This window comes from Mesocricetus auratus, unplaced genomic scaffold (genome assembly GCF_017639785.1).
Source record: "Mesocricetus auratus isolate SY011 unplaced genomic scaffold, BCM_Maur_2.0 Super-Scaffold_100030, whole genome shotgun sequence".
Lineage (NCBI taxonomy): Eukaryota > Metazoa > Chordata > Mammalia > Rodentia > Cricetidae > Mesocricetus > Mesocricetus auratus.
This window is the reverse complement of record NW_024429211.1, coordinates 15,857,375-15,929,463: the sequence shown is the minus strand read 5'-3', so window position 1 is coordinate 15,929,463 and position 72,089 is coordinate 15,857,375. Positions and strand designations below refer to the sequence as shown.

The 72,089-nt window shown below is 40.4% G+C and overlaps 2 protein-coding genes across 2 annotated transcripts; both read right to left on the bottom strand.

Annotated features, from left to right (window-relative positions):
• Positions 1-27,788: 27,788 nt before the first annotated feature.
• LOC121134805 (mas-related G-protein coupled receptor member B2-like) lies at positions 27,789-60,746 on the bottom strand. Its single transcript, XM_040733361.1, is given in 3 exon segments — positions 27,789-28,678; positions 28,681-28,793; positions 60,718-60,746. Coding segments are annotated over 3 exon segments (1,032 nt in total).
• A 7,986-nt stretch (positions 60,747-68,732) lies between these two features.
• LOC121134727 (mas-related G-protein coupled receptor member X1-like) lies at positions 68,733-69,808 on the bottom strand. Its single transcript, XM_040733263.1, has one exon. The coding sequence runs from the start codon at positions 69,806-69,808 to the stop codon at positions 68,771-68,773; it is 1,038 nt and encodes a 345-aa protein (XP_040589197.1). The 3' UTR covers positions 68,733-68,770.
• Positions 69,809-72,089: the final 2,281 nt, after the last annotated feature.

Sequence of the window (72,089 nt, the reverse complement as noted above, 5' to 3'; positions counted from 1 at the left end):
TCTCTATTTAGTTCAGTCCCACACTTTTTAATTGGATCCTTTGGTGTTTTGGAGACTTGCCTCTTGAGTTCTTTGTATATTTTGTAGATCAGCCCTCTGTCAGATGTGGCTATTGAATATCTTTTCCCATTCTGTGGGCTGCCTTTTGGGTTGATGACTGTATCCTTTGCCTTACAGAAGCTTCTCAGTTTCAGGATGTCCCATTTATTAATTGTCGATCTAAGTATTTTTGCTGCTGGTGTTATGTTCAGGAAGCAGTCCCCTGTACCAATTCCTTCAAGGGTGTCTCCCACTTTCTCTTCTAACAGGTTCAGTGTCGTTGTATATATGCTGAGGTTTTAGATCCATTTGGACTTAAATTTTGTGCATGGCTGTAGACATGGATCTATCTGCAGTGTTCTACATGCCAATATCCAGTTATGCCAACACCATTTATTGAAGATGCTTTCTTTTTTTCCATTGTAAATTTTTAGCTTCTTTGTTGAAAATCAGGTGTTCTTAGGTTTGTGGATTAATCTCAGGGTTTTCAATTCGAGTCCATTGGTCTACCTCTCTATTTTTGTGCCAATACAAACCTGCATTTAGGACTATAACTCTATAATAGAGCTTAAAGTCAGGGATGATGATGCCTCCAGATGTTTCTTTGTTGAGCAGGGTTTTCTTGGCTATCCTGGGTTTTTGGTTTTTTTCATATAAAGTTGAGGATTCTTCTTTCAATGTCTATGAAGAATTGTGCTGGGATTTTGACTGGGATTGAATTAAGTCTGTAGATTGCTTTTGACAGGATTGCCATTTTTACTACATTGATCCTTCCATGGGAGATCTTTCCATTTCCTAGTGTCTAATTTCTTTCTTTAAAGAACCAAAGTTCTTGCGTTACAGGTCGTTCACTTGTTTGGTTAGCATTACCCCCAGGTATTTTATGTTGTATGTGGAAATTGTTTCTTTTTATCAATTTTTATTTTAATTTTAAATAGCTTGTTTTACATGTCAATCCCAGTTCCCTCTCCCTGCCCTCCTTCCGCACTCCCCATCCTCCATCCCTCCCACCCTATTGCCAAATCCTTCCACATAGGGGATATCTAGAGTCTGTCATTTTACTCTTGGTAGGGTCCAGGCACTCCCCTTAGAGTCCAGGCTGAGAGAGCATCTCTCTTTGTGCTATAGGCACACGAAGACAGTTTGTATACCAGGGATAGACACTGATCCACAGCTCAGGGCCCCAGAGGTTGCCCAGGCGGTCTCACTGACACTCACATTTGAGGGGTCCAGATAAGTCCCATGCTGGCCTCCCCACAGTCAGTCTGGGGTCCAAGAGTTCTCCCCTGTTCAGATCAGCTGTCTCTGCTGGTTTTGCCAGCCCATTCTTTGCCAATTTGCTCATCACTCCTCTCTCTTTGTCACTGGGTTCCATGGGTTCAGTTCAGTGATTAATTGTGTGTTTGACTCTTCTTCCATCAGTCACAGGATGAAGGCTCCCGGATGGTTATAGACATCAAGTTCATTATCAGGAATGGGCATTCGAGGTGGTCCCTCCACTATTGCTTAGCTTGCCAATTGGTGATATCCCTTTAGAATAATTGAGGTCACTCTGGTGCCTGATCTGTCTTCGATCCTATGATTCCCTCTTCCCACTATTCTACCACCACCCCCTCAACTTCCTGTTCCCCCATGACCAATTCCCTTCCTCTTTACCCCCTCTCTTCTTCCCAGGTCCCACTCCACCCCACCCCTCGCTGCGTTCCCCAACCATTCAGAAGATCTTGTCTCCATCCTCTTCTCTTGGGTACTATGCATATATGCATATCTTTTAGGTTCTTTCCTGTTTCCCAGACTCTCTATCTGTGGAAGTGCAGACTGTCTAAAATCCATATATGAGTGAGCACATACCATGTTTGTCTTTTTGCGACTGGGTTACCTCACTCAGGATGGTTTCTTCCAGTGCTGTCCATTTCCCTGTGATTTTCAAGATTCCATTGTTTTTTTTCTGCTGAGTAATACTCCATTGTGTAAATGTACCACATTTTCTCTATCCACTCTTCAGTTGAGGGGCATCTAGGTTGCTTCCAGCTTATGGCTATTACAAACAATACTGCTATGAACATAGTGGAGCAAATGCTCTTGTTGTATGAACCTGCCTCATTTGGATAAATGCCTAAGAGTGGAATTGCTGGGTCTAGTGGTAGATTAATTCCCATTTTCCTGAGGAATCTCCATACTGATTTCCAAAAAGGCTGTATGAGTCGGCACTCCCACCAGCAGTGGAGGAGTGTTCCTCTCTCTCCACATCCTCTCCAGCATTAATTGTCTTTGGTGTTTTTGATTCTAGCCATTCTGACAGGAGTAAGATGGTATCTCAGAGTTGTTTTCATTTGCATTTCCCTGATGGCTAAGGATGTTGAGCACTTTCTGAAGTGTCTCTTGGCCATTTTAGCCTCCTCTACTGAGAATTCTCTATTTAGCTCTGTACCCACTCTTTCAAGTGCATCCTTAGGTGTTTTGGAGACTTGTTTCTTGAGTTCTTTGTAAATTTTGGAGATTAGCCCTCTGTCAGATGTAGGGTTAGTGAATATCTTTTCCCATTCTGTGGCCTGCCTTTTTGTCTTTTTGACTGTGTCCTTTGCCTTACAGAAGCTTTTTAGTTTCAGCAGGTCCCATTTGTTAATTGTCAATGTCAGTGCCTGTGCCACTGGTGTTATGTTTAGGAAGTGGTCTCCGGTACCAACTCGTTGAAGAGTATCTCACACTTTCTCTTCTAAAAGTTTCAGTGTGGCTGGATTTATGTTGAGATCTTTGATCCATTTGGACTTAAGTTTTGTACAAGGCTATAAACCTGGATCTATCTGCAGTCTTCTGCATACCAGTACCCAGTTATGCCAGCACCATTTGTTGAAGATGCTTTCTTTTTTCCATTGTACAGTTTTAGCTTCTTTGTGAAAAATCAAGTGTTCATAGGTATGTGGGTTAAAATTAGAGCTTTCGATTCGGTTCCATTGGTCTACCTGCCTATTTTTGTGCCAATACCAAGCTGTTTTCAGGACTATAGCTCTATAATAGAGCTTGAAGTCAGGTATGGTAATGCCTCCTGAAGTTCCTATATTCTATAGCGATGTTTTGGCTATCCTGGGCCTTTTGTTTTTCCATATAAAGTTGATTAATGTTCTTTCCAGGTCCTTGAAGTAGTGTGATGGAATTTTGATAGGGATTGCATTGAATCTACAGACTGCTTTTGGCAAGATTGCCATTTTTATTATGTTGATCCTACCAATCCAAGAGCATGAGAGATCTTTCCATTTTCTGGTATCTTCTTTGATTTCTTTCTTTAAAGACACAAAGTTCTTGATATACAGGTCTTTCACTTCCTTGGTTAACATTATCCCCAGATATTTGATGCTGTTTTTGGCTATTGTAAAAGGTGATGTTTCTCTGATTTCTTTCTCAGTCACTTCATCATCTGTATATAATAGGGCCACTGATTTTTTTGAGTTTACCTTGTATCCTGCCACATTGCTGAAGGTGTTTATCAGCTCTAGGAGTAACCTTGTGGAGTTTTTTGGGTCACTTATGTAAACTATCATATCATCTGCAAATAGTGAATGTTTGACTTCTTCTTTTCCTATTTGTATCCCCTTTATCTCCTTTTGTTGTCTTATTGCTGTAGCTAGAACTTCAAGTACAATATTGAAGAGATATGGAGAGAGTGGACAGCCTTGTCTTGTTCCTGATTTTAGAGGAATTGCTTTGAGTTTCTCTCCATTTAGTTTGATGTTAGCTGTTGGTTTACTGTATATTGCTTTTATTATATTCAGGTACGTTCCTGTTATCCCTGATCTCTCTAGGACCTTTATCATGAAGGGTGCTGAATTTTGTCAAAGGCTTTTTCAGGGTATAGTGAGATGATCATGTGGTTTTTCTTTCGCAGATTGTTAATATAGTGGATTACATTGATAGATTTTCTAATGTTGAACCATCCCTGCATTCCTGGAATGAAGCCTACTTGATCATGGTGGATGATTTTTCTGATGTGTTCTTGAATCCGGTTTCCTAGTAAATTATTGAGTATTTTTGCATCAATGTTCAGGAGGGAAATTGGTCTATAGTTCTCTTTCTTAGTTGTGTCTTTGTGTGGCTTGGGTATCAAGGTAATTGTAGCCTCGTAGAAAGATTTTGGCAGTAAGCCTCCTGCTTCTATTGTGTGGAATATTTTGAGGAGTATTGGAATTAGCTCTTCTTTGAATTTCTGGTAGAATTCTGCACTGAAGCCATCTGGGCCTGGGCTTTTTTTGTTTGGGAGACTTTTGATGACTGCTTCTATTTCATTAGGGGTTATAGGTCTTTTTAGATTGTTTATCTGTTCTTGATTTAGTTTTGGCAAGTGATATATATTCAGAAATTGTCCATTTCCTTTAAATTTTCAAATTTTGTGGTGTACAGATTTTCAAAGTATGCCCTGATGATTCTCTTGATTTCCTCAGAGTCCGTAGTTATGTCACCTTTTTCATCCCTGTTTTGTTAATTAGCATGCTCTCTCTCTGTCTTTTGGTTAGTTTGGACAGAGGTTTGTCTATTTTGTTGATTTTCTCAAAGAACTAACTCTTTGTTTCATTGATTCTTCTCAGTGTTTTCCTGGTTTCTACTTGATTGATTTCAGCCCTCAATTTGATTATTCCTGGCCTCTGCTCTTCCTGGGGGAGTTTGCTTCTTTTTGTTTTAGAACATTCAGCTGTGCTGTTAATTCTCTAGTATGACTGTTCTCCAGTTTTTTCATGTGGGCACTTAGTGCTATAAAATTTCCTCTCAGCACTGCTTGCGAAGTGTCCCATAAGTTTGTGTATGTTGTGTCTTCATTCTCATTGAAATCGAGGAAGTCTTTAATTTCTTTTTTTTTATTTGTTCCTTTACCCAGGGATGGTGCAATTGTGCATTGTTCAATCTCCATGAGTTTGTAGGGTTTCTGCGATTTGTGTTATTGTTGAATTCTAATGTTAATGCATGGTGCAGGGGATTATTCCAATTTTTTTGTATCTGTGGAGATTTGCTATGTTTCCTATTATGTGGTCAATTTTAGAGAAGGTTCCATGTGGTGCTGAGAAGAAGGTATATCCCTTTGTATTTGGGTGGAATGTTCTATAGATGTCTGTTAAACCCAGTAGGGTCATAACTTCTATTAATTCTTGTGTTTCTTTGTTAAGTTTCTGTCTGGAGGTCCTGTCTATCGGTGAGAGCAGAGTGTTGAAGTCTCCTATTATTAGTGTGTGAGATTTTATGTGCATTTTGAACTTTAGTAATGTTTCTTTCACGAATGTAGGTGCCAAAAGAAGAAGGGAGGAGAAACTACACAAAATAACTTCACTAACAATAAATCAAGCCCAAACAAGAATCATCTATCAATTGTCATCAATATCCCTCAATGTCAATGGCCTCTACTTGCCTATAAAAAGACACAGAATAGCAGAATGGATACGAAGACAGAACCCTTCCTTCTGCTGCATACAAGAAACACATCTCAACATCAAAGATAGATGTTATCTCAGAGTAAAGGGTTGGGAAAAGATCTTCCAATCAAACGGTCCCAAGATACAAGCGGGTGTAGCAATCCTAATATCTAACAAATGCGACTTCAAATTAAAATCAATCAAAAGAGATGAAGAAGGGCACTTCATATTCATCAAAGGAAAAATACATCAAGACGAAGTCTCAATTTTAAACATCTACGCCCCAAATAAAAAGGCACCTACATTCGTGTATGTGGAAATTGTAAAGGTGATGTTTCTCTGATTTCTTTCTCAGCACTTTTATTGTCTGTATATAGTAGGGCTACTGATTTTCTTGAGTCTATCTTGTAGCCTGCAATATTCTGAAGGTGCTATCAGCTGCAAGAGTTCCCTGGTAGAGTTTTGGGGATACTTATGTAAACTATCATGTCATCTGAAAATAGTGAAAGTTTTACTTTTGTTTTCCAATTTGTATCCCCTTGATCTCCTTTTGTTGTTTTATTGCTCTACCTAGAACATCCAGTACAATATTGAAGAGATATGGGGAGAGGGGACAGCCTTGCCTTGTTCCTGAACTTAGAGGAATTGCCTTGAATTTCTCTCCATTCAGTTTGATGTTAGCTGTGATTTTGCTGTATATAGCTTTTGTGATGTTTATGTATGTACCTGTTATCCTGGATCACTCTAAGACCTTTATTATGAAGAGGTATTGGATTTTCTCAAAGGCTTTTTCAGCATCTAGTGTGATGATCATGTGATTTTTGTTTCTCAGTTTGTTTATATAGTGGATTATATTGATGGATTTTTGTATGTTGAACTATCCCTGCATCCCTGGAATGAAGCTTACTTGATCATGGTGGATGATTTTTCTGATGTGTTCATGGATCCAGATTGCTAGTATTTTATTGAGTATTTTCGCATCAATGTTCATGAGGGATAATGGTCTGAAGTTCTCTTTCTTAGTTGTGTTTTTGTGTGGCTAGAGTATCAATGTCATTGAAGCCTCATAAAAAGAGTTTGGCAAAGACCCTTTTGCTTCTATTGCATGGAATATATTGAGAAAAATTGGTATAATCTATTCTTTGAATTTCTGTTAGAATTCTGCACTGAGGCCATCTGGACCTGGGCATTTTTTTGGTTGGGAGAATTTTGATGACTGCTTCTATTATCTTAGGTGTTATAGGACTATTTCAATTGCCTATCTGTTCTTGATTTAATTTTGGTAAGAAATATTTACCCAGAAAATTGTCCATTTCCTTTAAATTTTCATGTATTGTGGAGTACAGCTTTTCAAAATATGACCTGATGATTCTCTGGATTTGCTCACGGTCCATTGTTATGTCTCCCTTTTCATTTCTGATTTTGTTAATTTTCAAGTTCATACTCTGCCTTTTGATAAGTGTGGATAAAGGTTATTCTATCTTTTTGATTTTCTCAAAGAACCAACTCTTTTACATTGAGTCTTTGTATCATTTTCCTAGTTTCTTTTTGATTGATTTCAGCCCTCAAATTAATTATTTCTTGGCGTCTGCTGCTCTGGAGTGAATTTGCTCTCATTTGTTCTAGGGCTTACATTTGTGTTGTTAATTCTTAGGTGTGACTATTCTCCAGTTTCTTCACGTGGGCACTTAGTGCAATGAACTTTCCTCTTATCACTGCTTTTAAAGTGTCCCATAAGTTTGGATATATTGTGTCTTCATTCTCACTGAAGTCCAGGAAGTCTTTATTTTATTTTTTTATTTCTTCTTTGACTCAGGAGTGATGTAATTGTGTATTATTCGATTTCCATGAGTTTGCAGGGTTTATGTGGTTTTTGTTTTTTATTTTAATTTTAAACAGCTTGTTTCACATGCCAATCCCAGTTCCCTCTCTCTCCACTCCTCCCACACTCCCCACAATTCCCCCAAGCCTCCCACCCTATCGCCACTTACTTCCACATAGGGGATATCTAGAGTCTGTAATTTCACTCAGGGCAGGGTCCAGGAACTCCCCTAAGAGTCCAAGCTGAGAGGGCATCCCTCTTTGTGTTATGGACATACGATGTCTGTTTGTATACCAAGATAAACACTGATCCACTGCCCAGGGCCCCATAGGTTTCCCAGGCCTCCTCACTGACTCTCCCATTCAGTGATTCTAGATCTGTCCCATGCTGGACACCCAGCTGTCGGTCTGCTGTCCAAGAGCTCTCCCCTCTTCAGATCAGCTGCTTCTGCTGGCTTTGCCAGCCCATTCTTTGCCAATTTGCTCATTGCTCTTCTCTCTCTGTCACTGGGTTCCTTGGTTATAGTTCAATGTTTAACTGTGGGCGTTTGTCTCCCCTTCCATCAGTCACTGGATGAAGGCTCCAGGATGGTTACCGACATCAATTTCATTATCAGTAATGGACATTCGATATGGTTTCTCCACTATTATTTAGCTTGCCAGTTGGTGTCATCCCTTTAGATCACTAGAGGTCACACTAGTGCCTGATTTGTCTTCTAACCTAAGATCCTCTCTTCCTCCTATTCTACCTCCCACTCAACCTTCTTGTTCCCCCATGAACTACTCTCCCTTCCTCATCTCCCCCTCTCTTCTTCGCAGATCCCACTCCCCCCACCCCTCACCATGTTCACTATCTGTTCAGAAGGTCTTGCCTCATTGCTCTTCTCTGGGGTACCATGAATATCTCTTAGGTTCTTTCCTGTTTCCTAGACCCTACTGTCAGTGGAAATGCAGACTGGCACTATCCTGATCCCTGTCTAAAATCCACATATGAGTGAATACTTTGCATGTTACCTCACTGAGTGTGGTTTCTTCGAGTGCCATTCATTTACATGCAAATTTCAAGATTCCCTTTTTTTCTGTAGAGTAATACTCCATTGTGTATATGTATCACTTTTCTCTATCCACTCTTCAGTTGAGGGGCATCTAGGTTGTTTCCAAGTTCTACAATTAGGGAACAGCTCAGCACAAATGCTGCATAATGGCACTTGAGGAATGAAACTTGCTCTTAAATTGTAGTATAGTGTCTGGTCCTCAGAAGAAGTTCTTTTCTCAAGGACATGCATTTGGATAGGGGCCTCCATTCCTTCAGGGGCTTGAGGAAAGTTCCTGTGCTAAAAGCAGTTATTCTCCTTATATCTGGCAGGAGGAATTTGTGGTCCTTCTATCGATGTAGGCGGGTTTTGGTGGGAGTTACTGAACCTTAGAGAACAGTAGGTATATTGATACTTGCTGAAATTATCACTTTTTTCTCAGGGAAAATGCTATAATGAAGTTAATTGCTGCTTTCTGTTCCTGAATCATTGAGTCTGTTTTCAGTCTTGCCTGTGGGTGAACTATTGATCATAAAAGGTGTGTTCCTTTTTCTTATTTTTTATTTTAATTTTAAATAGCTTGTTTTACATGTCAAAACCAGTTCCCTCTCCCTCCCCTCCTCCCACACCCCCCACTATCCCCCCATCCTTCCACCCTATTGCCAATTCCTTCCACCTAGGGGATATCTAGAGTCTGTCATTTCACTCAGGGTAGGGTCCAGGAACTCCCCTAAGAGTCCAGGCTTTGGAAAGCATCCCTCTTTGTGTTATGGACACACGAGGTCTGTTAGTATTCGAGGGATAAACACTGATCCACTGCTCAGGACCCCATAGGTTGCCCAGGCCTCATCACTGACTCTCACAATCAGGAGGTCTGTCTGGATCAGTCCCATGCTGACCTCCCAGCTGTCAGTCTGGTGTCCAAGAGCTCTCTCCTGTTCGGATCAGCTGTCTCTGCTGGTTTTGCCAGCCCATTCTTTTCCAATTTGGTCATCACTCCTCTCTCTCTGTTGCTGGATTCCTTGGGATCAGTTCAGTGTTTAACTGTGGGTGTTTGCCTCTGCTTCCATCAGTCACTGGATGAAGGCTCCAAGATGTTTATAGACATCAAGTTCATTATCAGGAATGGGCATTTTGGGTCGTCTCTACACAATCCCTCAGCTTGCCAATTGGTGTCATCCCTTTAGATCACTAGAGCTTACAATGGTGCCTGATGTGTCTTCTAACCTATGATTCCCTCTTTCCCCCAATCCTACTCCCCCAGTCAACCTTCCTCTTCCTCCATGACCTAAGATGTTATCTCAAATTTGTTTTGATTTGCATTTCCCTGATGGCTAAGGATATTGAACACTTTCTTAAGTATCTCTTGCCATTTTAAACTCCTCTATTGAGGATTCTCTGTTTAGTTCTGTACCCCACATTTTAATTGGATCCTTTGGTGTTTTGGAGACTTGCTTCTTGATTTCTTTGTATATTTTGGAGATTAGCCCTCTGTCAGATGTGGGGTTAGCGAATATCTTTTCCCATACTGCGTCCTTTGTCTTACAGAAACTTTTTAGTTTCAGCAGGTCCCATTTGTTAATTGTCGATCTCAGTGTCTGTGCCACTGTTGTTATGATCAGGAAGAGCATCTCCCACTTTCTCTTATAAGAGTATCAGTGTGGTTGGATTTATGATGAGACCTTTGATCCATATGGACTTAAGTTTTGTACAAGGCGATAGACATGGATCTATCTGCAGTCTTCTGCATACCGGTACCCAGTTATGCCAGCACTATTTGTTGAAGATGCTTTCTTTTTTCCATTATATAGTTTTAGCTTCTTTGTTGAAAATCAGGTGCTCATAGGCTTGCTGATTAATCTCACCATTTTCAATACAGTTCCATTGGTCTACCTGCCTATTTCTGTGCCAATATCAAACTGTTTTCAGGACTATAGCTCTAAAATAGAGCTTGAAGTCATGTATGGTGATGCCTTCTGAAGTTCCTTTATTGTATAGGGTTGTTTTGGCTATCCTGGGCCTTTTGTTTTTCCATATAAAGTTAATTAATGTTCTTTCCATATACTTGAAGAATTGTGATGAAATTTTGATAGGGATTGCATTGAATCTGCAGAGTCCATTTGTGTGGCATGATTAATACTGATCTATTACCCAAAGCCACATAGATTAGCTTGGTCTCCACTGAAACCCACATTCAGGGGGTCTGGATCAGTCCTATGCTGGCCTCTCAGCCATCAGTCTGGGGTCTGAGATCCCCACCTTGTTCATGTCAGCTGTTTCCCTGGGTTTCACCAGCCCAGTCTTGACCCCTTTGCTCATCACTCCTCCCTCTCTGTCACTGGGTTCCAGGAGTTCAGTTTAGTGTTTAGCTGTGGGTGTCTGCCGCTGCTAGAGAAAATGTGGTACATTTACACAATGGAGTACTACTCAGTGGAAAACACAACAGAATCTTGAAATTTGCAGGTAAATGGATGGCACTAGAAGAAATTATCCTGAGTGAGGTAATCTAGTCACAAATAGACAAACATGGTATGTACTCACTCATATATGATTTTTAGACATAAATCAGGGGAGTGTCAGTCTGCAATCCCACTGCCAAATAGTTAGGGAAACAGGAAAGACCCTAAGAGAGATATACATGATACCCCAGAGAAGGCAGAATGAGACAAAATTTACCATTTTCAAAGGAATCCAGTGACCTCTTCCATAGCCTTGGGGATATCTGTCATTTGGCAGTTGTCCTTGTATGGTGACTGGATACAATAAGGTTGGTTATTTAATGATCTTTATCTGTTATACTCTAATTTCATAATGTAATGGTGAGGTTGGTTTTTCCTTCAATTTCCTCTGTGTGTATGAATGTCTCTATTTTCTGTTTTAATAAGTTTTTCTAAGTCTTTTAATTTATTAGTCAGAATTGCATTATTTTTTTAGTAAGCTTTCCTAAGGACTGTATCTTATCAATTTCTCATATTTGGCAGTGATATCAACCAACTTTTTAGGGATAAAACAAGAAATAGAAAGTGGGACCTGGGAAGAATAGAGGGGGTAAAGAGGAAGGGAGTTGGTCATGGGGGAACAGGAAGTTGAGGGGGTGGGGGTAGAATAGGGGGAAGAGGGAATCATAGGATCGAAGACAGATCAGGCACCAGAGTGACATCAGGTATAACATCAATTGGCAAGCTAAGCAATAGTGGAAGGACCACCTCGAATGCCAATTCCTGATAATGAACTTGATGTCTATAACCATCCGGGAGCCTTCATCCTGTGACTGATGGAAGCAGAGGCAAACACACAACTAATCACTGAACTGAACCCAAGGAACCGAGTGACAGAGAGAGAGGAGTGATGAGCAAATTGGCAAAGAATGGGCTGGCAAAACCAGCAGAGACAGCTGATCTGAACAGGGGAGTGCTCTTGGACCCCAGACCGACAGTGGGGAGGCCAGAATGGGACTGATCTGGACCCCCCAAATGTGAGTGTCAGTGAGAAGGCCTGGGCAACCTATGGGGCCCTGAACTGTGGATCAGTGTCTATCCCTGGTATACAATCTGTCTTCATGTGCCTATAGCACAAAAAGAGATGCTCTCTCAGCCTGGACTCTTAGGGGAGTGCCTTGACCCTACCAAGAGTAAAGTGATAGACTCTAGATATCCCCTATGTGGAAGGATTTGGCAATAGGGTGGGAGGGAGGGTGGAAGGGGAGTGCGGGAGGAGGGGAGGGAGAGGGAACTGGGATTGACATGTAAAACAAGCTATTTAAAATTAAAATAAAAAATGATAAAAAAAGAAAGTGATAATGATTATAATTGACATTCTGTAAATACCAAATAAGTTAATTATCCCCTCATTTAATTGTTCCATTTTTCAAACATACAGAGACCCAACTCCCTCCATTATAATATTTTTCCCTATTTTTAACATTGGAAAAAGTTCTCTTATTTCGTTTTTTAACTAAGATCCACCTTTAGGAATTCCACCTTATATCACCAAATTTTCTGATGGTGACAGTGAAGTGTAAGACTAGCTATTGCTGGACAGCACACCTATGAGGAGAGCATAGGCAGTGCACAGTCAGGATGAGGCCAGCTGCCACGTATCATGGATAGTTGTGAATTTAGAGTATGGGACAATTATCTAACTAGGCAGGTGTTGAGGCTGCTACCTTAGTGTTAAATCAGCATGAAGAGGGGGTCTAGGAGAAGCCCACAGTCTCCAGGAAAAAGGAACCAAAGAGCCAGTAATGTGAAAGGTAGACACGGGGGACTGGGCAAAAGCAGCACTTATAAAGGGCAAAAAGTGAGAGCACGGAGCTGCCTGATGGTAGAGCTGGCTGGGGTGGGGGCTAATACTTGCAGCATTTGGAACCCAGGATTCTGCAGAGTTTGGGGCCTTGTGGAGACTGCTGTAGAGAGGCTGAAACAGGAAAATTCAACACTGATGCTGTAACGACAAACGGCATACTTACTGAAAGTAAAACTAAGTATTTATTGTAGAAATTACTCACACGATACCAAACAAGTAACCCAGATGAGCCCAGTAGTTTTTCCACTGCCGAACTGGAAGCCGAAATCAGGAAAAGAGACCAATTCTTCTGCTGTTCAATCTTTTATGCCTTCCACCATAACACCCCCTAGCCATGCACAAAAGTGGGCCTGGCTAGTGACGTAGTTCACCGCCTACATCCGTATACATCTTTACGTCCATCCGTATACATCTTTAGTCAAGACTAAAGTGGGTGTGATTAGCAGTGTGGTAAAACGCTCTTTTATTACCTCATCTGTATGTGCCTCTAGTAAGTCACATGGTTAATGGCAGCATACAAGCTTCCTCCTACACATCACTCCCCAGAGTGCTTGGGAATGAGAAGGAAAAGCCAGCTGGTAGCACAATGACTCCATTAGGTTCAGATCCTGCATGCGTCTCTGGTGGGTTCCAGTGTATGCAAATCAACAGGCAAGTGACTGTATTGTGAATTCATGCCCCAAAAGTTGGACAACAGATGAAACATTAATCTAATTGATCTTTATTAGTAAATTTTGGGAGCCAAATATTGGGGTAAGAACCTGAAGCATCAGAGAAGAAGACAACAACCATCAGTTGCCTCTGACCTGTTCGGTCCTTCTACCTAAAGGCCCAAGATCTACTGTCATCTCTAATTTACTGCACCCTCTCTGTCTACAGTCCTCCAAATTTCTATGGTTAATTTTGACCTGCTATTGACTAACTCTAACTTTTGACTCCAAGCAAGGTTATTTGTCAGAACACAAACTATCACACACTTCTCTGGAGAACATAATTTGTTTAGTTAGAAATTTAAATGAGAAAGACAATCATTCATATATATTCTAAAACTTACAAAATTTAACAAAGACATGGATTATAATATGTATTTATTTAACACTTCAAACTTTAAGAGAAAGGTTGTTTTAAAAAAAGGAAATATTGGAAATGAGGGTATAATGGGGGGATTGGGGGAAGGCATGGGAGAAGAGGTGGGAAAGTGAGAGGTACCTGGATCTGACTTGTGAAGCAACCTTGTTTCTAATCTAAATTTAAACTTAAAAATAAATAATAATAAAAAAGAATTCAAAAAAGGAAATATTTAAAATTGTAACATGGTTTTAACCATTATCATGTTCAGTGACCAAATAAATAGAGCTCTTTTCAGCACTTTCTTAACCCTTCTGCTGAAGGAGTGAGTTGTCATGGTAGTCAACAGCTCCCATGAACACCAGAAGTCCAATGAGTCCCACCAAAAGGAGATGATAAAGCTCTGAGTGAGACAGCTACAAAAATGCTAGAGTCTGTATTTGTATAACAAGTTCAGAATTGATCTGCTTTTACCAAACAAGGTTATGCGAATTTCCACAAATGAATAAGGACAAAGTTATTTCTCAAAGCTACTTTAGCCTGATCAAAGTAGCTCTCAGTCATTGTCCAACTGTTTTCATTTCTCTAGCTCTTCCTGAAGAAGCCCCCTCTCCACATTCTTCTTCTTCAGAGGTGTCCTGCAAGGCTCTCTGCAGGAGTAGGTTTAGAGTGCTCCTCTGGAACCAGCATGCCTAATACAAGGAAATAAATGGTAGGATTGGCGCAGCTGTTGAAACAGGACAAAAATATTTTTATTGTTATTGAATAAAAATAGCAAGACACAAGGTAATCAAAACCCTCAATCCATGAAAAGAGGAACCAGTAGATGCCATAGGGCAGACCAAAGAGCAGGAAGACCAGCACTGAACACATGATGGTCACATATAGCTTGGACTCAGAAATCCTGTGTGAGCCACAGAAGATAATAAGCACTAAGGTCAGACTGGACCCCAAGAGAACTAAAAATAAAATAATCAACCATGCAGCAGTGATGAAATCAAATGACTGACACCAACAAGGGCCAAGCGTATCAAATATGAGCCCATATTCCTTCCCTTCTAGGAGGCTCAAAAACAGGGATAAGACACAAAGAAGGGTATATATGGCAGCTGATGTGTATCTGGAGCATTGGCAGCAATACCAGATGGGCCAAATGACAGACAGGCAGCGTTCAATGCTAATGGCACTAACCATGCTCAGGCCACAAAGATAAGCAAAATTTAGCACAACAAAATATATCAGAGGAGTACTGATGTTATTGGAGTAGAAAGTGTCCATGATTATATTAATACACCATGCAATTTGGAAACACATGAAGAGAGCCCTTCCAAGCCCCAAACCCCAGCGAGTCCAGCTTCAGGTGAGATTGGGTCTCTGGTGGGGACCCCCACCCAACACCCATCCCCTTGATCTTCCGGGGCTGTTCCTGGAATCCAGAAGACCTGCACACAGAGGAATGACTTCAGCCCTTCCAAGCCCCAAACCCCAGCGAGTCCAGCTTCAGGTATGATTGGGTCTCAGGCAGGGATACCCCGCCCAACACCCATCTCCTGAATCTTCCAGGGCTGCTCCTGGCATCCAGAAGACCAGCCCACACAGGAAAGACATCAGCCATTCCAAGCCCCAAAACACAGCGAGTCCAACTTCAGGCCCCAAACCCCAGTGAGTCCAGCTTCAGGTGAGATTGGGTCTCCGGCAGGGACCCCCGCCCAACAAACATCCCCTTGATCTTCCGGGGCCGCTCCTGGCATCCAGAAGACCTGCACACACAGGAAAAACATCAGCCCTTCCAAGCCCCAAACCCCAGCAAGTCCAGCTTCAGGAAAGACATCAGCCCTTCCAGGCCCCAAACACTGCTTAAGCTTCAGTGTCAGCATCCCCAGCTTCAGCTTCAGGAAGGAAGGAGACCAGTGGAGACAGAAAGATCCCACCAGCACCCACTGGAAGAAGAGATGGGAAGAAGACAGAATATGAGCACACTCAGAAATAGAAAGACGAACATGACCCCACCAGAATCTAGACATCCAATACCAGCAAGACCCGAAAATCACTACATAGACAAAGAAGAGGAGACAGACCTTAAAAATCATTTCATGAAGATGATGGACACCCTCAAAGAAGAGACGAGGAAATCCCTTAAAGAAATAGAAGAAAAACAAAAAAAATCCATGAAATGGGGGAAAAATTCGAGAAATAAACACATCTCTCAAAGAATCTAAAGAACACCAGAAAAAACAACCAAAAAAAAATGAAGGAAACAACTCAAACAGTTGAAGGATTGAAAGCTGATATAGAAACGATAAAGAAAACACAGAATGAAGGGATGCTGAAAGTAGAAATGCTGGGTAAATGATCAGGAACTACAGATGCAAGTATCACCAATATAATATAAGAGATACAAGAGAGAATCTCAGGTGTTGAAGACTCATTAGAGGATATAGAGTTGTCAACCAAAGAAAATCTCAAAACCAACAAATCCTTAACACAAAATATCCAGGTAATATGGGACACCGTGAAGAAGCCAAACGTGAATAATAACAGGTTTAGAAGAAGGCAAAGAAATACAACTCAAAGGTACAGAAAACATATTCAACAAAATCATAGAAGCAAACTTCCCTAACCTAGAGAAAGATATGCCTATGAAAATACAAGAATCTTACAGAACACCAAATAGGCTGGACCAGAAGGAGTCACCTCGCCATATAATAATAAAAACATCAAACCTACAGAGTAAAGAGAAATAATTAAGAGCAGCTAAAGAAAAAGGCCAAGTAACATACAAAGGCAGACCTATCCGAATTACACCTGACTTCTCAATGGAAACGATGAAAGCCAGAAGAACCTGGACAGATGTCCTAAAAACGCTAAGGGAAAAAGGACGCCAGCCCAGACTACTATATCCAGCAAAGTTCTTAATTACCATAGATGGAGAAAACAAAATATTCCATGACAAAGCCAGATTTAAACAATACCTATCCATGAATCCAGCTCTACAGAAAGTGCTAGAAGGAAAACCTAGATCCAAGGAAGATAACTACATTCACAAAGACACAGGCAATATATAATCCCACTTTACAAAACACCAAAAGAAGAAGGGAGGAGAAACTACACAAAATAACTTCACTAACAATAAATCAAGCACAAAGAAGAATCATCTATCAATTGTCATCAATATCCCTCAATGTCAATGGCCTCTACTTGCCTATAAAAAGACACAGAATAGCAGAATGGATACGAAGACAGAACCCTTCCTTCTGCTGCATACAAGAAACACATCTCAACATCAAAGATAGACATTATCTCAGAGTAAAGGGTTGGGAAAAGATCTTCCAATAAAACGGTCCCAAGATACAAGCGGGTGTAGCAATCCTAATATCTGACAAATGAGACTTCAAATTAAAATCAATCAAAAGAGATGAAGAAGGACACTTCATATTCATCAAAGGAAAAATACATCAAGATGCAGTCTCAAATTTAAACATCTATGCCCCAAATACAAACGCACCTACATTCGTGAAAAAAAACATTACTAAAGCTCAAAATGCACATAAAATTTCACACACTTATAGTAGGAGACTCCAATACTCTGATCTCACCGCTAGACAGGACCTGGAGACAGGACATCGAGACAGAAACTTAACAAAGAAACAAAACAACTAATAGAAGTTATGACCCAACTGGGTTTAACAGACATCTATAGAACATTCCATCCAAATACAAAGGGATATACCTTCTTCTCGGCACCACATGGTACCTTCTCTTATTGACCACATAATAGGAAACATAGCAAATCTCCACAGATACAAAAAATTGGAATAACCTCCTGCATCTTATCAGACCACCATGCATAAACATTAGAATTCAACAATAACACAAATCGCAGAAACCCTACAAACTCATGGAGATTGAACAATGCACAATTGCACCATCCCTGGGTAAAGGAAGAAAAAAATATAACGACTTCCTCGATTTCAATGAGAATGAAGACACAACATACACAAACTTATGGGACACTTCGCGAGCAGTGCTGAGAGGAAAGTTTATAGCACTAAGTGCCCATATGAAAAAATTGGAGAACAGTCATACTAGAGAATTAATAGCACAGCTGAATGTTCTAAAACAAAAAGAAGCAAACTCACCCAGGAGGAGCAGATGCCAGGAAATAATCAAATTGAGGGCAGAAATCAATCAAGTAGAAACCAGGAATACACTGAGAAGAATCAATGAAACAAAGATTTGGTTCTTTGAGAAAATCAACATAATAGACAAACCTCTGTCCAAACTAACCAAAAGAGAGAGAGAGAGAGCATGCTAATTAACAAAATCAAGAATGGAAAAGGGGACATAACTACGGACATTGAGGAAATCCAGAGAATCATCAGGGCATACTTTGAAAATCTGCACTCCACAAAATTTAAAAATGTAAAGGAAATGGACAATTTCCTGGATAGATATCACGTGCCAAAACTAAATCAAGAACAGATAAATTATCTAAACAGAACTATAACCGCTAATGAAATAGAAGCAGTCATCAAAAGTCTCCCAAACAAAAAAAGCCCAGGCCCAGATGGGTGCACTGCAGAATTCTAACAGAAATTCAAAGAAGAGCTAATTGCAATACTCCTCAAAGTATTCCACACAATAGAAGCAGGAAGCTCACTGCCAAACTCTTTTTAGAAGGCTACAATTACCTTGATACTCAAGCCACACAAAGACACAACTAAGAAAGAAAACTATAGACCAATTTCCATCATGAACATCGATGCAAAAATATCCAATAAAATACTAGGAAACCGGATTCAAGAACACATCAGAAAAATCATTCAACATGATCAAGTAGGCTTCATCCCAGGAATGCAGGGATAGTTAAACATTAAAATATCTATCAATGTAATACACCATACAAACAAACTGGGAAAGAAAAACCACATGATCATCTCACTAGATGCAAAAGCCTTTGACAAAATCCAGCACCCATTCATGATAAAGGTCCTAGAGAGATCAGGGATAACAGGAATGTACCTGAATATAATAAAAGCAATATACAGTAAACAACAGCTAACATCAAACTAAATGGAGAGATACTCAAAGCAATTCCTCTAAAATCAGGAACAAGACAAGGCTGTACACCCTCTCCATATCTCTTCAATATTGTACTTGCAGTTCTAGCTACAACAATAAGACAACAAAAGGAGATAAAGGGGATACAAATAGGAAAAGAAGTCAAGCTTCCACTATTTGCAGATGATATGATAGTTTTCATAAGTGACCCAAAAAACTCCACAAGGGAACTCCTAGAGCTGATAAACACCTGTATATCAAGAACTTATTATAAATGAACCTATTGTTTCCCATACATGGACTGAGTGTAGTTTTACTATCAATGTAAATACTGGGGAGAAGAATTCATTAAGGAAATTAGTGGAAATGAAAAACGAGCCTATCTGTGAATAAGGGTTTCAGTCACAAAAAGACAAGCATGCTATTTAATCACTCATATATGGATTAGACATGATGCAGGGGAGTGCAAGCCTACAATAACAATGTCAGAGAGTCTGGGAAATATGGAGGACCCTAAGAAAGATATACATGGTTCCCCAGAGAAGGGGAATGAGACAGGATCTCCTGAGTGGACTGGGAGCATGGGGGGAAGGGACAGGAAGATGGATTAAAGTGAGGGGGAGAAGAGAAGGAGAAATGAGGAGAGCAGGACGAGGGGTACCATAATAGAGGGAGTCATTATAGGTGTGAGCAGAGATCTGGCACTAGTGAGATTTCTAGAGATCCACAAGGATAACACCAACTGGCAATCTAAACAATAGAGAGGCTACCTTAAGTGCCCTTCCCTGATAATGAGATTGACGACTACCTTGTATGATATCCTAGAGTCTTCATTCAGTGGCTGATGGAAACAGAGACAGACACCCACAGCTAAACACTGAAGTGAACTCTTTGAAAACAATTGCAGAGAGAGAGGAGTGATAAGCAAAGGTCCATGACCAGGTGGGTGAAACCCACAGAAACAGCTGACCTGAACAAGGGTGAGCTCATGAACCTCAGAATGATGACTGAGAGGCCAGCATGGGACAAATACAGAATTTGAGTGACAGTAAGGAAGCCTAAGCAAGGTTTGGGGTCTTGGGTACTAAATCAGTATTTATCCCTGGCATCGGAATGGATTTTGGAGCCCATTAGAATGCTCTCTAAGCCTGGACACATGGGGGAGGGCCTAGGTCCTGCCCTTGATGATATTAAAGACTTTGAAGATACCTCGTGAAGGACCTCACCCTGCCTGGAAAGTTGAGTGGGGATTGAATGGGGAGTTCATAGTGGCAAGCGAGGCATGGGGCGGGGAGAACGGAGCTGGGAATGGGATTGACATGTGAAGCAAGCTTGTTTCTAATTTAAATAAATTTTAAAAAATTAAATGAGTACTTCCCAGAGCCCATGACTTAACCACTGCTTATATCCTTTTTTTACTGGTAAGGAAAGGGGGCAGAAGACATGTCCCCAGGACATAAACTTGTGTCCATGGAGCTCTGTCACTTTGTTAATCCTGCAGATCTAGTATCTAGGTATCTTGACCAACTCCACATGGAGAGGGAGACATGAAGGAAAAATGAGTGAATCAAATGCAAAACATGTTTTACAGCAAATTTCTGAAATCAAGGAAGAGGATACAAGCAAATGAGTGGAGGAAATGTAAATAGAGCCAAATGATGTTGGCAGCTAGATGCATGTGATCTTTCTTGCTTCAGAAAAGGCAACTGTCAATCATCCACACTGCTGAGAACTAACCTGGCAAGCAGAATCTAAGGGGAAAGAAGTTGCATTCTCTATTAGAAATAAGAACAGCCTCTCTGAATCATCCATTGCATCTTCCTCCAGTCCTGAACTGTGGATGGTTAACAAGTTGAAGGAAAGCCATGAGATCTATCCTTTCTCGGGTCAACTTTGTCTTTTCATTGCCTGCAGTAAAAACACCGTGTTTCTGTTCATGAATGTGGTTTTTGCTTATGTCCCTTTCATCAAGCTCAATGCTCTATAAACTCTAGATTTGTCTGCTGTTAGTGGCTGTAACCACAGCCTCCAGCCTTTGTGCATTACAGAATCTGAGACGTAGCCTACAGTGATATTGCTGACATCACAAGGTCTAGAGTAGGTTCAATAATAGCTTCAGTGACTTCGATGCATGTGATAATTTTCCCATTACACAGCTATGAGAAATGTTACCTGTGTGGTGTTCCCAAGTAAAACCTTCACATGCTTATAGAAGGTGACTGTCAACCAAAGTTTTATAGACCCTCCCAATTTTCCCTTGTCCTAGTTTGGGTTTTTATTGCTGTGAAGAGACACCATTATCACAGCAACTCTTATAAATGAAATGTTTAACTGTGGTGGATTGCTTACAATTTCAGTGATTATTCAGTTCATTATCATCATGGTGAGGAGCATGGTGGCATGCAGGCAGACTTGATGTTGGAGCAGAGAAGGCTACATCTTATAGGCAACAAGAAGATGACTGTCACACTGAGGGAAGATTAAGCAAAAGATACGTTAAAGCTTGCCCCCACAGTAGTGCCACACTTCCTCCAACAAGACCTCACTTCCCAATAATGCCACCGTCTTTAGGGTCCATTATCTTTGAAACCACCACAGATCTCAAAATATGTCTTCTTCCACAACATTGTGATTCTTAATGTTTAGCCTCTGGAAAAATGAACACACTTCTCAGCCTTTCTTTATTCTAGCATTTGGCTTGATGCCTACAAACAGAGGTGGATAGAAGTTTTTGCAAATATCCCCCAGGTTCTGGTTACTGTATAAGAACGGCAGATTTCTCTTCCTCAAACAAGAATGCTGATGCATTTCAGAGTCAGGTGTGACCAAAGAGATGAGCCAAGTTCTCCTGAGATGGAACAAGGCCAAACAAACTCCCATTCTTTTATGTCACTCTTCATATGTATGGAAACGTATCCCACCATTTAATTAATTTTAAACACAAACACTTACATACTCCCATTTATTCACTTCCTTCATTTCCTCAGGTACCTGTGGTGGCAGAAATATCATTCCACAGATGTGACACTGCTTAAGAAGACATAGTAGAAGATAATAGAGAAAGCCAGTTTGCTATATTGGGGTGGAGAAAGTTCTTGGAAATACAAACTGTCTGGGGGTTCCAAAAAGACATAAAACACTTTCATGTTCCATAAGTATGCTATATTTTCTCTTCACGCATTAATTGTGCCTTGCCAATGGCTTCTCAGCCAGGCAGTTTTCACATTTTACATAGGTACAACTGTTTTACTTTTAATTCTTTCTCTTTCCTTCTCTATCTTACTCTGACTTTACCTTCTTGTCTGTCTGTCTGTCTCTCTCTGTCTTTCTGTCTCTCTCTCTGTCTCTCTCTCTCTCTTTCTCTCTGTGTGTGTGTGTGTGTGTGTGTGTGTGTGTGTTAGGATGTGAATTGACAGTGCCATAGAATCCCTGCCTGTGTAAGGAAACACTACCTTTCCAACGGCATGGTACCACAACCACAGGTACCTACAGCCAATCTGGGTTCTTATATCTTTAATCATGGTAATAATAATGCTTCTCTGCTAACATAGGCCATACATTTCACTCAGCACTCCATACACTTGGTAAATAGTCTGCATTGAAGCTGTCTCAGTTACGCTTTTATTTACTGCCTTCTCTTTCAGGGGGAGGGAGTATCAAATATGAGGCATAAAATGGAAAATAACCATAAATAACAAGAAAAGCAGAGAAGCCTAAGAACAGCCCAACACTTTGGAAATTTGGCTTCTGTGACCTCATCTCTTCCTAAAACCAGGACTAGAAAATCAGGCATGGCCAGATCAAAAGTGGACAGTCAATTGTGCAGCTGGAATAAATGGGTCAATTCTTTTACGCTTCCTGGCTGGAGGTGAAGAACAGACACAGCATCACAGAAGGAGAGGAGAGGCATATGTGGAGACTATAGGAGGGCAGGAGATAAAAATAAACCAGCACATGAGCATATGAGGGCACTGTCACTGTTTAAGGTTCCCAGGACATCACATGGGCATAAGCTTCTTACTGAGTCAGAAAATCTTTCCTGCTACAGGACAGCAAATAGACTTCTGTGGTGCTTGTGGACATGAGATAAGACAAGCTCTTCTATAGGGCTGTCCCCCTCAGAAGACAGATGACCATTTTAGGTTCAAGTAATGGACTTCTGCTTTTAGGAAACTCAAAGATGCTGGTGTGATCAAGTTCCTTCTAACTGAAACCGTCCGTCCTAGAGGAAATAAGGATGCTCCCAAGGCTGTGACTGGTGGTGGCTGTCAGGAAAAGACACTGAATTTTTTTCCATTTTTTAACAATTTTTAATTTCATTTTACATCCAAACCACAATTCTCCCTCCTTCACCACCTCCCACCCCCTCACCTTCTCCATAGCCCATCCTGAGTTCATTCCTCTTCCCATGAGGAGTCAACATAATGTGACACAATACATTTGGGAAGATCCAGGCCCCTCTCCCATGCTTTAAGTTTGAGAATGGCATCCCACTATGGAAAGTGGACCCCAACAAGATAGCTCATACACTGGGATAATATTATGGTCATACTGTCACTGAGCACGGCATCCCACCATAGGTAATGGGCTCTAACAAGCTAGTTCATGTACCAGGTTTATGTCATGGTCCTAATGAAAGTGGGCCCTCACCTATTCCAAGCATCACAACTGTCTCCCACATATGGAGTGCCTACTTTTGTCCTATAGAGTCTCTACAGTTGTAAGTCTAGTGTCCATGAGTTTCCATGACCTTGGTTCAGCTAATACTCCAAAATTAACATGCCCCACTGCCTTAAAGTCCTGCAGAGAGCTCCAAGAATGCAGTTTTCATGAGTTATCATCCATGTTGGGTGTCCTTTTTAAAGTGCAGCTGTCTACGAGTCATCCATGTTCCTGTAAATAATCTTCATCCACACTCCTCAATTCTTAATCTCTCACTAATACTCCAGTGGGATACTCCAATAAACTATTTGGTTCACCAAGATGAACATTGGGAGAACATTTGTTTTCATTTCATGGGTTTCATTGGTAAGTAGATCTCTATTTACAACTTCCCTGAAAAGTCACACATACGCTTGTTGTCTGTGTTAGAGGTTCTGTTACTGTGAAGAGACACCATGGTCTTGACAACTCTTAAAATTGAAACTATATATTGGGGAAGTTTTCTGACAGTTCAGAGGTTCCATCCATTATCATCATAGCAGGGAGCATGGCATCATGCAGGTAGATGTGATGCTAGTTACAACATGGCTTGCAGGCAACAGGTAGTGCACAGAGGCACTGGGCATGGCTTGGACATACGTAAGACCCCCAAACCCAACCTCACAAAAGGCCATACCTATTCCAACAAAGCCACACCTCCTAATACTACAACTCTCTATGAGATCATAGGGCTCAGTTACATCAAGTCTATCAAACTTGGTGCCCAAACATGGCTAACAGAGTAACTTTGCTTCTTCATGAAATTCTTAGGCTGTTGTTAATAGCTGTGCCTCTTCATGTGACTATGAGGAAAATAGTCACTCAGAATACACTGAGTGAAATCATTGCTTTACTTCTGAGTTTTGCTAACTTAAATTCCCATAGTAATTCCTAGGGTGGTAAATAAATGAATATTTAAAGTTTTTAAAGTTTTATATTCTGTATGTTTCTGTATTTTTTAAACATAGTCTCATAGATACTGTGGTTAAAGTGTGTAGGTCATAAAAATACTCTAATGAGTTAATTCTCCACTGCTACCCTGTGGAATATAGAAGTAAAGCTTTAGTCATCAAACTGGATGTGAGAGTCTCTGTCCCTGAGCCAGCCATAAATAAATATTATGAAGAATGTCATGCCAGGGCAGAAAATGAAATGTATTTATGAAGAAATATTTAATTAAGCCAAAGAAAAGAAAAGAAATTTGAAATGCAAAAGATCAAACTACTGAATAAGTATGAGAATGTAGCTCATTGTGCACGAGGACCTGTGCTCAATACCCACAAATACAAACATAAATGAGTGAAAGGTCACAAACACATAAGAGCAGTGTAGTTTTCAATAATAATCTACACATGTGACTATGCACTTAAATATGCATATTCATACAGAAACTAAATATAGAGACCAACATAGTTGCCTAAGAGACTCCTAAAACATACAGGGTATATCTCTTGGTTTTCCCCCGTATATGGAAGATAAGACCCTATTATTGAGGACACAAAGTTAGACACAAAGACAGAGGCTCCTGAGGGGGAACTGACATGAATAGCTCCTCCCTGAGAACTAAACCACATTTTTATCTTTACCCACTGATGAGTATAGTCCTCAACCCTCATCAAAGAGACTTCTCTTTTCAACAGACAGAGACAAATACACAAAACCACAGCCAGTCAAAATGCAATTGTGGAGTCCTAATAGATACATCTATAATGGAATTTGTGCACCTAAGGCATTGGTATCATTGTAGAACGGGTGAGGCAGGGGCCAGAAAAATTTTAAAAGCAGAAGAATCTAGAAATTAGCTAGGAGATTGTGTCTCCAGTTATATCAAAAGCTATACACAAACAGTCTTACCAACACGACTGTTTGAACATGAACTGAACAAGGACAGCAATAACACAAATGCCAACCTAGATGGGAATAAGGCCACAAGGCCTCGACCCTATGCAAGAAACTACAGGCTAATAAAGAATGATGAGAATGGGAGAAATAACCTTCCCCTAGAAATAGAACACGAGCTGGTTATCCAATACAAAACTGTCAACTGTGAAAACAAGTATCATATAGACAAGGCACATTGTATTTAGGAATAAATGTATATGTATGCATGTAACAACAATTACTGATAAAAAAAAGTCCATTAATGTGAAACAAGGAAAGAAGGGAGATATGGGAGGATTTGGAGAGAGGAAATGGAAGGGATTTATGATAATCTCAAAATATGAAAGAATAATATAAAATGATAGGAAGTTCTAAGTATTTTGTCACCAGATGCGTATTTGAAAATGAAGTAATTCTTTAAAATTAAGTGATGCACAATAAATATCATTCTAAACAAAAGGTATGTATTACACGTTTATTGAATAATAATTTACAGTATTCAAGGGAGAGGAGTGAGCCAGAAGAGGAACATTGGAAGAACTAATGATGAAACTTCAGCAGAAACATACATAATATGATTTCTCAAGTGTTAAGAGCAAGGAGTCCTGGTCATTTGCTGTACTATGGGTAATTTAATGTGCATTATACTATGCTATATAAGACGAATTTAAGGAGAAACATTTCACAAAAGTAGTAAGTGGAGAGTATATTAAAGAGTCTGTATACACAGAATGACAATATGATAATAGTTAACAAGTCTTATGGCAAGGGAGAGATAGGTAGACACATAGGTCAATAATACTGAGTAACATAAACTTAAGATGAAATCACTGTCCTAGTTTACTTTCAGTTGCTGAGATGAGTCACCGTGAACGAGGCAGCTTTCAAAAGAAAACATTTAATATGGGGACTTGTAATTCTAGAGGGAATGAGTCAATTACTATCATGTCAGAGACCATGGGGGTGGGCCAGCAAACACACAGGCATATCACAGAAGCAGTAGATGGATGCATACATTTGATTCACAAGAATGAGACAGACAGAGGCTGCGAATAAAACAGACTTTTGAAACCTTAAAGTACATCCCCTTCATGACATACCTCCACCAGTGAGTTCTCACCTCCCAATCATTCAAAAAGAGCTTTTCCATGTGGGGACTAGAAATTGAAATGGTATGAGATCTCTAAAATACCAGTTTTTTGCATAGAGAATTTTTGCTAAATATGAAGGTTTGCCACAAGAAAAATATTGAAAATTTACAAAGGTGATGTATATATTAGTTTGTTCAACTGTAACAATCATTTCACCATGTGTAAACAAATCTTCAGGTTACAGTCTTCCAATTTGTACTCTAAATTTTAGTTCAGAACAGAAATATGGGCAGTACTGACCTCAGAGGCAGAGGTATGACTGAAGAGGAAATATCAATGCCCAGAGGCAAGAGATAGTTCTGTGTCTTCATTGCTTCCACGGCCTGTAGCCTTGCACACTTAATAAAATTTTTGATTTGTTCCCTTTGATCTCATATTATGCTGTCTGAATTCTACTTCAGTTGAATCTATCACTTCAGCTTTAAAGTTGAAATGCTATTTTATAGAACACATTATTGAAATAAGCGTAGTTCCAGCAGTAAATGCTGTGGGCTTCAGGGAATAGTGTGAATTTGAAACTGCTAAGGTATAAAGGGAAGCTTATCTAAAGAACCTCATCAGAAATTTGTCTTAAGGGACTAGGCAGAGAGAGGGGAAGCATGGCAAATATAATAGAGGAAGACAAATGACTATGGAAATGTAAGCAAGGTACTGTGAAGGCAACCACAGAGGACAGTCTCCCTCTACCTTCCAATGTGCACGGATGTTGATGGATCTCATTACAAAACCTGACCAGACTCTTTTGATACAGAAAATGGCAGACACAGTAAATATCAAAGTAAGGACTCCACTAGGCGATAAGAGATTTAACACAGATAACTCTTGAGAATGTACATCTATTTACTAAACAATTTGTATAAGAAAGACTGTAGCTCCAACTATTAATAATTGGGATTATAATTTCTATCTATTTTACTCTTGAAACCCTGAAGAAAAAAATGCTTTTCAAAGAGGAAGTTTTGCAAATCATAAAATTCATTTAAAACATTATAAATTTCGTGATTAAAGACATTCAACCCTTTTCTGTAATTTCTTTAATCTTCTGATGAAGGAGGGTTTGGAAGAGTAGGAGCAGTCCTTGGCCCCAGAGCACTTACAAGGAACACCATCAAAAGGAGGTGATGAAGCCCTGAGTAAGACAGCTCCAGACATGCTGCAGTCAGTGTTTGCACAAAACATTCTGTGTCACTCAACATTCACAAAAATGATTGTTTTAACTGATTGAGGTAGGGTGACAAACTCAAAAAATATTGAGAAGATAGTCCACACGTAAGGAAAATTTCTCTCTCAAAAGTTTTTCTCTTTGATCACAGTGTCTCCAAGCTGGTGTGCTACACAGTGTCCAGTTCTTGTGGCTCTCCTGAAGAACCCCTTTCCCCACCTTCCTCCTCCTCAGGAGTGTCCTGCAGGGCTCTCTGGAGAAACAGCTTCAGAGACTTCCTCTGGAACCTTCGGTGTCTGATGGCGCCAACAAAGAAGTAAATTATGGGGTTGGCACTGCTGTTAATGCAGGATAGGAATACTATCACAGAGTCATAGCAAATTTGAACATAATATAAGTCGCCAATCCATCTGTAGAGGTGCCAGTAGATCCCCGAGGGAAGACCAAAGATCAGGAAGAACAACACAGTGATTACAAGGGTCACATACAGCCTGGTCACAGGAATCCGATGTGAGCCACAGAGGATCCTGACCATCAGGGTAAGATTGGACCCACAGAGAATCACAAATAAAAATATTGACCAGGACACAATGATGAAATCAAATATCTGACTCCAAAACATGTCAAAACTACTAAACAGTACACCACATGCTGTCACATCCAGGACAGTGAACAACAGAGACAGAGACCAAAGCAATGCACACATGACAGCTGATGTGTGCCTTGGGCGTTTGCAACGATACCAGGTGGGCCACATGACAGACAGGCGGCGTTCAATGCTAATGGCGCTAAGAATGTTCAGCCCACAAAAGTAAGCAAATTTTAACACAACAGCAGAAAAAAAAGTGATGTGAATGGGAATGGCATAGAAGGTGTGACTGATAAAAAGAAGGAAAAGTATAAACTCAAAGCACAGGAAGAGGAAGTCAGCCACAGCCAAGTTGAGGATGTAGACAGAGAAGGCATTCCTTTGCAAGCGGAAGCCCAGAAACCATAGGACCATGGCATTTGCTGCCATTCCCCCCAAGATAACAATGAAGCAAAGAAAAATATGACTTGGAACATAATGTCACAATGGCTATAATCTATATAGGTGTTTCCATTTGGTGCTGTGATGGGAGTGTCCCAGGTTGAAACACTGGAATCCTTGCTTAGGAAATCTCCAATAGTGTTCCTGGAACAAAAAATAAAAAATAAAAAGACATGAGCTCATGCTGTGTACTTTTTGATTCCCAGGACCACCCTTCAGTGATAACTGAGCTGTTTCATAAGGAAGAGAAAGAGGATTGAGGATAGAAAATAAACCTATATATCCGGAGGTTTAATTGAAATCCAATTTGTATTTATTTGGGCTATCTACAACCCATGTCCTGTACTGATATGAGAATAGCTGATAGCCCCAGTACAGGCACTCAGTGTCTGGAGTTGTGTCAAAAAGAAACAGAAATGTAAGACCCAAATTCTCCTATCTTAAGATGGTTCTTTTCATTCCTGAGGACTGCCTGGGGATCACCACTGAGCCACCCCTCCTGGCAGGAGCCTATGCAGTCCAGATTCCTGATCTTCTTTTCCATCTACAGGACCAGGTAAACCGGGCACTGTATCTGGACCTGCCTTCCAGTGCCTAGGGACTGCCTGGGGACTGCCGCTGAGCCTCTCTGCCTGACGGGAGTCTATGCTCCCCCGTTTCCTGGTCTTCTGCACCCATGGGACCAGGCAATTTGGGGTTTGTTTCTGGGCCCATGTTCCAGTGTCTGGAGACAGCCAATAAGTCTCCCCTCCTGGTGGGAACCTACAAACCCCAGATTCCTGGTCTTATTCTCAATCCACAGGACCAGGACTAGGATCAGGAAGAGGAGAACTGCCAGAGTATTGGATTTGCTTGCACCCACCGAAGGGAACTATGGTCCTCTAACCAGAAGACAACTATAGATGGAGAAAACAAGATATTCCATGACAAAACTAGATTCAAGCAATTCATATGCACTAACCCAGGCCTACAGAAAGTTCTGGAAGGAAATAACAACCCAAGGAAGTTAAGTACAACCAGAAAAAATTAGGCATTAGATAACCTCACCATACCAACAGTCAAAAGAAAAAGGGGGTGTAATTCCGCACATAATTTCACCACCAACAACCATTCCAAATTAAAGAAGAATGAGCAATCAATGGTTATTAATATCCCTCATATTAATGGTCTTAACTCGCCCATAAAAAGCACAGGCTAACAGAATGGATTCGAAGACAGAACCCATCCTTCTGCTGCATGCAAGAAACACACCTCAGACTCAAAGACAGACTTACCACAAAGTTAAAGGTTCGGAAATTTTTTTCCAATCAAATGGACCAAAGATACAAGCAGGGTTAGTAATACTAATATCTAAAAAATTAGACTTCAAAATAAAATCAATCAAAAGAGATGAAGGATGTCATTTCATGCTCATCAAAGGAAAATTTCACCAAGATGAAGTTTCACTTCTGAACATCTATGCCCTAAATACAAAGGCATCCACGTTGGTAAAAAAGATATTACTAAAACTCAAATCATGTATAAAGCCCCACACACTTATAGTTGGGAGACTTCAACACCGCACTCTCACCATTAGACAGGAATATGAGACAGAAACATTCCATCCTAATAAAAAAGAATATACCTTCTCCTCAGCGCCATATGGAACCTTCTCAAAAATTGACCACATACTTGGCAACATATCAAACCTCAGCAGGTACAAAAACTTGGAATAACTCCATGTATCTTATCAGACTACCATGTGTTAAAATTATAATTCAACAAAAACACAAATTGAAGAAACTCTACAAACTCATTGAAATTGAATAATGCACAATTGCACCAGTCCTGCATCAAAGAAGAAATAAAAAAGAAATTAAAGACTTCCTAGAATTCAATGAGAATGAAGACACAACATACTCAAACCTATGGGGCACTTTGAAAGCAGTGGACGAGGGAAGTTCATAGCACTAAGTACCCACATGAAGAAACCAGAGAATGGTTACACTATAGAATTAGCAGCACAACTGAAAGCTCTAGAACACAAAGAAGCAAACTCACCCAGGAGGAGTAGACACCAGGTAGTAATCAAACTGAGACCTGAAATAAATAAAGTAGAAACTAGAAAAACAATACAAAGAATCAATACAACAAAGACTTGGTTCTTTGATAAAATCAAGTTTATCCAACCTCACCAAATCAAATTGATAGCCATGATATTAACCCACACATGTATGAATACTGGGTCTTTGACACAGAAGCTAAAATTATACAATGGAAAATAGAAAGCATCTTCAACAAATGGTGCTGACATAACTGGATGCTTGAATGTAGCAGACTGCAGATAGATCCATGTCTTTTGCCATGCACTAAACTTAAGTCCAATGGATCAAAGACCTCAACATAACTCCAGCCACACTAAACTTCTTAGAAGAGAAAGTGGGTAGTACCCTTGAACAAATTGGTACAGGAGACTGATTCCTGAACATAACACCAGTAGCACAGACACTGAGGTCAACAACTAATACATGTGACCTCCTGAAACTGAGGAGCTTCTGTAAGGCAAAGGACAAACTCAACAAGACAAAGGGCAGCCCACAAAATGAGAAAAAATATTCACTAACCCCATATCTGACAAAGGGTTGATCTCCAAAATTTACAAAGAACTCAAGAAATAAGTCTCCAAAACACCAAAGGATTCATTTTAAAATGGGCTACAGAACTAAATAGAGAATTCTCAATAAAGGAGTCTAAAATGGCTGAGAGGCACTTGAGAAAATGGTCAACATCCCTGGGCATCAGGGAAATGCAAATCAAAACAACTCTGAGATTCTTTCTTACTCCTGTCAGACTGGCTAAAATCAAAAACACTAACGAGAATTTATGCTGGTGAGGATGTGGAGGAAGAGGAACACTCCTCCATTGCTGGTGGGAGTGCCAACTCATACAGCCACTTTGGCAATCAGTATGGATATTCCCCAGAAAAATGGGAATCAGCCTAATACAAGACCCAGCAATTCCATTCATAGGCATATATTCAAAAGATGCCCATTCATACAACAAGGATGTCTGTTCCACTATGTTCAAAGCAGCATTATTTGTAATAGCCAGAACCTGGAAACAACCTTCATGCCCCACAAGTGATGAGTGGATAGAGAAAATATAGCACATTTATACAATGGAGAACTATTCAACAAAAAAATAACACAACAGAATCCTGAAATTTACATGAAAATGGATGGCGCTAGAGGAAACCATCCTGAGTGAGGTAACGCAGTGACAAAAAGACAAACATGGAATGTAGTCTCACATATATGGATAGATCTGGGGAATGCCAGCCTACAATCCCACTGCCTTGGAGTCTGAGAAACAGAACCTGCATCCAATTATTGATGGAAGCAGAGGCATACTCCCACAGCTAAATGCTGAACTGAACTCAAGGAACCCAGTGACAGAGAGGGAGGAATGATGAGCTGATGAGCAAAGAGGTTTATACTGGGCTGGTTTAACCCCCAGAAAATTCTGACTTGAAGAAGGGGTAGCTCTTGAATGTGGGTGTCAGTAAGAAGGCCCAGGTAATCTATGGGGCCTTGGATAGTATATCAGTATTTATCCCTGGTGTACAAATGGACTTTGGGTGCCCATCCCACAATGAGAGATGCACTTCCACCATGAACTATTGGGGGAGGGTCTAGGCCCTGCACTGGATGAAATAACAGACTATGGACACCCCCATGGAGGGCCACAACCTTCCTGGGAAAATGAGAAGATATTGGGGGGGGGTTGGTGAAAATGCATGGGAGGAGGGGAGGGAAAGGGAGAGGGACTTGGGATTGACATGTGAAACAACCTTTCTATTTTAATTTAAATTTAAAACTAGAAAGAAAAAAGGAAGTGCTATGAGGGTCACAAATAAACAAAAAAGTTCTTCTCTGGTGCAGAAACTCAGGAGCCAGAATCATGACTAACAGCGGCTCTCAGTCCTGGCAGGGGAAGCTATCAACTGGGAAAATAGGAAATCATGAAAGAGAGTAATGATGGGAATGACAAGTCTTAGTAATACCAGTATGACGAGAATAAAACCCTCAGGATAATGTGACCCTGTCTGTATTTCAGATTTGAAACTAGAAAGCAAGAAAGCCTTTGGGGATATTAAGCACTTTTCTGTTGTCTGCTGCTACATCATAACTCTCTATATCTCTATTGAAACACAGTGAGAAATTGAGACTTTTCATTTAACAAATCAATTTTCATAATCCCAATAGAAGCTATAAATTTAAATTAAATGTTTTGCAAATATTTTAGAGTAAGTTAGTACCAAAAAACACATAGAAAAGAAAGAAAATAATTCTAGTGTGTATGAAAGAATTGTTTTGTGGGATGGTTAATGATGGCCTTTGTCATTCTCCAACACCAGAATATCCAGTAAATGACTATATTGATGACCTAAAAGAGTTTCAGTCCAGAATTTGAGCATTGATTTGAGGTTAACTGAACTTCTAATTCTCTTAAAGAATGAAAAAGCCACCACCATGTGCCAGTCTGCAATTCCACTGACTGAGAGTCTGTGAAACAGGAAAGATCAGTATTTATACCTGGCATAAAAATGGATTTCATGTGTTTATAATACAAAGAGGGATGCTTTCTCTCAGCCTGGACTCTTAGGGGAGTGCCTGGACCCTTCCCTGAGCAAAATGACAGACTCTGGATATCTCCTATGTGGAAGGAAGTGGTGATAGTGTGGGAGGTTAGGGGCAATGTTGTGGGTGTGCGGGGGAAGGAGACGGAGAGGGAACTGGGATTGACATGTGAAGCAAGTTCTTCTCTAAAAAAAAATATAATCAAACAAAAAAAGAATAAAAAAGCAAATTTTCAGAAAGATTGAAAAAGAGGAAAGAAGTGGCAACTGTGGTAAATAGAGGGATTATGACACAGACATATATATGGGGGAAGACAAAGTACAACAGAAGCCATCTACCAGCATGGCTACTTACTTGTGGAATGCCAGACTAGGGGCTGTGTCTAGAAGAATTCCTTGATTTAAAGCTACTGAGTTAGTTCCAAAAAAGCCTTGACTGGAGGAAAAGAAAGGAACTGTGTACAAAAATGAAATGAGTGAGGGGAGGAAGGAAGGGAAAATAGAAAAAGATCTCAACTTTGGAAAACTTCCTGTGAAGGATGGTCTGAGATGCAAACTTAAGCACAGAAGATTAATTCCATGATGTTATAGCATTATGGATTATTCTTAAACTACATAAACATAAGGAGAATCCAACAATTGTGGACATCCAAATGTCCATGAAAAAGAAAGGGCCTACATAACAAAATATAATGACATCAGTAGATGAAACATAATGAATGTTGATGTTCAAGGATGAAGAAACATGTGTCAGCTTACCCATAAAGAAAAACCTATCAGAAAATAACAGAGTACCCACTAAAAATCCTAGATCTGGAAAAGCACTGAAATTCAGTGTTCTACATTTCGAGAGAATATGTAACTTCCAATCAATTGTCACAGCCTTGTTTATACCTTATTAAGACTACACTATCTCTCCAGCTAAATACCCTACCTTGATCTACTCTGTAGGTACTCACAGACTCCTGATAGAGGACTGCCTCTGACAAACTTTGTTTCTTTGGGATTCCCCCAAAGTACAAAGTTCATAATCTATCTGGGAACTACAAAATGATGAGTGAAACATATACCAAAAGATATAACCAAGAACCAAACTCCAGAGGTTCAAACCCCATCATAAAATTACAAGTAATATGAAAAATAAAAACAATATGTTTCTCCTAAAGATCATGAATCCTGTAGCATGTATCCCAAGTGAATATAATTTAGATGAAAGTCAAGAAGCAGGATTCAGAAGAAGAGTTACAAGCATGTTCAGGAAGTCAAGGTATAAGAAAAGGATTTGAATTAATACCTGAATGAACTTATAGAAGACAGGAAAAAACACCTTACTGAAGAAAAACCATTAAATTAGCCAGCTATACACACAGAAGACTGGTGTCTATAAAACATAAAAAACTCAAAGAAGAAAACACCAAGAAAAGAAACACAGTCAAAAATGGATTATAGATTTGAACAGAAGATCCCCAAAAAGGAATATCAATATCTGTAACAAGCCTTCTCCCTGCCACACAGATACTCTATTAGTTACAATGATGTTGGTCAATGTCCAAGGCTTCTCATTGTCTAGTTCCACCTTAAGTAGTAACACATACATACATACATACATACATACATACATACATACATACACACATGCATACATACACACAGATATTTACTTATAAGGTCACATCTTACCGAGGATGCAGCCTTATGTATCCTCTCTTCCCAGGATCACATGGTGAATCTCCACTCTTTACTACATTTCCCAGAATCCTCCTAGACTGCTAGTCCCACGTATCTTGCTTCCCTATTGGTCAACAGTGCTTTATTCATCAACATATACACAAATGAACTTCCACCAATGGATAGGGCATTAGTCAGAGCAGGGGAGAGGAGAGGAGAGGGAAAGGGAACTGGGACTGGCCTGGAAAACAAGCTTGTTTCTATTTAAAGATAAAAAGAAAAAAACTTCACTGTTGATTGCCTATTATTCACATGACAACACTGCATTAATGTGACCCTATTATAAATGCAAATGTAGCAAGAAGTTGCCCTGGCTTAATAATATTTTAAAAGAAAAAGTAATCACTTATGTGTAAACCATTTATACAAATCAGGACAGAGAACATTGTGGTTTTCCTTTAACAATGAGATCAGAGCTGTAAACCACACCGGTTGGTTGTCATACCAGTTGTCAGTCATCCTCCCAGTCAGCCAGCATCCCACAAACACACTCTCACAATTTTACTCATAGGCTTGCTGAATGGGAGATAAAATTTCTCAATAAAAGCAGAATGGAGAAAAGAATTAATTCAGTTGCTATGTTAAAGGGTCTCCTTAGACCTGGTTCCCATGTTGAGGTCAGCAATATGCCTTAATTTGTTTGAACTATGGTTTTACTAAATCCAATCATACATTAAAAGGAAGTAGTTTATTAGTTATCCTGTGCTATCTAAGAAAAGTTACTACACCATGCTGGTCTATGTTATGGCAAAATCTGACCCCACACAAATGATTGCTGCCATTAAGAAGATTGATCGAAATGCATAGGAGTCATTATTAGAGAATTGGTAAGGAGAAAGCCACCAAATTAAAACCTTGAATTTCTGCTCAGATGCTGAATGGAGGTCCCATCCACACTTGTCTCACACCTACATTGTACCACACACCACAGGAAGTGTTGGTCAAGTGGTCATTGAGCAAATCTATGCTTTTCATGTCAACTTGGTAACAGCAACTTAAAATAAATTACATTAAAAAATAAAAACATTCTCACTATTCCAAACTCTTTTTGTCAACAGCCCTGAGTATATTCAGAAGATATTGATGCATGGATAAATCACTGACATCGATCAAAGGCAGGTCACTGAGCTAAAGACCCAACACAGCTTAGTTAATCATCAGGACACACTTAGGTGCAAGACTTGGGGATGGATATGGTTCTGACATGCTCAGCAGAGGAAGGAGGGAGAAGGAAGGAAGGTGAGGTCTGAGTATGGCTACAGAGAGGGAACTGGAAAATGGCCAGGTCTGCTAAGTGGAGTGCAGAGAAATGAGAAAGAAAGATCAAATATAACACCAGCCTTCTCCATAGTCTCTTCCAGAAGATAGTAGGAGATGGAGAGTTTTCTCTGATGACAAAAGCCTTCTGTGCAAATTGAAGAGAAGCTGAGAAGGTGCAGCAGTTGAAATACAAACCTTGATGGATAAGTAGTTGCAACTAGATTATAGTTAGTAGAGGAACAGGGTGACCTCATATGCGGTCTAAATGATTTTATTCATTAAAAGCTTACCTATATTGTCACCTGATTATTTTTTTCTTTTTTTTACCAGTTTTCAGAGGATGGAATTGTAGCATAAATGGATGAGTGATTGATTATCTGACAGTGTGAATTTCAAAAACCTTTAGTAACAGGGCTGGTGTGTGTGTGTATGTCTGTGTGTCTCTAGGTATTTTAGAAGTTATGGGCAGATATCAAGCTTTTCTTTGATAGAACACTACCTTACTTTTTGAGACATGGTTTCTCACTGCACATGTAGTTCAGAGACTCAACAGCAGACCAGGGAACCTCTGGTTTCTGCATCTCCAGCACTGGAATGTTGGGCATGCCTTGTCAGGCCTGGATTATTTGAGAGGTGGGAATTCATGCCATCATGCTTGTACCACAGTTACTTTATAAACTAATCCCAGGAAAAGATTACCTCACTGACAAACTTGTGTACACCACAACACCCTGTTCCTATTACAAGTGAATAATGAAAAAGCACAGGAGACTAACCCACACTATAAGCAAGATAGCAGTCACAATTGTGGTTAAATAAAATTCTTAGCTGAAAAACTTGTGAATCAGCAGGAGAGAATTCAAATGGAGATGATGCTGGAAGTGGTGGACATCAGCTACAGTCAACTTAAAAGTAGCAATGGTAGTGTTCACCTGCAGCCCGTAGACATGCTTTCCTTAAATGACATTTGCTGTGATGTTTTCCCTAGGTAGAAGAATAGTTAAATTTCAAAAGGGGTTTCCTGTAATTACATTAATATCATATCCTTGAATTCTTCTCTATGCATGTCTTCTGATGCTTTTCTGTGTTCTCTGCTCCACTTTCCCCCATTTTTGAGAAGATAGCAAAAAAATCTCGCTATGATCTTATGTTGAGAAACCTTCAAGACATTCAAAGAATTCTAGATAGACCAAGTCCATTAATTTCTTTCTTAATGAATTATCTGAGTTTTAAATTAAAAGGGACACTAGTTTGCATTTTGTCTGAATCAGATGACAAACACATGACCAGAAACTGGATATTCAGAGATGTGTGGGGAAATGTAACAGGGATTTTACAGGAACATCACTCCTGCTCCTCTGTGTGTCTCCCCTGCACTGACATGCTGATGTGGCTGAGAGATCTTGAACACAGATGCTGCTACCCCCTTAGACAAGAGGACCAGCAAAGCTGCAGTTCTTGTGTCTGATGAGGTGCAGCTGCAAATCTGTACACAACAGCTTTCCTGGTAATGGATTCTACAGTTATGTATTTTCGTAGCCACTCTCATGCTGTAGTAAATAAGTATGTTTTCCCACATAGATTTCAGTCTAACTTTTTTTTATCAAAATGGATGAATTTCCCACAAGAGCATCAGCAGAGGAATAAAGAGGCAGTTGGTGACATTCCAAGGACACAAGAGAGGAAAAGGATGGGTGTTTGAGAATTGGGTTACCTAACCCTCTCCTGGTCAGCTTTGTGTTGACAATATCAGTGCTTGTCTAGGCATCTAGCTGTCCCCTCTTACTACTGACATATAAGTATGAGCTCTCTTCCTTCCATCCCTGACCCCATTTCTCCTTCTCCAGTACCAGTTAATGCTGATGATTGTGAGAGGCAAGGAGTGGACAACTTCCTTCCCTCTCTTGCTTCATCATTATTCCCCTTGTATTTCCTCTGTCTATAAGACCTTGTCCATTGTAAATAAACACTTCTTGTGGTACTTTTCAGTTTTTCAATTTATAACCATCTTTTTTTCTACTTGAATGGGACACACAAACACTGCAGATCAGCTTTGAGAAACAACAATGAACCTGTTGTGCAGGGTCCCACGGTTCCACATAACCTTCTTCCTTAAGGAAACAACAGACATGAATATGAATGACTTTAGGAAAGTAAGAAAAGTCTGTTTAATCCAGGTCATCTCTGTGGTTCAAAAGAAGCTTCTTTGTCATGCCTTGCCAGGAGGATGCCCTGGACCCTGCATGTAGCACTTTGTAGTAGCAACATGGGAACATGGTATATCAACTCAGAGAAAACACATGAAAGTGAATCTCTGAACATTCTTGGAATATATCCTTACCTTCCATTTACAGGTCTAGAGGTGGAGAGCTGTCCAAGGATGAAGAAGGCTCTTTCATTCTAGACTTGCCTTCCTTGTCTGAAATCAGGATTGGCCTTCAGTATCTGAGGAAGTGTGTCTGACCCAGGTGAGGCTTATAAAAATGTTGAGTAAACTTTATGACTCCATGTATTTATACTGGAAAGTCACACAGCAGAAACCTTTGAGTCCTGATGACTACTAAGATGGTTCTTGGCATCTGCCCCATATCCACTCTCACATTGGCCTCTCCCATTGCATCCTTTTAGGTCTACCTGTGTCCAATAATTACTCTACCCTCATTAGGGACCAATTCCCATCATAGTTTGTAACATCAAGTTGTATCAAATTCAGTTGTGTAGGAATAACTGAATCCTAATCATGTCATGCCTCACATATCAACTCTACCATCCCATCTTGACTGGTCTACCTTTCTGTAAATAATTGTTGTTCTCTCCATTCAGGGTCAATTTCCACAACCACAAATATCAAAGATTGCCAGCCTTGGGTTTGTAATTGTATAACTGAAACATAAGTAGACCATGCTGCCTTGAAGGGCCCTGGAAGTTGAAGGTGTGACACCCTTGGTACTCGTCCACAGCAGTGGTGGACTCAGTGTGGTTTCCCTGCAAATGACATTCAAGCTGACAGTCCTTTTAAATCCTCTGCAGGTGCCCTATGTTCCAACTCTCACCCATCTTCATACTTTTATTACTAATGAAGAACAGGCTGCTTCTGTCTTAATCTTTAAGGCCAAGTTATAGTAAAACTATTATTATGTATTTAAATTAGAAACAAGCTTACTTCCCATGACAGTCCCAGGTTCCTCTTCCTCCCCTCCACACCTGCTTCCCCCACCAGCCTCCCCCAGTCCCCCACCCAATCCCAAATCCATTCTTCCAAGGCGCATAAGGCCCTCCACGGGGATCTGTAGAGTCTGTCATTTTGTTCTGGGGAGGGCCTAGGACCTCTCCCAAGTATCCAGATTGACAGAGCATCCCTCATTGTGGGATGAGTGCCATAAATTCATTTGTGTGCCTGGGATATATACTGATCTACTACCCAAAGCACAATAAATTGCCTAGGCTTCCTCACTGACACCCACATTCAGGGGATCTGTTTCAGTCCAATGCTGGCCTCTCAGCCATCAGTCTGGGGTCCAAGAGCTCTTCCTTGTTCAGGTCAGCTGCTTCTCTGGGTTTCAACAGCCCAGTCTTAACCCCTTTGCTCATCGCTTCTCCATCTCTGTCACTGGGTTCCAGGAGTTTAGTTCAATGTTTAGCTGTGGGTGTCTGCCTCTGCTTCTGTCTGTCACTGGATGGAGGTTCTAGGATGGTATATAAGATAGTCATCAAAATCATTTCCAGGGAGGGGCATTTAAGGTACTCTATCCACAATTGCTTAGTTTGCCAGCTGGTGTCATTCTTGTAGATCACTGGAAATCTCACTAGTGAATGATATCCCCTCAAACCTAGAATGACTCCCTGTTTTATGGTATCTCTCATCGTACTCTCCTCTATTCTTGCCCCAACTCAACTTTCCTGCTCCTGCATGTCCTACTGTCCCTTCCTCTTTCCCCCCTCTTTTTTTTTCCTGGCTCACTCTCCCCTCACTCCCCATATTCCCAATCCATTCAGGGTATCTTGCCTCATTCCATCTTCTCTGGGGTTCCATGCGTATATCTCTTAGGGTCCTTCCGATTTCCTAGACTCTCTGGCAGTGGGATTGTAGGCTGGCACTCCCCTGATTCATGTCTACAATCCATATATGAGTGAGTACACACAATGTTTGTGTTTTTCTTACTGGGTTACCTCACTCAGAATGGTTTCTTCTAGTGCCACCCATTTAAAGATCAGGATTCTTATTGGTTAGCTCTCTCAAATAAATGAAACTCAATTTATCTCTCTGTTGGTAGACATTTAAGTAATTACTTATTTTATAGTATCATGAATACTTCTGCTGTGAACATATTTGTGCATGCCTTTTGGTGAATATGTATATGGATTACTGTAGGAAAATTTTAGAAGAGGAGTCATAAGATATGCATAAGAGAAACCACAACACATAATGCCTGGGAGTCAAACTACTTGCAAGAATGTTCTACCACTATATAATTACATGAATGGCTCAGGAACTACTGCATACTGGCCAACATAGCCCCCATGGGTCTTCTATTTTTTCTCCCTTCCTCTCTCCCTTTCCTCCTTTCCTATCCTTTGCTTTCATTATCTTTTATCTTTTATACCCTCTCTCTCCTCTCTACACACTGTCTTTTGATACAGTCTCTTTTCCACAACAGTAAATTTTTGTGCATTTATTCACCATTTGGATAACCATTTATATTAATGCACAAAATAAAGAGGATTTTTAGTATGTTTTATAAATAAAAGTCACACTTTACTTTTATTTAAAAATGAAGACCATCATTTTTATGTTGGGTATATGGAAAACTACCAAGGAGTTCTCAATTTTATCACTCAAAATTTCATTTCAATATGAATCGTATGATGCTCTAAGAATGTGAGACATTTCTTTGTGCCTTTAAAACTGTTAACACCATTGGCAATGATTTTGCCAAACCACTTTTAGATTTAGCACTAAATCCCTAATGTTTCACTCTTTCACAGATACTAATGAAACAACTCTACAGGAAACCTATTCTCACGAAGACTGTTGCACCACATCATTTCATTCCTTGACTTAGTCTTAAAATAAGGAGTCCATGATGACTGCATGCATGTATATTATGCATGCTGCTCATATACATCCTTTCTGTTACCCTTTCAAAGCCCTCTTCTCTCTTCCTATTTTCTACTTCCATATTTATAATGCTAATGTTTTACATTCTCTTTTGTGAAGTGCCCAAAGAAATTAGGCGATTTTGATTTTGTCTATTGTCTATTTGCATGTTTTCCTTTGAGGAAACATTGTGTAAGTTTTTCCACAATTTTGTATTGCATCATCTGCCTTTGTATTCTTTAAAGTACTCTATAATCTAGAGAAGCTTCCTTACTATATAGATATAGTAACATCTCTTAATTGAGATACCCTTTCTATTACCCAATGACTTCTTTTTGATAATCTGCAATAAAAAGCAATTATAATACAGTTAAAAAAATTAAACTATGTAGCTCCAGTTTGTCTTGGCTTACCAGTGATGCCCATCCCTCTTGCTCTTTCTGCAGCTACATGGTGTCTTTATGGTGTCTCCTCACTGCCTTCCTCTTCACATGATTCTCCTAGTCTGGTAGTCCTATCTATATTTCTTGACTCGCTACTGGCCAATCAGCATTTATTCATCAACCAATAAGAGAAGCATATATTCATGGCATACAGGAGGAAACCCCTCATCAATAAAAGCCTTGTCTTTTTCACATCCAATGCTCAATTCTTGAACCCCATCTTAGCAGGTTTAGAGAAAGACCAGGTACCTGCAGTTCGGGACTAAGTCATGTGTATGTGGTAAAATTCAGGATATAAAAGAAGGAACAGGTGGGTGTCCCCTCTCTCTTGGAGCGTTTCCCCTGTAAGTGATTGCTTCCTTAAATAAATATCTTTGTTTACCCATTGGATTGGTTCCTTATCAAGGGAGCTGCAGCACATGTACATAAGTCAAAATGCTTGCTTTAATTGTTTTTTAAATTTATTTAGCCATGATGATTTAGATCATTGGGCTTTCTCCTCCCAAATTTGGGGTTACAACTAGCACCTCTGAACAGAAATGTTTTTGTTTTATTTCATCAGTACAAAGAAGTATGTTGCCCACCCACCTCAAAAACCACAGTATGTGTACCAGTTCATATAACCTACTCTATAAAATCTGTTAATCTTATGTTCTTCCAGTATAAATGCTCAGAATTCTAAGCCTGTTCTTCTATGATTTAACCTTACATTCTACAAATTAAAGAATTCTTGAGTTCCTTTCCATTTAAATAATATAATTTCATTGGAAGACAAGAGGACCTTCATGGAAGAATGCTGTGATTTGCGTGTGGTTTGACTTTGTCGACCAATTAGTGGACACTTGTTTATCCAGGATGATGGATTTGGGAATATCTGTGGGTCTTTTGAGGTGTGAATCCTAATGACTCATCCTAGGGACCTTGGTCCTGGGCTCACATGTGACCTCTAGTAGTATTTGAGAGTTGACATAAAAGGGGTATGTCTGGGAATCCAGCATGCGACTGATCAAGACCCCCTGAATGTGGGTGTCAGTGAGAATGCCTAGGTAATCTATTGATCCTTGAGTAGTAGATCAGTATTTATCCTGGGTATACAAATGGACTTTGGACTCCCATCCAACATTGTGAGATGAACTCTCATCCTGAACACTTGGGGGAGGGTCTAGGCCCTGCCCTGGATGAAATGACAGACTATGGACACCCACATTGAGGGCCTCACCCTCCCTGAGGAAATGAAGGGATATTGCGGGTCCGGGTGGGATGGCACAGGAGGAGGGGAGGGAAACAGAGAGGGACCTGGAATTGACATGTGAAGCAACCTTGTTTCTAATTTAATTTAAAAATAATACATACAGAGGTAAACAGGCCAGCTTCCCGGCCTGTGTTCCAGAGCCTGCAGATCGCCTGGGAACTGCACAGAGCTCCCAGTCCCGGTGGGAGCATCAGGTAAACAGGCCAGCTTCCGGGCCTGTGTTCCAGAGCCTGCAGATCGCCTGGGAACTGCACAGAGCTCCCAATCCCGGCGGGAGCATCAGGTAAACAGGACAGCTTCCCGGCCTGTGTTCCAGAGCCTGCAGATCGCCTGGGAACTGCACAGAGCTCCCAAGCCCGGTGGGAGCATCAGGTAAACAGGCCAGCTTCCCGGCCTGTGTTCCAGAGCCTGCAGATCGCCTGGGAACTGCACAGAGCTCCCAATCCCGGTGGGAGCCAAGCACCCCAGACTCCAGATCTTCTCTCCCACCAACGATTCCAGGAAAGGAGAGGAGGCTGGGAGTACAGGGAAGTAGCTGTCCCTCTGGCATCATCAGGTAAACAGGCCAGCTTCCCGGCCTGTGTTCCAGAGCCTGCAGATCGCCTGGGAACTGCACAGAGCTCCCAGTCCCGGTGGGAGCATCAGGTAAACAGGCCAGCTTCCCGGCCTGTGTTCCAGAGCCTGCAGATCGCCTGGGAACTGCACAGAGCTCCCAAGCCCGGTGGGAACATCAGGTAAACAGGCCAGCTTCCCGGCGGCCTGTGTTCCAGAGCCTGCAGATCGCCTGGGAACTGCACAGAGCTCCCAATCCCGGTGGGAGCCAAGCACCCCAGACTCCAGATCTTCTCTCCCACCAACGATTCCAGGAAAGGAGAGGAGGCTGGGAGTACAGGGAAGTAGCTGTCCCTCTGGCATCATCAGGTAAACAGGCCAGCTTCCCGGCCTGTGTTCTAGAGCCTGCAGATCGCCTGGGAACTGCACAGAGCTCCCAATCCCGGTGGGAGCCAAGCACCCCAGACTCCAGGTCTTCTCTCCCACCAACGATTCCAGGAAAGGAGAGGAGGCTGGGAGTACAGGGAAGTAGCTGTCCCTCTGGCATCATCAGGTAAACAGGCCAGCTTCCCGGCCTGTGTTCCAGAGCCTGCAGATCGCCTGGGAACTCCACAGAGCTCCCAATCCCGGCGGGAGCATCAGGTAAACAGGCCAGCTTCCCGGCCTGTGTTCCAGAGCCTGCAGATCGCCTGGGAACTGCACAGAGCTCCCAATCCCGTTGGGAGCCAAGCACCCCAGACTCCAGATCTTCTCTCCCACCAAAGAGACCAGGAAACTACAGGAGCCAGGGAGACCAGGGGAGTAGCTGTTCCGGATCAGGTACAACAGGACCCAGCATAGGGTCCAGGGGACCAGGTAGGAGGCTAAGCGCCCCAGATTCCTGTTCTTCTTCTCTACCCACGGACCAGCATTTGGACAAGGCATAGAAGAACCACCAGATTACTGGACTTACTAGCACCCACCAAAAGGGAACTCTGGTCCCCAGACCAGGAAGGGGCTCTTTCTGCACCCACTAAAAGAAGAGATGGGAAAGAGACAATACAAAAACACAGTCAGCAACAGAAAAACAAATATGACACCGCCAGATTCTAGAGACTCCACACCAGCAAGACCCCAATATTCCAACGCGAAGGAAGCAGAAGAGAACAACCTTAAAAGCACTTTCATGAAAATGATAGAGGCCCTAAAAGAGGATATTGGAAAATCCCTCAACGAAATGGAAGAAAAAACAAACCAAAAAATGCAAGAAATGGAAGAAAAAACAAACCAAAAAATGCAAGAATTGGAAGAAAAAACAAACTAAAAAAGGCACGAAATGGAAGAAGAAATGAAGCAAAAAATGCAAGAAATGGAAGAAAAAGCAAAGCAAAAAATGCAAGAATTAGAAGAAGAAACATACCAAATAAGGCAGGAAATGGAAGAAGAAACAAAGCAAAAAATGCAAGAAATGGTAGAAAAAACAAAGCAAAAAATGAAAAAAATGGAGGAAGAAACAAACCAAAAAAGGCAGGAAATGGAAGAAGAAACAAAGCACAAAATCCAAGAAATGGAACAAAAAGCAAACCAAAAAATGCAAGAAATGGAAGAAAGAACAAACCAAAAAATTCATAAAAGGCAACAAACAGACGAACAGATAAACAGAAAATTGCAAGAAGCAATGCTAACGCTGCAAGGGTTGAAAACTGAATAGAGACACTAAAAAAAACACAATCTGAAGAAAGTCAGAAAATAGAAAAACTGGACAAACAGTCAGGCACTACCAATACAAGCATTACCAACAGAATAGAAGAGATGGAAGAGAGAATCTCAAGTGTTGAAGATACATTAGGAGAAATGGATTTATCAACCAAAGAAAACCTTAAATCCAACAAATCCTTAACACAAAACATCCAGGAATTATGGGACACCATGAAAAGACCAAACCTAAGAATAATAGGTATAGAAGAAGGAGAAGACATCCACCTCAAAGGGGCAGAAGGCATATTCAACAAAATCATAGAAGAAAACTTTCCCAACCTTAAGAAAGACATGCCAATGAAGGTACAAGAAGCCTACAGAACACCAAATAGAGTGGACCACAAAAAAAATCCCCTCGCCACATAATAATCAAGACCCCAAACATACAGAATAAAGAAAGAATATTAAGAGCAGCTAAGGAAAAAGGTCAAGTAACATATAAAGGCAGACCTATCAGAATTACACCTGATTTCTCCATGGAAACTCTGAAAGCCAGAAGGTCCTGGATAGATATTCTACCTACACAAAGAGACCATGGATGCCAGCCCAGACTACTATACCCGGCAAAGCTCTCAATCACTATAGACGGAGAAAACAAGATATTGCATGACAAAACTAGATTCAACCAATATGTGTCCACTAACCCAGCCCTACAGAAAATTTTGGAAGGAAAACTCCAACCCAAGGAAGCTAACTACAACCAGAAAAACATAAGCATTAGAGAATCCCTCTCTACCAACAGCCAAAAGAACAAAGGGGCGAAATTCCACCCATAATTCCACCAACAACAACCATCGCAAATCGAAGAAGGATGAGCAATCAATGGCCATTAATATCCCTCAATATTAACGGCCTTAACTCACCCATTAAAAGACACAGACTAGCAGAATGGATTCGAAGACAGAACCCTTCCTTCTGCTGCATACAAGAAACACACCTCACCCTCAAAGACAGACATTACTTGAGATTTAAAGGCTGGGAAAATTTTTTTCAATCAAATGGACCCAAGAAACAAGCAGGGGTAGCAATCCTAATATCTAACAAACTAGACTTTAAAATAAAATCAATCAAAAGAGATGAAGGAGGTCATTACATACTCATCACAGGTGAAACCCACCAAGACGAAGTGTCTATCCTGAACATCTATGCCCCCAATACAAAGGCATCCACATTCGTTAAAGAAACATTATTAGAACTTAAATCTCATCTAAAGCCCCACACAGATATAGTGGGAGATTTCAACACACCACTCTCACCACTAGACAAGAATACCAGACAGGAACTCAACAAAGAAGCAAAGGGTCTAATAGAAGTAATGACTCAACTGGGATTAACAGATATCTATAGAACATTCCATCCACATAAAAAAGAATATACCTTCTTCTCACCACCACATGGAACCTTCTCAATAATCGACCACATACTTGGCAACATATCAAACCTCAGCAGCTACAAAAAAATTGGAATAACTCCATGCATCTTATCAGACCACCATGCCTTAAAATTAGAATTCAACAACAACACAAATTGCAGAAAACCTACAAACTCATGGAAATTGAATAATGCTCAACTGCACCATCCCTGGGTCAGAGAGGAAATAAAAAAAGAAATTAAAGACTTCCTCGAATTCAATGAGAATGAAGACACAACATACCCAAACCTATGGGACACTTTGAAAGCAGTGCTACGGGGGAAGTTCATAGCACTAAGTGCTCACATGAAGAAACAGTAAAACAGTTATACCAGAGAATTAACATCACAGCTAAAAGCTCTAGAACACAAAGAAGCAAACTCCCCCAGGAGGAGTAGACGCCAGGAAATAATTAAATTGAGGGCTGAAATCAACAAAGTAGAAACCAGGAAAACAATACAAAGAATCAATGCAACGAAGAGTTGGTTCTTTGAGAAAATCAACAAGATAGACAAACCTTTGTCCAAACTTACCAAACAGCAGAGAGTGAACACGCAAATTAACAAAATCAGAAATGAAAAGGGGGACATAACAACAGACTCTGAGGAAATCCAGCGAATCATTAGGTCATACTTTGAAAACCTGTACTCCACAAAATTCGAAAATTTAAAGGAAATGGATGACTTCCTGGACAGCTATCATTTGCCAAAACTAAATCAAGAACAGATAAGCAATTTAAATAGACCTATAACCCCTATGGAAATAGAAGCTGTCATCAAAAGTCTCCCAACCAAAAAAAGTCCAGGTCCAGATGGCCTCAGTGCAGAATTCTACCACAAATTCAAAGAACAGCTTATACCAATTCTTCTCAAAGTGTTCCACACAATAGAAGCAGAAGGGTCTTTGCCAAACTCTTTCTATGAGGCTTCAATAACCTTGATCCCCAAGCCACACAAAGATACAACCAAGAAAGAGTACTTCAGACCAATATCCCTCATGAACATTGATGCAAAAATACTCAATAAAATACTGGCAAATCGGATCCTAGAACACATCAAAACAATCATTCACCACGATCAAGTAGGTTTCATCCCAGGGATGCAGGGATGGTTCAACATACGAAAATCCATCAACGTAATCCACCATATAAACAAGCTGAAAAACAAAAATCACATGATCATCTCACTAGATGCTGAAAAAGCCTTTGACAAAATCCAACACCCCTTCATGATAAAGGTCTTGGAGAGATCTGGGATAACAGGGACATACTTAAACATAATAAAAGCCATATACAGTAAACCAACAGCCAACATCAAACTAAATGGACAGAAACTCAACGCAATTCCTCTAAAATCAGGAACAAAACAAGGCTGTCCACTCTCTCCATACCTTTTCAACATGGTAATTGAAGTTCTAGCTATAGCCATACGACAACAAAGGGGGATCAAGGGGATACAAATTGGGAAGGAAGAAGTCAAACTTTCACTGTTTGCAGACGATATGATAGTTTACATCAATGACCCAAAGAACTCTACCAGGGAACTCTTACAGCTGATTAACACCTTCAGCAAAGTGGCAGGTTACAAGATCAACTCAAGAAAGTCAGTAGCCCTACTATATACAGATGATAAAAGGGCTGAAAGAGAAATCAGAGAAACATCACCCTTTACAATTGCCACAAACAACATAAAATACCTTGGGGTAACGCTAACTAAACAAGTGAAAGACCTGTATCGTAAGAACTTTGAATCTTTAAAGAAAGAAATTAAAGAAGCCCTCAGAATATGGAAAGATCTCCCATGCTCTTGGATAGGTAGGATCAATGTAGTAAAAATTGCAATCCTGCCAAAAGCAATCTACAGATTCAATGCTATCCCCATTAAAATCCCAGCACAATTCTTCACAGACCTTGAAAGAACAATAATCAATTTTGTATGGAAAAACAAAAGACCCAGGATAGCCAAAACAACCCTGTTCAACAAGGCAACATCCGGAGGCATCACTATCCCTGACCTCAAGCTCTATTATAGAGCTATAGTCCTGAAAACAGCTTGGTATTGGCACAAAAATAGACAGGCAGACCAATGGAATCGAATTGAAAATCCGGGTATTAACCCACACACGTACGAACATCTGATCTTTGACAAAGAAGCTAAAAATATACAATGGAATAAAGAAAGCATCTTCAACAAATGGTGCTGGCATAATTGGAGACTGGCATGTAGAAAAATGCGGATCGATCCATGTTTATCGCCATGCACAAAACTTAAGTCCAAATGGATCAAAGACCTCAACATAAATCCAGCCACATTGAACCTCTTAGAAGAGAAAGTGGGTGGTACCCTTGAAAGAATTGGTACAGGAGACAGCTTCCTGAACATAACACCAGTAGCACAGACAGTGAGATCAACAATTAATAAATGGGACCTACTGAAACTGAGAAGCTTCTGTAAGGCAAAGGACACAGTCAGCAAGACAAAAAGGCAGCCCACAGAATGGGAAAAAATATTCACTAATCCCACATCTGACAGAGGGTTGATCTCCAAAATTTACAAAGAACTCAAGAAGCAAGTCTCCAAAACAGCAAAGGACCCAATTAAGAAGTGGGCTGCAGAACTAAATAGAGAGTTTTCAATAGAGGAGTCTAAAATGGCCGAGAGGCACTTGAGAAAGTGCTCAACATCCTTAGCCATCCGGGAAATGCAAATCAAAGCAACTCTGAGATACCATCTCACTCCTGTCAGAATGGCTAAAATAAAAAACACCAATGACAATTTATGCTGGAGAGGATGTGGTGAAAGGGGGACACTCCTCCATTGCTGGTGGGAGTGCCAACTGGTTCAGCCACTTTGGAAAGCAGTATGGAGATTCCTCAGAAAAATGGGAATAAACCTACCACAAGACCCAACAACTGCACTCTTAGGCATATATCCAAAAGATGCCCATTCATATAACAAAGATGTCTGTTCCACTATGTTCATAGCAGCTTTATTTGTAATAGCCAGAACTTGGAAGCAACCTAGATGTCCCTCACCCGAAGAATGGATAGAGAAAATGTGGTACACCTACACAATGGAGTACTATTCAGCAGAAAAAAATAATGGAATCATGAGATTCGCAGGCAAATGGATGACACTAGAAGAAACCATCCTGAGTGAGGTAACCCAGTCACAAAAAGAGAAACATGGCATGTACTCTCTCATATATTGATTTTAGACATAGATCTGGGGAGTGCCAGCCTACAATCCTATTGCCGGAGAGTCTGGGAAACAGAAACTTCATTTACTGGCTGGTTAAGTACTGAGCTGAACTCAAGAAAGCCAGTATCAGAGAGGGAGGACTGATGATCAAAGGGATTAAGACTGGGCTGGTTGAACCCCCAGAAACAGCTGACCAGACAAAGGTTAACTCTTGAATCCCAGGCATCAGCCTGGGAATCCAGCATGGGACTGATCAAGACCCCCTGAATCTGGGTGTCAGTGAGGAGGCCTAGGTAATCTATTGAGCCTTGGACAGCAGATCAGTACCCATCCCAAGTATACACACGGTCTCTGGACTCCCATAGAACAATGTGAGGTGCACTCTCACCCTGAACTCTTGGGGAAGGGTCTAGGCCCTGCCCTATATGAAATGACAGACTATGGACACCCCCATGGAGGGCCTCACCCTCCCTGGGGGAATGAGGGGATAACGGGGGGGGGATGGGCGGAAGGGCACGGGAGGAGGGGAGGGAAAGGGAGAGGGACCTCGTACTGACTTGTGAAGCAACCTTGTTTCTTATCTAAATTTAAAATGGAAAATAAAAAAATATTAATAAAAAATAATATATACATATATATTATTTTGCTTTTGTCAGATATTTTCTTGTTCTGCCTTAAAGAATGGCAATGATTTCTCTACCACAGCACACCAGAATGCAGTTTCCTGTATTATATTATTCAGGGAGATTCACAGACATTGATCTCAGAGGAGACTTTGGACTTGGGCTTTTGAGCAATGTAGGAAACATTAAGATTTTGGGGACTTTCAGCAGATCACTGTGAGTTCAAGGCCAGCCTGGTCTACATAGCAAGTTCAAGGACAGCTTCCAAAACAATACAGAGAATCCAAAAAAACCAATACCAACCAAACAAACAAACAAGATTTTGGGGTTCTCAAAGATGGGCTACATTGACTTTACATTATGAAAGGTGTATGATACTTTGGGGTCAAATGCAATGTCTTAGTTACAGTTTATATTGCTGTGAAAAAACACCATGACCATGGCAACTCTGATGAAAAGAAAACATTTAATTGGGATGGCTCACATACAGGCTCAGAGGTTCAGTCCTTTTTCATCAAGCAGACATGGTGCTGGAGCTGAGTTTCTTACATCTTACAGGCAACAGGAAGTAGACTGAGAAACAGAATGGTATCTCAAGCTTAGGAAATCTCAAATCCTGAACTGCAGTGACACACCTCTTCCCACAAGGCCATACCCATGACAACAAAGCCATACTTCCTATTAGTGCCATTCCCTGTGAGATTATGGGTGCCAATTACATTGAAACTACTACATCCCATTCCCTGGCACCCAGAAGCTTATAATAATATCAAAATGTAAAATGTATTTAGTCCAAACTCAAGAATCTCCATAGTCTATCTGAGTCTCAATTATTTTTTTAAATTAAAAGTTCACAGCCTCTTCTGAGATTCGTGCAATCTCTTAACTGTAATCCCCTGCAAAATCAAAATTAAAAAGCAGATCAAATAATTCCAACATATTTAATGGTCAAGATATATATTACCCTTTCAATATGCAGGGAAGGGAGCATCGTGAGGAAATACTGGAACAAAGGAAGGCTAAAAGTTAGCTGGCAAACTCCAAACTCAGTGTCTCCATGTCTGATATCAAGATGCTCTTCAGATCTCCAACTCTGCTCAGCTTTGTTGACTGCAACACATTTCTTTCTCTTGGGCTGGTTTCTCTCCCAGTTAGGCAAATTTCTCAGCAGGTTTCCCATGGCTGTGGCATCTCTAACATCTTGGGGTCTCCAAAGAAATTCATGCTTCAGTTTCACAGCTTCAAGAAATGGCATTCAGTGCCATCCCTGACACATTCCTGGCCTCAGTCGCTTTCTTTAGTTATGGAGGCAAATTCTATAACCTGTTTTTTCTTCCTTTGCCTTAAAGCCAGAACTGCATGGCTAAAACTGGTAAATTCTAGGGCTTTCTATGGCTGGAACATGGCCTCCTCATTCAGTTATGACTTCACTAGCTTTATGTCCTACACTGCCAAAGCTTTCCTGACTTGAAACTTGCTCTGTAGACCAGGATAGCCTCAAACTCAGAGATCTGTAAGACTCTGCTTTCCAGTGTTGTCATTCTAGGTGTTCATGACCCCACCCAGCTCTAAGCTTTTCTTTAATTCACAAGTTGGAAACTTATTTGGGTGGGATCTTGGTACTTTGTAGTTACCACCCCCTTTATTGTATTTTTTAAATATGTTCATACCCTTGAACATAGGACTTAGTTCCTTTTCTCCTTAAATTTTATATTTTGTAATTTAATGTGCTCAGCTTTCTCCTTTTCATTATAAGTATTCATTAAAGTTAACATAAATGACTGAGAAAACAGAGTTTATACTAGGCTGTTTTGAGATTTCCTCTGACAAGGGAATTAATCCAAATATCTTCACTTTAGCCTCAGGCAGACTCTGAGGAAAAGGGAAAAGGGCAACCACTTTCTTCTACAAAATATTAGAAGAATGATATCTAGGTAACATAATAAAATTCTTCTCCTCTGAAACCTCTTATGTGAGTCCCTGCCAGTTAAATAACTCTTAGCACCACTGACTTCCATATTCCCACTAGGATGGCCCATTAAGCAGTGCTTTAAGCATCCCACTGTTTTCCTAACCCAAAGTACCCAAATTCAAATTCCTTCCAACAAAAATATGGTCACACCTATCAGAGCAATACCCAGGCCACTGGTACCAACTTGTGTCTTAGCTAGGGTTCGTATTGCTGTGAAAAAAAACCATGACCATGGCAACTCTTATAAAGAAAATATTTAACTGGCTTGACTCAGAGATGCTATACAAATCTACTAGGAAATGCTCCAAATTATAGGATTAGTGTGGGGAGCCGCCCCCACATTCTCCCTTACAAGATGGCACTGACACCCGTTGTCAGTTGGAGTAAACAACCTTGGTGCGCACGTGCCTGCTACTTTTCTATCCCTTACTCTCTGCCTCTCCCGTGGCATCATATGGCCTGACGAGCAGGAGCCAGTCAGGAGATGACACGTCCGAGGCAGGGACTGCTGAGCTATATAAGGGATTTGAGACATCCTATTTAAGACTGATTGTTCCAAGTTCTCTCACTCTCTGCACATTCTCCCATTGTAGATCTCTAATTTTTCTCATGTGCTCCAGGAGGAAGCATCCCTGATTACCACTGAGAAGGACAGTGATTCATGAGTATATAGCAATGTCATTAGGAGTCATTTTATTGCTATATTATTTTTTAGCAGAAGAGTAGTATTTGGTTTTCCCCTATGTCCTTGGCATAACTGGTGCCAAAGTCTTAGACAAATAAATGAGAAGTGATTGGATTGGGTCCTCTCTCATGAAGGGAACCTTAAATTCAGAAGTGTAGTGGTTGCTTACTTTTACAACTTTTGTGCTACTATTGTACCAGCATATCTTGTATGCAGGTGACCAGTTGAGAGCAGAAGTTTTGTAGTTGGGTTGTGTTTACCTTTTTCCTCTGGTAGTGTGCAGAGTACCTTCTGGTACAAAACAACAGTCAGTAGGGATAAAGGCTCTAAATAGGCACCAACTTGACTTCTCAGTGTTCAATGAATTAAATACATCACTTTAAAAAACGCTACGCTGTTTTACCTACACTGTTCCTGCAAACATCTCAAGAATCTGTTAGGTAAGAATGACTAGGATGACTAGGGTGTGTGTGTGTGTGTGTGTGTGTGTGTGTGTGTGCGCGCACGCGTGTATGCGCATGCGTGTATGCGCTGTGTGCGCACAAACAAGTGCGAGCTCCAGTTAATATGATGATTGGAACATCATCATTTTTTAAGTGATTTCATTAGAGCACACATGGCTCTTATGATATGGATTTAAATATATAACATCAAGCAAAACAAAGAAATCAAACTGCTTTATAGGGCCTCAGGTCTGAGAAGCTTTTCTTTCTTAAACAAACATAAGAGGATGTGTTTTCTTTATGGTATCAAATGTGAATGTTTGGGGCAAATGGGGGCTGATTTAGAAGGCAGAAAATACTAGAGTGGAAACGACTATCACACGCCTATCTCTGTAGGAAGCACCAGACCCCTGAGTGTAGTGTTCTGTGGTAGAATCAGGAGGATGGGATCTCAGAGAAAACAGCACACCAAGAACTCTCTGCAAGTTCATGCAGTATATCCTGATATTTCTTCCAATGCTCCAGTCCAGATAAGGGAGATGGCCAGTGCTGAAGGAGAGAGGGCTTTTCTTAGAATATTCATAACTTTGTTCTTTACTTCAGCAGATGTTTCTAGGACGTAAGGGTTTGCCACCAAGTGGAGTTTGTAAAAACTCTGACCTGGTATTGTGTCTTACTGTACATGTGTAGGAGCAAATCACAGATTTGAATCCAAGTTTACTAAGGTGTTTATTGGCATCTACCCTAGTCCATTCTCACATATCGGTCTCTTCCATTAAATAATATTTAGTCATCTTCTCTCTAAGTACTTTCTTTTCTCTGATTGCACTCTCATCATAGTAGGAACATCAAGCATTATGAGCTTTCATTCTAAGACTTTATGAATAAACAATAAATGCATCATTGGTCTACTCAACCCCCATACGCTGTTTTCTTGCTTTCAGGGGGCTTTGTTGTTGTTTTGTGTTTGTGTGTGTTTTTTGAGAAAGAACTTAACTTGGGTAGATAGGGGGAAGGAGAGGATCTGGGAGGACTTAGGGGGAGAGGAAGAATATGATTATGCATTAAAATTTAAAAACTTTTAAATAAAATATTAAAAGAAGTGACAAGCTTATATAGTATCATCTATAATGTTCTGTAATAATTTTTCATGCTCAACTGTATATTTCTATTTTTATTCATAATGATATATGTAGGTATAATTCTTTGTTTTAACTGCTCTATGTGTTTTGTTGAATGATACACTCAAATTTGTGTATCTATTTTCTTATACCTGGACAATTAGGCTCATTTAACATTCCATATTTATTTATAATATATTAACAAACATTAAATATATTTTGGGGGTACAGTTAACTTTATTGATGGTGTTTAAGAGATTAGATATCCCTAAGCCTGTCCCTTTTGTCTGGGGTTCTGGGATGGAAACTGTGAAGTAGACGCTCAGTGTTGGGAACTGAGTTGGGCCCTTAAAAGCCCAGGACCTCTTTTGCTCTCACCTAGTTGCTGGGGTGAGTGATCAAGGGCTTCTTACTCCTTGGAGTCTATGATGTCCACAGCCCTGTTGCTTCAGCCATATTTATTTTCGTTCCAAGGAATTACCTTTACAAAGTTGACACTGGAAGCACTGCCAGTCCCACCATCAAAGATGGAAGGGTAGGTATTTCTATTAAAGTTGCAGGAGACAACCTGGTCCTCCGTGTAGCATGGGATGCCTGTTAGCTTGCCCTTGGATGCCTGCTTCACCATCTTCTTGATGTCATCATTCCTGTCAGCTTTCTCCAGGTGACATTCATATCCATGACAGACACATTGTTGATAGGAGCACAGAAGGCCATGCCAGTAAGCTTCCTGAGATGACGTTCTAGGATGAACTTGCCCGCAGTCTTGGAGCACCAGTGGATGCAAGGATGCAGTTCTAGGCCATCATGCCACAACTTCTCACACGGATCATCCACAGATTTTGTGTAGTAGTGATGACATGGTCTCTCATAATTAGTCCTTCCACAAAACCAAAGTTTTTATGGATGACGTTGACCATAGGAGCTAAGCAGTTGGTGTTGTTGGAAGCTTTGCTGAATTGACTGAGTTATCGTACTTTTCATGGTTTCACGCACATTTGCGGTAGAGGCAGAGATGATAGCCCTTTTGGCCCTAGCTTTCTATACTGGAAAAGGTACCAGTAGAATTCACAACATACTCAGCACCAGCATCATCCCATTTGATGTTGGAAGGATCTTGATCCTGTAAGAAGCAAGATGGACATCTCATTGATGACAAGTTTCTTGTTCTCATCCTTGACTGTGAATATGTGATAGTTTAAAAAGCTGTATAAGGATATTTTCTTTTCTATCATAACTTCTGTTAGTCCTTTTGTTTCTTTTTTATTATTTATTTTTAAGTTAAATTTAGATTAGAAACAAGGTGGCTTCACGAGTCAGTTCAGGTCCCTCTCCCTTTCCCACCCCTCCTCCAGTGCCTTCTCCACAACCACCCATTATCCCCTCATTTCCCCCAAGGGTGAGGCCCTCCATAGGGGTGTCCATAGTCTGTCATTTCATCCAGGGCAGGGCCTAGATCCTCCCCCAAGTGTTTCTTGTGAGACTGCATCTTACATTCTGGAGGGGAGTCCAAAGTCCGTGTGTATACTCAGAATTAGTACTGATCTACAACCCAGGGCTCAATAAATTACCTAGGCCTCCTCACTAACACCCACATTCAGGGGGTCTTGATCAGTCCCATTTTGCATTACCAAGCTGATGCCTGGAATTCAAAAATTAACCTTTGTCAGGTCAGCTGTTTCTGGGGGATAAACCAGCCCAGTCTTAATCCATTTGGCCATCAGTCCTCCCTCTCAGTTACTGGCTTTCTTGAGTTTAGCTCAGTGCTTAGCCATGGGAGTGTGCCTCTTCTTCCATCAGCCACTGAATGAAAGGAATGTTTCTCAGACTGTCTGGCCATGGGATTGTAGGCTGGCATTCCCCAGATCTATGTCTAAAATCCATATATGAGACAGTACATGACATGTTTCTCTTTTTGTGACTGGGTTACCGCACTCAGGATGGATTCTTATAGTGTCATCCATTTGCCTGCAAATCTCAGGATTCCATTGTTGTTTCTGCTTAATAGTACTCCAGTGTGTAAATATACCACGTTTTCTCTATCCACTCTTCGGTTGAGGGGCATCTAGGTTTCCTCCAAGTTCTGGCTATTACAAATAATGCTGCTATGAACATAGTGGAACAGACATCCTTGTTGTATGAATGGGCATCTTTTGGATATATGCCTAAGAGTGGAGTGGCTGGGTCTTGTGGTAGGTATATTACCGTTTTTCTGAGGAAGTGCCATACTGATTTCCAAGTGGCTGAACTATTTGGCACTCCCACCAGCAATGGAGGAGTGTTCCTCTTTTACCACATCCTCTCCAGCATATATTGTCATTGGTGTTTTTGATTTTAGCCATTCTGACAGGAGTGAGATAATATCTGAGAGTTGTTATGATTTGCATTTCCCAGATGGCTAAGGATGTTGAGCACTTTCTCAAGTGCCTCTTAGCCATTTTAGACTCCTCTATTGAAAATTCTCTATTTAGTTCTACAGCCCACTTTTTAATTGGGTCCTTTGGTGTTTTGGAGACTTGCTTCTTGAGTTCTTTGTAAATTTTGGAGATCAAACCTCTGACAGATATGGGGTTTGTGAATATTTTTCCCATTCTGTGGGCTGCCTTTTTGTCTTGCTGATTTTGTCCTTTGCCTTGGAGAACCTTCTCAGTTTCAGAAGGTCCCAGTTTTTAATTGTTCATCTCACTGTCTGTGCTACTGGTGTTATGTTTAGGACGCTGTCTCCTGTAACAATTTGTTCAAGGGTATGATCCACTTTCTCTCTTAAGAGGTTCAGTGTGGCTGGATTTATGTTGAGGTCTTTGATCCATTTGGATTTAAGTTTTGTGCAAGGTGATAAACCTGGATCAATACGCACTCTTCTACATGCCAGCCTCCAGTTATGCCAGCACAATTTGTTGAAGATGCTTTGTTTATTCCATTGCATATTTTTAACTTCTTTCTCAAAGATCAGATATTCATACATGTGTGGGTTAATATCAGGGTTTTCAATTCGATGCCATTTGTCTACCTGTCTAATTTTGTGCCAATACCAAGCTGTTTTCAGGACTACAGCTCTATAATAGAGCTTGAAGTCAGGGATGGTGATGCCTCAGGAAGTTTCCTTGATGAACAGGGTTGTTTTGGCTATCCTGGGTCTTTTGTTTTTCCATACAAAATTGATTATTGTTCTTTCAAGGTCTGCGAAGAAACGTACAGGGATTTTAATGGGGATTGCATTGAATCTATAGATTGCTTTTGGCAGGATTGCCATTTTTATTACATTGATGCTACCTATCCAATACCATGGGAGTTCTTTCCATTTTCTGAGGGCTTCTTTCATTTCTTTCTTTAAAGATTCAAAGTTCTTGGGATACAAGTCTTTCACTAGTTTGGTTAGCATTATCCCAAGGTATTTAATGTTGCTTGTGGCAATTGTAAAGGGTGATGTTTCTCTGATTTCTTTCTCAGACCTTTTGTCATCTGTATATAGTAGGGCTATATACTTGAGTTGATGTTGTAGCCTGCCACTTTGCTGGAGGTGTAACCCTGTAAGAGTTCCCTGGTAGAGTTCTTTGGGTCATTTATGTAACTTATCATATCCTCTGCAAACAGTGAAATTTTGACATTCTTCCTTCCCAACTTGTATCCCATTGATTCCCTTTGTTGTATGGCAATGCCTAGAACTTCAAGTACAAAGTTTAAAAGGTATGGAGAGAGTGGACTGCCTTGTTTTGTTCCTAATTTTAGAGGAATTCTATTGACTTACTGTGCATATAGTTTGATGTTAACTGATGGTTTAATGTATATAGCTTTTATTATGTTTAAGTATGTTCCTGTTCCCCCAGATATCTCCAAGACCTTTATCATGAAGGGGTGTTGGATTTTGTCAAAGATATTTTCAGCACCTAGTGAGATGACCATGTGATTTTTGTTTTTCAGATTGTTAATATGGTGGATTACATTGACGGATTTTCATATGTTGAACCATCCCTGCATCACTGGTATGAATCCTACTTGACCGTGGTGAATATTACTTTTGATGTGTTCTTGGATCCAATTTGCCAGTATTTTATTGAATATTTTTACATCAATGTTGATGAGGGATATTGTTTGAAGTTCTCTTTCTGAGTTGTGTGTTTGTGTGGCTTGGGGATCAAAGTTATTGAAGCCTCATAGAAAGAGTTTGGCAAAGACACTTTTGCTTCTATTGCGTGGAATATTTTGAGAAGAATTGGCATAAGCTGTTCTTTCAATTTTTGGTAGAATTCTGCACTGAGGCCATCTGGACCTGGGCTTTTTTTGGTTGGGAGACTTTTGATGACTGCTTCTATTTCCATAGTGGTTATAGATCTATTTAAATTGCTTATCTGTTCTTGATTTAAATTTGGGAAGTGATAGCTATCCAGGAAGTCGACCATTTCCTTTAAATTTTCAAATTTTTTGGAATACAGTTTTTCAAAGTATGACCTAATGATTCTCTGGATTTCCTCAGAGCCCGTTGTTATGTCCCCGTTTTCATTTCTGATTTTGTTAATTTGCATGTTCACTCTCTTCTGTTTGGTAAGTTTGGACAAGGGTTTGTCTACCTTGTTGATTTTATCAAAGAACAAACTCTTCGTTGCGTTGATTCTTCTTATTGTTTTCCTAGGTTCTACTTTATTGATTTCAGCCCTCAATTTGATTATTCCCTGGTGTCTACTCATCCTGAGGGAGTTTGCTTCTTTGTGTTCTAGAGCTTTCAGCTGTGCTCCTAATTCTCTAGTGTAACCATTCTCCAGTTTCATCACGTGGGCACTTAGTGCTATGAACGTCCACCATAGCACTGCTTTCAATGTGTCCCATATGTTTTGGTGTATTGTGTCTTCATTCTCATTGAATTCTAGGAAGTCTTTAATTTCTTTTTTTATTTCCTCTCTGACCCAGGGATGGTGCAGTTGTGCAGTTTTCGATTTCCATGCCTTTGTAGGTTTTTGGCTATTTGTGTTGTTGTTGAATTCTAATTTTAAAGCAAGGTGGTCTGATAAGATGCATGTAATTATTCCAATTTTTTGTAGCTGCTGAGGTTTGATATGTTGCCAAGTATGTGGTCGATTTTTGAGAAGGTTCCATGTGGTGGTGAGAAAAATGTATATTCTTTTATATGTGAATGAAAGGTTCTATAGATGTCTGTTAATCCCAGTTGGCTCATTACTTCTATTAGACCCTTTGATTCATTTTTGAATTTCCATCTGGTATTCCTGTCTAGTGCTGAGAGTGGTGTGTTAAAATTTCCCATTATAACTGTGTGGGGCTTTTCATGTTATTTAAGTTTTAGTAAAATTTCTTTTACGAATGTGGATGCCTTTGTATTTGGGGCATAGATGTTTAGAATAGATACTGCATCTTGGTGTATTTCACCTGTGATGAGTATTTAATGACCTCTTTCATCTCTCTTGATTGATTTTATTATAAAATCTAGCTTGTTAGATATTAGGATGGCTACCTCTGCCTGTTTCTTGGGTCCATATTACTGGAATATTTTTCCCAACCATTAACTCTCAGATAATGTCTGTTTTTGAGGGTGAGGTGTGTCACTTTTATACAGCAGAAGGAAGGGTTCTGTCTTTAAATCCATTCTGCTAGCCTGTGTCTTTTTATGTATGTGTGAGTGAAGGTCATTAATATTGAGGGATATTAATGGCCATTGATTGCTCATTCTTCTTCGATTTGGAATGGTTGTTGGTGGTGGAATTACGTGTGGAATTTCACCCCTTTGTTCTTTGGGCTATTCGTAGAGAGGGATTCTCTAATGCCTATGTTTTTATGGTTGTAGTTAACTTCCTTGGGTTGGAGTTTTCCTTCCAAAATTTTCTGTAGGGCTGGGTTAGAGGATACATATTGATTGAATCTAGTTTTGTCATGGAATATCTTGTTTTCTCCATCTATAGTGATTGAGAGCTTTACCGGATATAGTAGTCTGGGCGGGCATCCATGGTCACTTTGTGTTGGTAGACTATCTATCCAGGACCTTCAGGCTTTCAGAGTATCCATGGAGAAGTCAGGTGTAATTCTGATAGGTCTGCCTTTATATGTTACTTAGACTTTTTCCTTAGCTGCTTTTAATATTCTTTCTTGATTCTGTATTGTTGGGGTCTTGCTTACTTTGTGGTGAGGGGACTTTTTGTGGTCCACTCCATTTGGTGATCTATAAGCTTCTTGTACCTTCATTGGCATTTCATTCTTAAGGTTGGGAAAGTTCTCTTCTATGATTTTGTTGAATATGTCTTCTGCCCCTTTGAGTTGGTTTTCTTCTCCTTCTTCTATACCTATTATTCTTAGGTTTGGTCTTTTCATGGTTACCCATATTTCCTGGATGTTTGGTGTTAAGGATTTGTTGGACTTAAGGTTTTCTTTGGTTGATGAATCCATTCCTCCGAGTATATCTTCAGCACTTGAGATTCTCTTTTCCATCTCTTCTATTCTGTTGGTAATGCTTGTATCGGTAGTACCTGACCATTTGACCAGCTTTTCTATTCCCTGCCTTTCTTCAGATTGTGTTTTTTATTGTCTCTGTTTCAATTTTCATCTCTTGCAGTGTTTGCATTGTGTCTTGAAATTTTTGCTTTATCTTTTCGTCCATTTGTTGCCATTTATGAATTTTTTGGTTTTTTCTTTCTTCCATTTCTTGTATTTTTGGTTTGCTTTTTCTTCCATTTCCTTCATTTTTTGCTTTGTTTCTTCTTCCATTTCATGTCTTTTTTTTGGTTGGTTGTTTTCTTCCAATTTTTTTTTCATTTTTCCTTTGTTTTTTTCATTCATTTCTTGCAATTTTTGTTTTTTTTCTTCCATTCCTTTGAGGGATTTTCCTATATCCTCTTTTAGGGCCTCTATCATTTTCATGAAAGTGGTTTTAAGGTCATTCTCTTCTGCTTCGTTTCCATTGGATGTTGGTGTCCTGCTGGTGTGGAGTCTCTAGAATCTGGTGGTGTCTTATTGTTTTTCTGTTGCTGAGGGTGTTTCTGTATTGTCTCTTTCCCATCTCTTTTTCTAGTTGGTCCAGAAAGAGCCACTTTCTGGTCTGGTGGTTAGGAGACCAGAGTTCCCTTTGGGTGGGTGCTAGCTAGTCAAATAATCTGGCAGTTCTTCTATTCCTTGTCTTCGTTCTGGTCCCGTGGATGGAGAAGAGGAACAGGAATTTGGGGAGCTTAGCCTCCCACCTGGTCACCTGGACCCTTTGCTGGATCCTGTTGTACCTGATATCACTGGAACAGCTGCATTCCTGGTCTCCCTGGCTCCTCTGGTTTCCTGGTCACGTTGGTGGGAGAGAAGTCCTGGAGTCTGGGGTGTTTGGATCCTGCAAGGATTGGAAGCTCTGTGCAGTTCCCAGGCGATCCCCAGGCACTGGAACACAGGCCCAGAAGCAGGGACTGTTGTTCCTGATTTTGCCAGAACAGCTCATAACTACCCCTTTCTTTGACATTTTTCTGTGCATAAAAATTAAGCAAAAGAAAAAATATTTTTCTATAGGTGTCATGAAGGGAAAAACCTGCCAAAGCAGGATTGGCTTGCATATTAACCCCTGGGCTAAGTTGATGATGTCACTTCAGGCACTTCGAGTTGTATTTCTACAGCTACAGGAGTCCCTCACAAATTCATCTATGTCATTTGCAAACCGAGGTATGATTATACCCAGGATGGAGAATCCATAATGGGCTGAGCTGGGAAGAGACTTGGATCTGGAGTCAGCAAACCCGGGTTGTGTTTGACGTTGCTTCTGAACTTATGGAGAATGGATTCAGGTAGTGACTTTAGCATCATGTCATTGAATCTGAATGTGGCAAGAAGGCAAGCAGGCAGCAAGGGTTTGCGACCAGTGAGACACGCTGAATCAAGCGGATGATGTGGTTAAGTTATTGGAGCCAGGGGAACTGGGAAACCAACGTGTCTTAGGCACAGTAGAATTTAGGTTGTCTTTATTTCAAAGAATATCTTTTTTAAAACAATGCTCACCAGCCAAATTATTAAAGTCCGTGAAATAATCAGTCAGATTTAAGTCACAGTCCCCTCCAATATCAAGTCATTTACTCTTGTGGAAGAAACACGGAAACAGACCAGTGGCTTTTGTTTGGCTTTTTTCTAGATCACGAAGCTCCTGAGACCCTGGAATTTTTTCCTTTGAATACTTTTATTAAAAACTACAACAAAGTTTTTCAGAAAGCAACCTAGGTACACAAACTCCACTTTTAAATTTTTTTCATTTAAATAACAACCCTAGTTTTCCCTCCTTCCCCTTCTCCTACCCCTCTAACCCCACACCTGCTTCTCCTTCCCACCTCCTATCCACTCCTCAAAGGAAGTAAGACCCCTTGTAGAGTCAACAAAGTCTGACATACAAAATTGAGCAAGCAAACTCCACTTTAATCTGAGAAGCCTGATAGTTTTCTGATAACATCTTAACCACTCTCTCTACACCTTGTAATTTTGAAACCCTGATATTCTTCTGTAGGTCTCCTTTGGCTGCCTAATATGTGACTTAAAGAGGGATTTATTTTTTTAAAAATTAACTTTTTTATTCTTCGGGAATTTCATACTGTTTACACAATATATTTTGATCATATTTGCATTCAACTACTCCTGGGTCACTCTTATCCCATGCCTAACTTAGTATTCTCCTGTAAAAATAATTCATTGAGTCTACTTAGCACTTTCCTTATGTGCATGAGTTTGGGATTATCCAGGGGGGCATTGTCAGCTTACCAAAATTTACACTCCTAAAGAAAACCAACTCTCCAAGCATCTAACAATAGTCAATAGTTTTGCAAATAAGGGTGAAAGTCATGTACTCCTCCCTCATCCACACTGAAATGTTGACTGGTTTGACGTTAAGCAGTTTTGTATAGGCTAAAGAGGGATTTCTATTCACTCTTCTCACTAGATGGCATGTACCAATTATTTGCCACATTTGGGAACTTTCCTCTGAGAACAGTTACTTTGTTTAAGAAATGTCTAGTGGGACTGGAGAGATGGCTCAGCCGTTAAAGGCTAGGCTCACAAACAAAAATATAAGAAATGTCTAGTGACAAGACTTACATATCTCTGATGACTGGTTAATACATATGTATATATTACATTTATTATATATGTGTGTATGTATATTATTGAGAACTCTATACCTGTGAATAATGTTTGTGATTAAATCTACCTCCCTCATTCCCTCCCAATTCCTCACCTATCCCCACATCACCTTTCCCTCTAAATTCATGTGTTCTTAAAAAAAAGGGGGATGAAGAGGAAGAGAGTTGGTCATGGAGGAACAGGAAGTTGAGGGGGTGGGGATAGTATAGGGGGAAGAGGGAATCATAGGATCGAATACAGATCAGGCACCAGAGTGACCTCGAGTGATCTAAGGGGAAAACACCAATTGACAAGCTAAGCAATAGTGGAGAGACCACCTCGAATGCCCATCCCTGATAATGAACTTGATGCCTATAACCATCCGGGAGCCTTCATCCTGTGACTGATGGAAGCAGAGGCAAACACACAATTAATCACTGAACTGAACCCAAGGAACCCAGTGACAGAAAGAAAGGAGTGATGAGCAAATTGGCAAAGAATGAGCTGGCAAAACCAGCAGAGACAGCTGATCTGAACAGGGGAGAGCTCTTTGACCCCAGACTGTCAGTGGGGAGGCCAGCCTGGGACTGATCTGGACCCCCCAAATGTGAGTGTCAGCGAGAAGGCCTGGGCAACCTATGGGGCCCTGAGCTGTGGATCAGTGTCTATCCCTGGTATACAAACAGTCTTCGTGTGCCTATAGCACAAAGAGGGATGCTCTCTCAGCCTGGACTCTCAGGGGAGTGCCTGGACCCTACCCAGAATAAAATGACAGACTCTAGATATTCCCTATGTGGAAGGATTTGGCAATAGGGTGGGAGGGTGGGGGCAAGGGGAGTGCGGAGGGAGGGGAGGGAGAGGGAACTGGGATTGACATGTAAAACATGCTATTTAAAATTAAAATAAAAATGATAAAAAAAACACTGGATCCACCTAGTACTGCCTATATGTGCATGGGTGTTGGATAATATATTGAAACATGGGTAGCATTTCAGGGGATGTGTCTCTGAAGAAAACAGGCTCTTTCTCTCCCTGAAGCCATCAATTATCCATATCAAGAGTCTGACACTATGAGTCCCTAGCCCACCCTGGATGGTATTTTGGTTGACGTAATTTTACACAAGTCTTGAGCATACAGTCACAGCCACTGTGAGTTCATGTGTAAAATGGTCCTGTCATGTCCAACAAATACTCTTGTGCTGTAGGCTTCCATTAGCTCTGTCTCTTAAAATTTTCTGTCCCCTGTTCTTTGATGACTCCTGAATCTCAAGGAGCTGTGATAGAGATGTTCCATTTGGAACTAAGCACATTGCACTATGGGGAAATCAGGTTGATACCAACTTGGGACCTTCAGCTTTCATAACACTAGAAGGTTCTAGTTATGATATTGGGGGAAGAAAGTCATTAACACTCTCACCCAGCTGTGAGTCCTGCAAGCTATAATAATGACTAGCTTGGAAGGATATGTCCCTTGGTGCAATAGTGACATAAATTTTATGGTACTAACCAATCACTTTCTGATTTCAAGACCATTTCACAAGATGGAACTCGTGCTAGTACTATTAATTGAGGCAAATCCCAGTGGCTGGCTAAGATGTTAGGCACTTGTTTTTATAGCAGTAGATTATTGTATCTCTCAATCCTCATCTAATGATTAATTCTGTAAGAATAGCTTAGTCTTCATGTTTTCTGGTCCCCATGTAACCATTGAAGAATACCTGAAAACCCTGGTAACCTGTTTAAATGTTTCAGAAAATTTACTGACATCAGTATAGTGTAATAAATCATTTATCTCAATCACACAGAGGACAAAAATGTATGTTTTGTTAAGAAAGACATAATTACAACTTGGGAAGAAGTTGCCACTAAGTCTGTTACCTGTCTCAGAGTTGAACTTTGCTCATTATCTATTCCTTTCTGCCTTCAAATGTTGATTTATCAGTTGTGGTATATGTAGATCCCACACGGATTTCCTCCAGTTATACATGTGAAATATAGGACTGGAGTAGTCCAGTGGGTAATCTGTTCTTCATAAGCTCTGAGATGCCAGATATATAGAAGCATATGAGGTTTGAGTACTTATTAAAAATTTTCTAACTTGGAGTGGTAAGGCTAGACTCACTCATTAAAATGGCACTTATTCCCTGAGTATCTGCTATGTTTCTGAAACTAAGTGACAGGGAATATAATTGTGAGCAAACTGAAGTCCTGGTTTTGTAAAGTTACCTTTTATTTTTGAAAATGGCCTTTAAAATTCTTTTCTAACCAAAAATTATGATTCATCAGTTCCATTTGATGAAACAGGCTCAGCCAGAATGCAAGCTCAGGTCCCTAAGCACATATGTTTATCGCAGTGAAAGCAACTGAGGTGTCTGGCTGTTACCCTGAGAGAAAGGAGCTTGTTCTCTGGGAGCTGTTCAAGGTCCTAAAAGTAGCTGTGAAGGAGTCTAGTTCTAGATCCTTATTTTTGAATAAAGACATATTGACTCACTTTCTTTTCTTTCTGTTTTGATCATTTTGTCTATTTTATTGTGTACTCTGCCACTATTATAAACTAAAATTTGGTTCTAAATGCAAGATGGTGTATCTCTACCCACATATGACAAAGTAGACTTCAAGTCAAACTTAACCAGAAGTGGTAAGGAATGATACTATATAGTAACAAGAGGAAAGCTCACCAAGAAGCCATAATAGTTGTAAACACGTATACTGAGAATTGGTGCACTTACTTTCATGAAACAAACATGAAGGGGTGAGACCGGGCCAGATGTAATAATAGGATTTCAGTAACCCATTCTCACCAACAAATAGGTAGATCATCCAGATAAAAAGGTCATAAAGGAAGCTCAGCATTAAACTACACTATAGAGCAAATTGGCTTAACAGACTTCTGTGGAATATGCCATCTGACTTCTATAGAATGAGTTTCTTCTCAGAAGCCCAAGCCCATGAAAAGATGTCATTCCAGTATTTCCCACCTTCTCCCTCTTGTTCCATCTACCTGTTGTTTGGAACATTGTCATTCAGTTTGTCATTGGGAAGAGGTTTGAAACAGAATTTTACTATTCAGTTATCTGCTGGGTGACCTCTCTGGGATTGCAGAGCTTAGAGTTATCGACAATCAGTTTTGCAAAATTTATGCCAGTCATTTTTTAATACTTCAAGGTCATGATAGACACTGATCTCTGTGCTCCTGTCTTAGAATTCATCTTAAGAGGTACTCTGCATGACAACAAAACACTTGAAATGGAATTAGTGATGGTACTCACATACTGAATATCATTCTCTAAGGTGCTTGGCTTTGTTAATAATATCACTATGAATTGTTTTCTCTCCACCTTCATATGTCTCTAAGTTACTTAATGCTTCTATGATAATTGAACTTCAATTTAAAATATACTAAAAATAATATGGCTCACAGAAGTGAGCAAGGTAAATTGTGAAGTCAGTTCAGAAGCTAATTTTCTGGTCATCATCAATACACACACACACACACATACACACACACACACTTTTTTCTTCAGTCTTTATTATGCTCCTAAAGAACAGTATCAAAATTTCATCATTTTAATAATCAGTATTGCCGTATTGACCGTGCTTAGTATAAACCATAGCATCTTAAAGAAAGAGCATTACAGAGAGATCTTGGACCCAAAACTGATGGCTGAGGGGACAGCATTGACTGATCCAGACCCCCTGAATGTTGGTGTCAGTGAGGAGACTCAGGTAATCTGTGGGGCTTTGGGTAGTAGATCAGTGTATGTCCCTGGCACACAAATGCACTTTGGGTGCCCATCCCACAATGAGGGATGCTCTCTAAATCTGGACACTTTGGAGACACTAGTATTATTTCTGACTATGCCCTCCCCCGAACAAAATGACAGACTCTAGAGATCCCCCACGGAGGGCCTTACCTTCCCCAGGGAACAGAGTGGGGTTGGGTGGGGGAGCTGGGGAAACTGCTGGGGAGAAGCAGGCTTGGAGGGAAGGGGAGGGAGAGGGAGCTGGGACTGTCATGAGAAGCAAGCTTGTTTCTAATTTAAATATAAAATAAAAAGTGTTTTAAAAAGGAGAAAGAGCATTACATTAGTCAGACAGCCAATGAGTGGTGAGAGGAGAATGTGCTCAAGGTGATTAAATTCACAATGCACAAATAGAACAATTTGGTTCTATTTAGTTTATGATGCCTTCAGTTCATGTCAATGGCTAAGTCAAATCTTAATATCTTATTCTAAAACAGACTGCAGACCACTGCTCCATCTTTCCAACATAGCTTTCACATTCTACTTTTTTTGTTTCTCCAGCATTCAATGGATTTATCATATTTTTCTAATATGATTGAGAAGTAAATTTCTGTTTACCATTCTCAAGGATCAAAGCCTTGATATTAGCCCAAAACACAAGAAAAACGTATTTTCTTCTAAGAAGTCTGACTTCCTGCATAGTTTTTACACAGACAGAGCATGACTTGAGGGATGTTGATGTCCAATGTCCCGAATGGAGATGTCATTGGTCCTTAGATTTGGATGCTTTCAGGACCAAGCTTGCTTCTCCAGGGCTTGGAGAATCACAGAGAATAAAATTCTCTGGGAAATGGCCCAGAGGAAAAAATTGCATACTTTTATGTTCTCAGTTTCAGATTTACAGTTTGAATAAGAACTTTCCCATTTACAAAATTGCAAGCAAAGAACGTGTTCAGTGAGAAATATACAGAGGATACTTGAGAAACTCATTAACAGTGCCAAGAAAGTTAGAGAAATTCTTATTTCTGACTACTTTAAGAGCTATAAGAAAATTGGATTTTAAAAATCATTTGAAAGCATTTCAGTTACTGGGGCATTTCTGAGGGAAGAGTTAAGTCTGTGTGGTGTTGAGTCTCAACACATGTCTGACTAGGGACTATTCACCATTCTCTACTTTCTGACATCTCAATGGTTTTCTGAAGATTGCTGGTTGTATATTCATCCTCCTCGGGTGAGTCTTCCAAAGCCCTCTGAAGAACCATTTTGAGGGACCGATGATGTCTATTTTGCCTAAAAGAGCCTACAAAGAAGCCTACAAAGAAGTAAATGATGGGGTTGACACAGCTGTTCACACAGGACAGGACAGAGGTAATTCGGTTAAGATGATGCAAGGGATGATGCAAATGAACTTCAAGCCAGTATAACAGGAACAGGTAGAACCCAAGAGGTAAGCCACAGCTGAGGAAGATGATCACTGTGAGTGAGATGGTAACATACAGCCTGGTCAGTGGGTTCTGTATGGAACCACAGAGGATCCTGACCAGTAGGGCCACACTGGACCCAAAGAGAAGCATGAATAGAAAGATCAGAAATACAGTTACAATAAAATTTACATTTTTCCACAAATGTTGATGATCCTCACTCAGGAATCCTGAGAAGTACCACTCAAGGATGCCCATCAGAAAGGACAGGGCCCAGATTAGGGCACATATGACAGTTGACATGTTTTCTGGGTGGTGGCAGTGATACCATATGGGCCACAACACAGACAGGCAGCACTCTGTGCTAATAGCACTGAGTATGCTCAGGCCTGCTATATAGGGAATGATTGCTGCATTGCCTAAGATTGATTTACTTACTTTGTGGGCATAGAAGCCATAGAAAGCAATGACCCATAGGAGTGAGTCAATAAAGTGGCAGCAGAGGAAGAAGGAGTCTGCAAGAGCCAGGTTGAAAATGTAAATGGAGATGACTTTTTTGCATATGCGGAATCCCAGGAGCCAGAGTATGATGGTGTTTCCTACCAGTCCAACCAGGGCAATAATGATGGCCAGGAAGTTCAGGGGCAGTATTGGACTACAATCTTGATTCCCAGGCTGGACAGTTTCATTTGTTGGCATAGATTCCGTGTTGTGGGATAAGATGGTTGGATCCATGTTTACAAATCTTCCAGCAGTGTCCCTGAGAATATAAACCATATTTGAGCATCTTAATGCGGTCCCTTTTCCACAAGATGATATGTTATGTAGATATTGTTGTTAGCATTTCTAAATAAATTCATCTATAAATGAAAGGAGAGTATATGACTGCATGAATTAAATCACTTATAAAGAGTTGGAGCATTCTAGACTGTGGATTCAAACCCACAGTTTGTTGACTCAATAGTCTGAATTGTTCTTCTTATTATAACTCAGAACCTCTAAATCACATGGAAATAATCCATGTTATTCTATGTCACATACATATATTCTATGAGACAACTTCTCAATAAAGGGTACTACATGGACCAAACACTACTGCTCTATGGACCATAATTTTTTCTTATGTGAAAGTATTGAGAAAAACAAAGAGGTGATCATGATACCCCCATGGCTGAGATGGTTCCAACATTCATGGAGAATGAATAGCATGTTTTAGGGTCACAAGGGAATTGTGGACCTTTTCAAGAACATTTGTTAGGATGACTGGGTCTGGTGATCTAGATAGGACCCAGGGAAGAAGTGCTTAAAGACAAGGGTTCTTTCTATATTTTTCAAGGCTTAGATTTTGTATATTTTGCATACCACAGTGTATTCTTTTATTTTTTGAAAGGATATAAATTTAAAAATCACATTTAAAAATCATGTGTGTGCATGTGCACATGAATGAGTCCTTGTGGAATCCAGAGTTGCGGGATTTGCTTCTCTCCTCAAATCTTGCTTCCTTGGGATTGAATTTAGGTCACTAAGGTTTGGCAGCAAGTACTTTCACACACTAAGGCAGTTCATTGGTCTACAATGCGGCATTGACATTTACTCAATGAGTGAAAGAATAAATCAGATTTCTTCTAGTAGTAGGTAATTTGGTCTAGATAATAGAGTGTAAAATTAAAATAAATTAAAATAAATGAATACATGAACACACATATAATTTAATTATAAAGAGAAGTCTGATTCATTGTAATTACTTTTGTTGGTAGGTCTGTATATTTTGGAATGATGTCTATGCTCAAATAGTTGAACATTTTTGTTATGAGAATTCAAGATAGCTTTGGTTAGCATCTAGAAACATTTTGTTTCACTGTATGAGTTTAGGATTTGGGCTGGAGCTATACTTGTTCATCTATACAAAAAGGAAATAGTAACTTAGAGTAAGGCCCAGGTAATATTATAAGGGGATATGAAAATAACAATATAGAAGTATTAAGAGTATGTTGTGTTGATACTGAGATTGATGACTACATTTTATGCCATCCTAGAGCCTTCATCCTGTAGATGAAGCAGAAGCAGACACCCACAGCTAAACACTGAGTTGAACTCCTAGAATCCGGTTGCAGAGAGGGAGGAGTGATGTGCAAAGGGGTCAAGACTAGGTTGGAGAAACCCACAGAGACAGCTGACCTGAACAAGCAGGAGCTCATGGACACCAGACTGATAACTGGGAAACCAGCATATGACTGATCCAGACCTCCTGCACGTAAATGTCAGTTTGGAGGTCTGGGTCACTCTATGGGGCTTCTGGTAGCTGATCAGTATTTAACCCTATTATATGAATGGACTTTGGGAACCCACTCCACAAAAAGGGATACTCTTTTAGCCTAGACACATCTGGGAGGGTCTAGGCCCTACTCCAAATGATATGACAGATTTTGAAGATCCCCCATGAAAAGCTTCATGCCTCACCCTGGGGAGCAGAAAGGGGATGGGATGGGGGTTGGTGGGTGACAGGGGAGGAGGGGAGGTAGAGGGAACTGGAATTGGCATGTAAAACAAGGTAACTTAAATAAAAAGAGTATGTTGTAGAGTGGATGATATACTCTAATTCCTGTCTCTCTAAAACTATCTTGGAAAGCAAATAAAACAATAAAATCTATGAAATTTATAGCATAGCCTGGGAAGCAAGGTCTGAATGTCATCTTGACTCATTCTCTTTTAAGTATTTATTTTTGAGACAGATCTCTTCATGTGCTCCAGGCGGGGCTGCAATTTTACTGTGTAGCCCAGCCTGACTTTAAGTGAATGCAATACTCCTTCATTCTCTCACATACTAAGGTTAAGGGAGTGTGCCACCACATCAACTTTCACCTTGAAATGAGTGTAAGATGCATCATTCTACCCACAGCAGCCATATTTGAATTACTAGAATAAAAGAAATGCCTTTGGTCTTGGTAATCTTATGGAGATCCCCCATTCTGATTTCATAGGGAAGCCTCAAGCCTTCTTCCTTTCCCTGAAGAAAGTTCCATGGTCCCTGCATGCAGTTTCTCAGTGTAGAAACAGA

Bases quoted from the DNA above. Each gene is read 5' to 3' on its own strand.
- LOC121134727 (XM_040733263.1), bottom strand. From the start codon at position 69,808: ATGGTTTATATTCTCAGGGACACTGCTGGAAGATTTGTAAACATGGAT.